General features: G+C 37.5%; 2 long non-coding RNA genes across 2 annotated transcripts; both read left to right on the forward strand.

Annotated features, from left to right (window-relative positions):
- Positions 1-12,958: 12,958 nt before the first annotated feature.
- LOC138407027 (uncharacterized) lies at positions 12,959-14,633 on the forward strand. Its single transcript, XR_011240425.1, has 2 exons — positions 12,959-13,120; positions 14,315-14,633. It is a non-coding gene; the product is annotated as an uncharacterized lncRNA (long non-coding RNA).
- A 12,303-nt stretch (positions 14,634-26,936) lies between these two features.
- On the forward strand, positions 26,937-38,845 carry LOC138407026 (uncharacterized). The gene is made up of 2 exons (XR_011240424.1): positions 26,937-28,825; positions 29,187-38,845. It is a non-coding gene; the product is annotated as an uncharacterized lncRNA (long non-coding RNA).
- Positions 38,846-72,089: the final 33,244 nt, after the last annotated feature.

Raw genomic sequence — 72,089 nt, forward strand, 5'->3', positions numbered from 1 at the left:
TGACTGAACTCGGAATTAAATGGTTAATATCTGAAACTATAATAGTTCAACTGAATTGTAGATATCTAATGTCATTTTAATTCTACCATTACCTGTCTTGACATGTACTGTAGATGCTTGAGAGAGTGTCTGAGCCAGGGACAGTAGACATCACTGAGGTTCCATCAATAATGTGAGTATTGAAACACATGATATTTTACAATATACTGTGATGCAGATTCTCAGAAAGTTACAGAAATTTGTGGGGAAAAATTGTTTGCAGATGCTATGAATGTCGTGTTAATTTCTGACACTCAGTTCACATTTATAGAGTTGGCTTGTTTTGTCAAGAAATCATCCATGTAAATTAAAAGAACATGGAACAAATTATTTATCATGTATTGCTATATTTATTTCTTTACCATTTTCACTTTCAGTGTGGCCAGAGGCATTATGTTTTCAGCTTATCCATCCATCTGTCTGTCCCATTCATGTGAAAGCGATATCTCATGAACAACTACATCATGTAAGTCAAAGGTCGAAAGGTCAAGCTCACTTGACTTTGCATTGTTTTGAATACAAAGGAAATATCATTACATGTGGCACAAACATTCACTTGGCCTCAATGATGACTTGAATAGAATTCAGTTGTCAAAGATCAAATGGCAAGGTCACTAGGACCTCACAAAGCACACTTCTTGCCTTGTAAATGCGATACGCGCAGTACCTCAAAGTAATGGTTAATATTTACCAGTGTGTTAGGTGAATGTGTATATGTGCTCAGGAAACAATTTGTAATACGGTCTGTTCATGTAGCGTGAAGTAATATTGATAATTACATGACGACGATTAAGTTAACATAAGGCACATCAATCTCCTGCAATGCTAACTGTGCGCTGTCTGTGGAATAGTAGTACACCGTGGCTGTGGAAAAACTATGTGACTAGTGTTGTTGCAAGCAGTCTATTTTAAATTGATTTTTTCAGAAATAATTGCGTTACTGAGTGTACTGTTCTAAATTGTGAGTTGCAATATATTATCAGTATATTAGAAGTAAGCCGAGTTAAAGAATATTTTGTGAAATGCTATATTTGTTTATCTTACATGCTTATGTTTACTTTATTACTGGTATCCAAAGTTGTTTAATGAATGCAGGTGCTAGGTCACAGATTAGACATGTTAAATGTCTGTTTGGATGTACATTGTCTATAGTAATATTTCAGTATAGTCTATTGACGTATGTAATATTTCAGTTCTGTAGATATTCAGCAGTAATTGTACACATTGTGGCATTTGTATTTACAGTAGGTGGTTACCCTGATAATGAGTCATAATACACATGATCTGAGAAAAGTATGTGTCCATTTATCGTTCATTCAAATACTCCCTTTTTCAGGTATTTTACACTAGAAAAACAGCTTCCGGCTATGGCGACCTGAATGTAGTTGTGCTTCCTGGGTCCCAGGGGGAACCTCTACTTAAAACTTGGGGCCCCTGGGTGGTTTTGGGCTCGAACTGAGGTAGGAGGTAGGTGGAAAAAATTTGATCTTTTGACCTGCAACACCCAGAGCTTTAATAACACATAGGGAGCCTTCTGGGGTGAGAGGAGAGGCAGTGTGCAAAATGTCAGAGCTCTAGCTGGTCAGGGGCCCAAACTGCGAATCTTTGATATCATCTACATTTGCCACTGCCTGTTTATATCTTTGAATGACTTCTATTTTTGATATTTTATATTTCATGTTGAATGCTGTTTGCACCGGGGATAAGAGGGAAACGCTATTTCAATTCTCTGTATTTCCTGCACATATGTCATTATTGATCATAAAGTTGACTTGACTTGAACACTGATAAAGTTGATTCAAGATGTTGAATCTAGGAAAAACTGTTGTGATCCGTGGTCAATGACCTCCATCTAGTGGACGAAAAAAACCATTGCACCCACTTTATCAAGTCACAATCCCCATTATTCCTACACTCACAAACCATTAAAAAGCAATGATTTCGAGTGCAAATCCAATGGAAATGCAGTCAGTGGAAACCAAAGACTATTGTTAGCAGTAGTCAAGTGTTTTAGTGTTTCATCTTGGACACTGCCTTTGTTATTTGTCTGTAGCCATGTCCAAACTCTTCCACAAAGGGCCGAGTGGCTGAATGTTTTCTTGCCAATTCAAGATTCAACAATTTTTACTGTCAAATACACACAAGAACACACACGTTCCCCTGTGAATTGAAATTCTTGTGCTGTCCTTTCTGGAATACCAGGGGACCAAAATTGACATTCAAATACAATATTTACATCAAATACAATGAGAATATGAAACATGTTTAAGAGTAAGGTGAAAACAAGGGTAATGAGGTGAGTAGGGTGAGTATTGTGCAAAACTGAGCAGTGCAAATGTATGCAATGTAAATGTAAACAGTACATTTGGAAATAGTTTAATAATGGAGCTAGCTCTCCTGTGAACCCTGCCTGCGGTGGTAAATGCTCTGCAGAGAGGGCAGTGAGTTCTTGATGATTTTTTCTGCTGTCTTCGCCACTCTCTGCAGGCGTTTGCGGTCCATAGTAGATGTGCTGTCGTACCACACGGTGATGCAGCTGGTCAATATGCTCTCAATGATGCAGCTGTAGAAGTTGCTGAGGATCTTAGGAGTCATCCCAAACTTCCTCAGCCTCCTCAGGAAGTACAGCCGCTGTTGAGCCTTCATGACTAGCTGTGTGGTGTTTAATGTCCAGGTGAGGTCCTCACTGAAGTGGACCCCGAGGTATTTAAAGCTGAAATGAATGAAGCAGCAGCAGCACAACAGACACATATTACTACTATATTATTATTACTTTGGCTACCCCCCCATTTTCAGGGGTGCTCTTTCCGTTGGTGGCAGTGCCCGGCAGCTATGACCTTCGGTCCCTGAGATATTCAGGGAAAACACTCCCCATTATAAGCGAATGGGATGGTCAGTAGTGAAAGTTTCACCAAGTGTGGAGGCCCAAATCGTTCCTCCAGAATAGTGATAGGAGCATGTTTCAGGTCATTTGTAGTCTTGGTGGTGGTGGTTTATAGTGGTGGATTTGTTTTGGAGAGCATCACATTTATATTTGTACTGTAATTCTGTTCATACTACCATAATTATATTCCACTGATAATTCTGTTTATATTTATACTGTTCATTCTGTTCATCCTGCCATATCTGCCATATTTATACTCTTGATATGGTCTAGATTTGACACTGCCTCTGTGTGGCACAAAACAACTGGAAACAGTGGCTCTGCCTGCACAAAAGCACTGGAGATGACGAAAGAAGCTTCGAGCCACTTTGTGAAGAAAGGTTCATCTTCTGAACTAAAGTTGCAATTTTAAGCTTCTCTCGCCATCTCCAATGCTTTTGTGCACGCAAAGCCACTGTTTTCAGCTGTTTTGTGCACACAGAGCCACTTTATGAATAAATCACATGATGACCAGTGGAGAGACCTTGGACCATCATTTCAGACAGTCAGTGACTGGCATTTAACCATGACGCCTGATCTATTCACCTTGCATGAATGCTTTCAGTTTCAAATTTTCTCCAAATCAGTGTTTTCCTGCCACACGATCATTGTATGTGGTTGATGACTATCTCCATTTTCATATCATGTTGTCAAACCAATCAGATGTTCTCCTGCTTGTAGACTTGCCAGAAATGCTGTGGGCAAAGGACAAATACGATGTGGGCCTCATCAGAAACTGTGACCCAGTTACAATTACCCCAAAATCTGAATATCGACCATGTAAACAATGGTACCCAGTCAGACAGGAAGCTGTGGATAGGATACGCCCTGTTTTTGCATCTCTCCTGCAGGCTGGTGTAATTATCCCCTGCCCTGATTCGCCAGTCCATACTCCACTGTTTCCAGTTAAGAAAATCAGAGTGTTGTATATTGGGGTAGCGATGATGTGAAGATGATGAAGGAATCGCCGATTGACACCGTTTGATTGTTTGAAAGGTTTATTACAAAAAGTTCAGCATCAATACAAGCACTGCAATCTGCCTGGAGAGAGATCTGGGGCCAATGTGAATCTCTTCTCCCTAACAGCTTCAACTCCCCGTTTATATAGGAGAGTTGTTTTTGTGAATCTAAAGAAAACACATCTGGCTTTCATCCAGCCCACCTCATCTGTTTGGTAACAGGGAGGGAAAGGCACCAGCTCAAATTTAGGGTGACAGTTTAAGCCGTGACCTAATGCATTAATGTATACATTCAGTTTTTCTCAGAAAACCTAAACTTATAGGCCTCTGAATCCCTCAGGACCTATGGGCCTCAAACTCAGAGATCAGCTTCCTTTAAAGAGAACACAACACATGACATTTCAGACACCACAAGAGATAAAGGTCAGCCTATTGAGTGGTGATTTGTGCAGGATTTGAAGGCTGTGAATGACGCTGTAATTGCTCGATCACCCATTGTTCCCAACCCGTACACGTTGCTTTCCCAAATTCCGCCTGATGCAGAGTGGTTTTCGGTTGTAGATTTATCCAATGCTTTTTTTTAAACGTTCCTGTCCACAAGGACAGCCAGTACTGGTTTGCTTTTAACTTTGAAAACAAGGCCTACACATTCAGACGCCTTTGTCGAGGCTACTGTGAGCCTACTTCTCTGCTAAACTTGACCCAGTGGCAGCTGGCCCTCCACAAAGCTTGTGTGCAGTGGCCGCCTGTGAAAAAGCAGTTCTTGCCTCACGTGACATCGTAGGCTACTCTGACTTGACACTTCTTGTTACTCATGCTGTGTCTCTCATTCTCACAGAACAGAAGACCTCACATCTTTCTGCTGCTAGCTGTTCTTCTTGATATGCCCAACATCACAGTGAAACGCTGTTCAACCTTGAATCCAGCCACGCTTCTCCCGCTTCCAGATGACGGGTGGAGAACACAACTGTGTTGCTGAACTACAAGTCCAGTGTTCACCACAACCTGACCTTTCTGATGAACTATGACTTGATTCTGTATGTAAATGGGTCCGCCTCACGTGAACCCGGTCTCTGGTACTAACTTTGTTGGTTTTTCTGTCTATTCTGATAGTGACATTCTCTTCTCTGGTCCTTTTCCTCATCACCTCTCAGCCCAGGCAGCAGAACTCATTGTGCTCACTGAAAGCATGCAAATTGGCTACTGGTAAAACACTCACAGTTTACAAAGACTCCGGATATGCATTTGGTTTCACTCATGATTTTGGTGCTCTCTGCAGGCACAGGTAATTTTTGGTTGTTCACCATGGCCTCACCATTAGAAGGTAAATCTCACTGCTTAGTGATGGTCAACATGTGGTCAAAATGGGTTGAAGCCTTTCCTGCTTCAAAACAAACTGCAAGTGTAGTCACCAAAGCACTGTTACAAGACATCATTCCACAATGGGGGATTCCTAGCAGAATCTAAAGTGACAAAGCTGTCAAACAACTCAGCTCTCATCTAGGAATGGATGTGCGAACACACTGTGCATATCATCCAGCCAGTGGCGGAGCTTTGGAACGAGAAAATGCACACTCAAAACGAAGCTCGCAAAGTGCTGTGAAGACAGAGGTCTCACATGGACAAAGGTCCTGCCTCTGGCGCTGATGTATATGAGGATGAGAAAACGAACCAGGTCTAACCTTTCACCTTATGAGATTCTTTTTGCAACTCCTCCCCACATTGGTGCGGGTCTTTCACCCTCTCCACTTCCCGCCACAGACTTGTGTGATATGCATGATATGTTGTCCTATTGTTCTAACCTGACTAATGCTCTTTCAGACATCAGGAAACAGGTGACATCTTCCCTTCCTCATCCAGTGACTGAACCACTTCACGACCCCCGTCCAGGCGACTTCGTGGTGGTCAAAGACTTTCGGAGAAAGAACTGGCGCTCACTCAGGTGGCAAGGCCCCTACCAGGTGCTACTCACAACCCACACTGCAGTGCTGAGAGAGCCACCTGGATCCACACTAACCATTGCAAAGGAGTACTGGCTCCATCTGAACAGCTGACGCCTCCAGCTGAAACCACACACACTGATACTCCCACAGGTTGAGAATCACAGAGAGTGTCGTGTGATTAGCACATGAGCGTTCTGCCACAACAGTTGTCTCTTATGTTTCCTGTTTACCTGACTGTATAAAACCTTCTTCTTTCCCTATTCGGAGTTGTTCCACTCTGAGCATTCATGCTAAGTGTGAAACCCTCTGCAGAGCTTTCTATTAAATGACCTAAAGACAACTGTCTGAGAAACTCTTTATTTTACATCTCAAGATAAATTTCCACCACAAGTGTAACCACCTACTGTAAATACAAATGCCACAATGTGAAATTACAAGTGCAATAAGTACAAACATTTTTTTTTTACATAAAGAGTAATTGACGTTTGGAAAGAATTCAATCCTAAGGGAAGACTATACATTTTTCTCAGCACCACATCAAATATACTCCAGGATAGATAATTTTTTCATGTTCAGTTAGGACAGTTATAGGATCGAAAATTGTGAAATTGGAGTGAGAGACATATCAGACCATAGTCCTGTATATATGACTCTGGCTATGTCAAGAGAACAAAAATCAAAACTTTGGAGGCTAAATATAAATGTATTAAAAGGACAAATGAAGGAAGAGTTTATTAAAGAAATTCAGTTATATGTGAGGGAGAATGATAATGGTGAGGTGTCTCTCTCGGTGCTGTGGGACGCGTGTAAAGCTGTGATTAGAGGACAACGAATTGCTAAATCAACATACTTGAAAAGGCAAACAGGAAAAACTCAATAAATTAGAATCAGAGCTTAAAAAATTGGAAAAAGAACATAAAAAAAATGTGGACGAGCGAATAAACCAAAATATCAAAAGAGTTAGAACAGAGGTAAATGACATCTCAGGACAAGAGATTCAAAAAAAGCTGTTGTACATGAAACAGCGATACTATGACATGGGAAGTAAATCTACAAAATTGCTGGGCTACAGATTAAAAAGGCATAGGGGCTCAGCTACAAATCTACCAAAATATAAGACAGAAGAGATACATACATGTTTTGAAACATATTATAAGAATCTATATTCCCAACCAAAAATAAATAATAAACATCAGATAGCCACATGGCTGGATTCCTTAAATTTACACAGGGTGGCAGAGGACCAGAATTCAGCTCTGATAAAGGAAATCACAGCAGAAGAAATAAAATGATAAAAAAATAAAATGAAATACTTGTTCTACTACTACTACTACTACTACTACTTATGGTGAGTATACTGATGACATGATGCTATTGTGATTGTTAATAACAGTATGTAACAATAATACTATATAATGATAATATTTATAATAATATAGTAGAAATATGTGTTGTGCTTCTGCTGCTGCTTCATTGGAAAAAAAACATTCAGCCACTCGGCCCTGTCCAAGATGAAACACTAAAACACTTGACTTCGGCTAACAATAGTCTTTGGCTTCCACTGACTGCATTTCCATTGGATTTGCCCTCAAAATCACTGCTTTTTAATGCTTTGTGAGTATGGGAAACATGGGGATTGTGACTTGATCAGGTGGGTGCAATGGTTTTTTTTGTCCACCAGATGGAGGTCATTGACCACTGATCACAACAGTTTTTTCAAGCTTCAACATCTTGAATCAACTTTATCAGTCTTCAAGTCAAGTCAACTTGTCACTTATCAATAATGCCATGTGTGCAGGAAATACAGAGAATTGAAATAGTGTTTCCCTCTTCCCGCACATTATTTTTTATTATTATTATTATTATTATCATTGTTATTATCATTACTATTACTATTATTTATCCAATTTAATTTAAATCAATTGAAACAATTCCTAAAAAAGTTAGACATTTTTTTAAACAAAATCACTTTCCTCACCTCGCTTCCCTCATGAAAGTGAGGGAGTAGGGGGAGGCAGAGTTCACAGCCCGAACAGGCGGGGGAGGGCTTAGCCCGGCCGGCTTCTCTCCCTGACTCTGCGCCCCTTATTATATGAATGGTATAAAAAAATATGAAAAGGAGGATTCTAAACCAAATCACTTTTATGAATGCTTTTTTTTTTTTAATAAACGAATGAATTAATAAGGAGATATTTTGAATTTTATTCCTAATTCTATTTTACAACTCAAACTACATTATAAACAATATTTTACATAAAACAACAAGTTTTAAACTTGTACAAAATAACGTTTTCCTCTGATTGGCTCCACTACTCCCAAAGGATCATGGGAGTTGATTAAATAAAGAATTTTTCTCCATTCATTTCCCTTATATCAACCACCAATCCTCAAAAAAAGTTGGAATCATAAACAAATTACTATCCCAATAAGGATTTCCCTAAAATTAAAAAAAATATTTTAAAACATACTCAGAAATTTCAATTACTTATGAATTTTTTACAACTTTAAAATAATTTTTTCTCCTTAAAATACACATCCCACTCTCAAACAATGAGAATTAAACTTTACAAATATATTTTATCCACTAATTAACCAAAAAATGGTAAATACACTGAGATTCTCAGACGTTTTGTTTTAACCACGATAAATAGGAACACGTGTGAGCAAGACTTCCCCCCCAAAATACATTACAAAACACAATAGAATGAAATACCACAATAAAATGAAATACTTGTTCTACTACTACTACTACTACTACTACTCCTACTACTACTTATGGTGAGTATACTGATGACATGATGCTATTGTGATTGTTAATAACAGTATGTAACAATAATACTATATAATGATAATATTTATAATAATATAGTAGAAATATGTGTTGTGCTTCTGCTGCTGCTTCATTGGAAAAAAAAACTTTCAGCCACTTGGCCCTGTCCAAGATGAAACACTAAAACACTTGACTTCGGCTAACAATAGTCTTTGGCTTCCACTGACTGCATTTCCATTGGATTTGCACTCAAAATCACTGCTTTTTAATGCTTTGTGAGTGTGGGAATCATGGGGTTTGTGACTTGATCAGGTGGGTGCAATGGTTTTTTTTGTCCACCAGATGGAGGTCATTGACCACTGATCACAACAGTTTTTTCAAGCTTCAACATCTTGAATCAACTTTATCAGTCTTCAAGTCAAGTCAACTTGTCACTTATCAATAATGTCATGTGTGCAGGAAATACAGAGAATTGAAATAGTGTTTCCCTCTTCCCGCACATTATTTTTTATTATTATTATTATTATTATTATTATTATTATCATTGTTATTATCATTACTATTACTATTATTTATCCAATTTAATTTAAATCAATTGAAACAATTCCTAAAAAAGTTAGACATTTTTTTAAACAAAATCACTTTCCTCACCTCTCTTCCCTCATGAAAGTGAGGGAGTAGGGGGAGGCAGAGTTCACAGCCCGAACTGGCGGGGGAGGGCTTAGCCCGGCCGGCTTCTCTCCCTGACTCTGCGCCCCTTATTATATGAATGGTATAAAAAAATATGAAAAGGAGGATTCTAAACCAAATCACTTTTATGAATGCTTTTTTTTTTTTAATAAACGAATGAATTAATAAGGAGATATTTTAAATTTTATTCCTAATTCTATTTTACAACTCAAACTACATTATAAACAATATTTTACATACAACAACAAGTTTTAAACTTGTACAAAATAACGTTTTCCTCTGATTGGCTCCACTACTCCCAAAGGATCATGGGAGTTGATTAAATAAAGAATTTTTCTCCATTCATTTCCCTTATATCAACCACCAATCCTCAAAAAAAGTTGGAATCATAAACAAATTACTGTCCCAATAAGGATTTCCCTAAAATTAAAAAAAATATTTTCAAACATACTCAGAAATTTCAATTACTTATGAATTTTTTACAACTTTAAAATAATTTTTTCTCCTTAAAATACACATCCCACTCTCAAACAATGAGAATTAAACTTTACAAATATATTTTATCCACTAATTAACCAAAAAATGGTAAATACACTGAGATTCTCAGACGTTTTGTTTTAACCACGATAAATAGGAACACGTGTGAGCAAGACTTCCCCCCCAAAATACATTACAAAACACAATAGAATGAAATACCACAATAAAATGAAATACTTGTTCTACTACTACTACTACTTATGGTGAGTATACTGATGACATGATGCTATTGTGATTGTTAATAACAGTATGTAACAATAATACTATATAATGATAATATTTATAATAATATAGTAGAAATATGTGTTCTGCTGCTGCTTCATTGGAGAAAAAAAAACATTCAGCCCCTCTGCCCTGTCCAAGATGAAACACTAAAACATTTGACTTCGGCTAACAATAGTCTTTGGCTTCCACTGACTGCATTTCCACTGGATTTGCACTCAAAATAACTGCTTTTTAATGCTTTGTGAGTGTGGGAATCATGGGGATTGTGACTTGATCAGGTGGATGCAATGGTTTTTTTTGTCCACCAGATTGAGGTCATTGACCACTGATCACAACAGTTTTTTCAAGCTTCAACATCTTGAATCAACTTTATCAGTGTTCAAGTCAAGTCAACTTTATGATCAATAATGCCATATGTGCAGGACATACAGAGAATTGAAATAGTGTTTCCCTCTTATCCCCGGTGATAACAAGAGTATAAATATTTCAGATATGGCGAGATGAACCAAATGAACGGTATAAATAGAAACAGAATTATCAGTGGAATATCAATAGAAATATGGCAATGTGAACAGAATTACAGTAAACATATAAATGAGATGCTCTCCAAAAAAAATCCACCACTACAAACGTGCTCCTAACACTATTCTGGAGGAACAATTTGGACTTCCACACTTTTTCACTCCTGACCGTCCCCTATCATTATTATTTTCATTTATTGTTCACTTCATTTGTTGTTGTTGTTGCTGCTTTTTGGTGTGATGTTTTAAATCCATGTTTTATTTTGCTAAACAGGACAACGCCTTGAATACATCGATTTTATTGCATTAATATACAATACATAATACAATCAAATGAAATACGACAATAGAATGAAATACAACAATAGAATGAAATACAACAATAGAATGAAATACTTGTACTTCTACTACTACTACTAATGGTAACCGTACTGATGACATGATGGTCGTGTGTTTGTTAACAACAGTATGTAATAATGTAATAATAACAACACACTTTGGATCTCTCTGTGTGTATGTAATTATAATAACACTATATAATAATCATATTTATAATAATATAGTAGTAATATGGGTCTGTTGTACTGCTGCTACTGCTGCTACATTCACTACTGACCGTCCCATTCGCTTATAATGGAGAGTGTTTTTCCCTGAATATCTCAGGGACCAAAGGTCGTAGCTGCCGGCCACTGCCACCAATGGAAAGAGCACCCCTGAAAATGGGGGGGTAGCCAAAGTCCTGAGTCTCTGGCACCCCGGAAAATAGCGTGTCCACGGAGCCGGACGCGGACACGCTTGGCTATTATCCCCTTACCTAACCCTAACCCCTAACCCTAACCCTAACCCTAACCCACCCACAGACACACACACACACTCATTTATTTATTTTAATAAATATCAATAACTATGTCATTGACGTGTCTTTTTTCTCCCATGTCCCTCTCTCTCTTTCTCTCTCTCATTGCAGGCATCTCTGACTCCAGAACTGAAGGAGTTATTATTATCTGACTTATCATCATTATTATTATTATTATTAACAACAATACTTAATTAATTATTATATGAATTGTTGCTGCTATCATTAATAATCAATAACTTCTTTACACTGTTATTGTTTAAATTTTAACTAGTCAGAGCTGATACCTGATGTTGCTCAAGTGTTCCGGTCTCTCTCGCCTCCCCCTCACCACTGTTTCTCTGCTCTCCCCAACCAGTAGAGGCAGATGACCATCCACATTGAACCTGGTTCTGCTAGAGGTGTCTCCCTGTAAGTGAGGTAGTTTTTACTCTTCACAGTTGCCAAAGTGCTTGCTGATTGTGGGAACTGTTAGGTTTCTCTATATTAAGCAAGATTTTAAGGTCTTGACCTTCTATGTAAAGTTCCTTGAGATAATATATATTATCATTTGGCGCTATACAAATAAAATTGAATTGAATTGAATAGGTGATGGGAAAATAATAACAATAATTAATTGAGCAGTAGTATCGCAATATATTCAGTAAACTGTACAAAAATAATAATATGTTTTTTCTTCTTTCATGAACATATTTTCCACTTCATATTATGCACACATAAAATTAACAAAACATTCATAGCATCTGTAAACAATACTATATAACAACACTCAAGCATACTATCTATATAACAACAGATCTGAACTGTGTTTGTTCTCAAGTGGGTTGTTTTATACATTTTTAATAACGTTATACGGATCACATTATAGCGTGACATGTTTCTGGTTAAGATTAAAAGTATGCTGACAGAAATTTCATGCGTGCCCCTTTAAGGGACTAGTGACACTACAGGCAGGGCCTGCGTGATGCTGCAGCAGAGACCTGATGGAGAGAGCAGAGGAGAAAATGGAGAAAAACGAGCTGCGATTAATAAGCAGAAAAAGAGTGAAAAAAGTTGATTTAGCAGTTGAAAAATATAACTTACCTGGTCGGGAACTGACGGGGATTTTATGAGAACTAAGTCACACTGGTTTTGGTGAGTTTTGTTTTTATTTTCTTGCAATTTTGCTGCGTTGTACCTTTTTAGCGGAAAGCTAATGCTAAAAACGTAGCTATTCACAAGGAAATGCTCCGTCATAACCTGTTTATCAGTAAATTTTTTGGGTTTATGAAGACTGTGAATGTTACAAAAGTGTCTGTAAGCTGTATAAATGAAAGGTATGCGCTGTAGTTTGTGTGGGAGACGGAGCCGTGAGTTGAAAGAGACCGCTCCGCTGCCATTTTGAGACGAAAAAACACCGTAGCAGTAACGTTACAAGTCAGAAACTGTGAAACATTTATTTGTGTGATTTGAGGATTTAAAAAGAGATTATTTGTGTTTATGACCTGTTACACAGGTCAGGTTTTTTGCTCGGTTTGAAGCTGGGTCGGAGCAAGGACTGTGCACACACAGACGGGATTCAAGATGGCGAGCCAGACCCAGACCTTCACCTTCAACTCATCTACTCCTTCGCGCTAGTGAGGAAATCTTCGGCTTATGGTGACTCGCCGCCAGAGTGGTAGGAGTATCAGGAACTAGTTTGATCTGAACTGATTGATTTATTATTATTTTCGGACTAAATCGAACTGAAACTTTTCATTGAACCGAACACTTGAACTCATGTTGAACTCGATTCGAAAGTGTCATACTTTTATTTGCATGTTGAGTTCATATTTTCTGAGTGTGATTGGAAATGATTGTGGTCCACTTTGATTTGATTATGTAACTGAAGGTATTCTCTTACATTTAAAAGAAAGGGAAAAAAGAGTTAACTCAGGAGGAAAAATTCTAAAAATAGATGCAACCTAGGAGAAAAAAGACTGGTTTAACTTAACTTAGATTAGCTTTACTGAAATAAACTAGGAGAACTAAAGAACGAAAGGAAAGAGTGAAATACTCTTTTCAATTATACTTGCCTTAGTATTAGGAACCTGCAGGGTATTTGTTTTGTTTTCTGTACTGTATTTTATATGTGTGTTTTGCATTCAGTAAATTGCCGGCCTTTTGTACTTAGAGCAACGGTCTCTGGTGTGATTATTCTTGCTTCCCACTCCTTAGAACCTAGAACTGGTCCAGTGGCGCAGTAAGTGGGGTGATACCGGTGCTACAAATTCAATTCAATTTTATTTGTATAGCGCCAAATGATAATATACATTATCTCAAGGAGCTTTACATAGAAGGTCAAGACATTAAAATATTGTTTGATATAGAGAAACCTAACAGTTCCCACAATGAGCAAGCACTTTGGTGACTGTGAAGAGTAAAAACTCCCTCACTTACAGGGAGAAACCTCTAGCAGAACCAGGTTCAATGTGGACGGTCATCTGCCTCTACTGGTTGGGGTGAGCAGAGAAAAATGGGGAGAGAAGAGAAACAGTGGGGAGGGGGAGGCGAGAGACCGGAACACTTGAGCACCATCAGGTATCAGCTCTGACTAGTTAAAATGTAAACGATAACAGTGTAAAGAAGTTATTGATTATTAATGATAGCAGCAACAATTCATATAATAATTAATTAAGTATTGTGGAGAAGTGCTCTGTGGATGATGGGAGTTTCCCCAGCAGTCTAGACCTATAGCAGCTTAAGGGATGGTTCAGGACTCACCTGATCCAGCCAGGCTTTATCAAAAAGGAATGTTTTAAGTTTAACTTTAAATGCACAGAAGGTGTCTGCCTGGTAGCTGAATGCTCTACCTCATGTTCTACTCTTACAGACTCTTGGAACCACACGAGAGCCTGTGTTTTGGGAACGAAAACACCTACTGTCTTCACCTACTGTAGATGGTTGAGAGAGAGTCTGAGCCAGGGACAGTAAATATGGTTGAGGTTCCATCAATAAGGTGAGTAATTAAAAATGTGATACCTTACAATATACTGTGATGTAAACTGTGTTCTGAGAATGTTTTGGAAATCTGTGGGGATTTATGTAGGTAACATTAATTTGACAACCTTTACCATTTCTATTGGGGATTTCACGGCTATGCTCAGTATCAAATTCTAAATCCACATTAAAAAATTGGGGGGTAAAAAAAATGAAAAGATGAGGAGGGCAGTTGATTTTCATGTGATTTTTACTATGTTGTAGACTGGTTTGTTTTAAATGTCCCCAGGCAAAATGGAACGTGCGTAACTTGTAGGTACTACAGTACCAGTATAGTGCCTGGAAAAGATAATATTGGTTACATGCATGATGCCTCGAGCTGCAACTGACAAGTAACACAGAAAGTGAGGGTAAACAAATGCACGTAAGAGGCATTGTCATCATCCACAGGGTCTTCTCCTGTGTCTTTTCACTCTGTAATGTGTATACTGATGACTGCCGCAGCTGGCATGACAACAGATTACTTTTCAAATTTGCTGATGACTCTGTGACAGTCAGTCTCCTCCATGCGGATGAGAACAGCCATGGTCCCATTGTGGATTGCGAATCTGTATTGTTGTGACTGCCTTTTTACTACTAAATGTGACAAAAACCAAGGACATGAGTTTTAGGCATCAGCCCTCAAACTCTCAGAGTACTATCATCAAGGGGCAGGTGGTAGACTTTGTAAAGAACTACGGTACAAGTACCATGGGATGATTATTAACTATGATCTCTCTGATGACTATGTCCCTGATGATGGCTGTTTGTATTACGGATAGCATGTGGCTGATCCTTTATTCAGTAGAACATGTAGTAACATGTCCATGTTCCATGCTGTTTATTTAAAAATAATTTACTTGTCTTCTTGTACAATGCTCAATGATATAGATATCCATTCCAGATTTCTGCATCATACCTTGGAATTGTATCCATAATTAATTATGAAAATAAATCCAGTTTATGATTTGTGATATATGACAATTTGATTCTGACTGATCATAATTCAAGGTCAGCTTTAATTTGCCTCAATTCAAGATACCTTAAATTAAGTTTAAAGTTAGAATGTCATTGTGGAAATCCTGAACTAGAATTGTGACTAATGAAGCATTGTGTTAGTTCATGCAGGACACGGAGTCATGTGCTCAGCTATACCGATAGGTTTATGGGTGCTCGTCAGTCACCCACCAATCACAGCCCATTCTCTCACCAAAGCGGTCCCTTTAAATACGACCTCATCCTCACTGATCCCTGCGAAGCTCTAACACTTTTAGCACTGTAATGGAAATTTTACATTCGTGTATGTATAATTGCATAAACAGACATGTATGTGGAGGACTGACCAAATGGTTGATTGTTCATCTAAAAGGGCAACTTTAAGGTTTACTGTGGTGGCTTAAGAGACTTGAGTTTAATGGCCTCGAGAAACCACAACTTTATGGTATCTCGTATCTCTGATTGGGATCAAACAACTGGGATCTCACAGGGGGGGAGTCATCCACAGAACATGTAAACAAAAGGACAGGATGTCTCCTCCACTGAGTGAAAATACAGAAGGGTAATATATACCTTTGCATGCTTAGTGGGAGGGGGCTGTGAGTTATAAGAACACAGATTCTCCTATGTTCTTTGCTCATTTGTGCATGTCAATCAGGTGATGTGTACTAATGAGTCCATCTGCAGATGGTGAATTAAACTTAAAAAAAGAAGTGTTTGACTTTGTGCTTGTTTCACAGAAACTGCCACCACAGCACCGAGTCCAAACACGGTTGTGGTAAATCATCTTAAACAAAAGTACCTTGCCTGCTACGCCCACTGGGCGCTCTGCATATGTCCCCTGTTTTATCTCAGCACACTGCTCGGCTAACCAGGGAACATCCAAAGAATGGAGCCTTCAGCGCCAATCATAACTGTGTCCCCATTTGCAACAAATGGGTAAAGCATGACAAAGGGTTCCTGACTGAACTCGGAATTAAATGGTTAATATCTGAAACTATAATAGTTCAACTGAATTGTAGATATCTAATGTCATTTTAATTCTACCATTACCTGTCTTGACATGTACTGTAGATGCTTGAGAGAGTGTCTGAGCCAGGGACAGTAGACATCACTGAGGTTCCATCAATAATGTGAGTATTGAAACACATGATATTTTACAATATACTGTGATGCAGATTCTCAGAAAGTTACAGAAATTTGTGGGGAAAAATTGTTTGCAGATGCTATGAATGTCGTGTTAATTTCTGACACTCAGTTCACATTTATAGAGTTGGCTTGTTTTGTCAAGAAATCATCCATGTAAATTAAAAGAACATGGAACAAATTATTTATCATGTATTGCTATATTTATTTCTTTACCATTTTCACTTTCAGTGTGGCCAGAGGCATTATGTTTTCAGCTTATCCATCCATCTGTCTGTCCCATTCATGTGAAAGCGATATCTCATGAACAACTACATCATGTAAGTCAAAGGTCGAAAGGTCAAGCTCACTTGACTTTGCATTGTTTTGAATACAAAGGAAATATCATTACATGTGGCACAAACATTCACTTGGCCTCAATGATGACTTGAATAGAATTCAGTTGTCAAAGATCAAATGGCAAGGTCACTAGGACCTCACAAAGCACACTTCTTGCCTTGTAAATGCGATACGCGCAGTACCTCAAAGTAATGGTTAATATTTACCAGTGTGTTAGGTGAATGTGTATATGTGCTCAGGAAACAATTTGTAATACGGTCTGTTCATGTAGCGTGAAGTAATATTGATAATTACATGACGACGATTAAGTTAACATAAGGCACATCAATCTCCTGCAATGCTAACTGTGCGCTGTCTGTGGAATAGTAGTACACCGTGGCTGTGGAAAAACTATGTGACTAGTGTTGTTGCAAGCAGTCTATTTTAAATTGATTTTTTCAGAAATAATTGCGTTACTGAGTGTACTGTTCTAAATTGTGAGTTGCAATATATTATCAGTATATTAGAAGTAAGCCGAGTTAAAGAATATTTTGTGAAATGCTATATTTGTTTATCTTACATGCTTATGTTTACTTTATTACTGGTATCCAAAGTTGTTTAATGAATGCAGGTGCTAGGTCACAGATTAGACATGTTAAATGTCTGTTTGGATGTACATTGTCTATAGTAATATTTCAGTATAGTCTATTGACGTATGTAATATTTCAGTTCTGTAGATATTCAGCAGTAATTGTACACATTGTGGCATTTGTATTTACAGTAGGTGGTTACCCTGATAATGAGTCATAATACACATGATCTGAGAAAAGTATGTGTCCATTTATCGTTCATTCAAATACTCCCTTTTTCAGGTATTTTACACTAGAAAAACAGCTTCCGGCTATGGCGACCTGAATGTAGTTGTGCTTCCTGGGTCCCAGGGGGAACCTCTACTTAAAACTTGGGGCCCCTGGGTGGTTTTGGGCTCGAACTGAGGTAGGAGGTAGGTGGAAAAAATTTGATCTTTTGACCTGCAACACCCAGAGCTTTAATAACACATAGGGAGCCTTCTGGGGTGAGAGGAGAGGCAGTGTGCAAAATGTCAGAGCTCTAGCTGGTCAGGGGCCCAAACTGCGAATCTTTGATATCATCTACATTTGCCACTGCCTGTTTATATCTTTGAATGACTTCTATTTTTGATATTTTATATTTCATGTTGAATGCTGTTTGCACCGGGGATAAGAGGGAAACGCTATTTCAATTCTCTGTATTTCCTGCACATATGTCATTATTGATCATAAAGTTGACTTGACTTGAACACTGATAAAGTTGATTCAAGATGTTGAATCTAGGAAAAACTGTTGTGATCCGTGGTCAATGACCTCCATCTAGTGGACGAAAAAAACCATTGCACCCACTTTATCAAGTCACAATCCCCATTATTCCTACACTCACAAACCATTAAAAAGCAATGATTTCGAGTGCAAATCCAATGGAAATGCAGTCAGTGGAAACCAAAGACTATTGTTAGCAGTAGTCAAGTGTTTTAGTGTTTCATCTTGGACACTGCCTTTGTTATTTGTCTGTAGCCATGTCCAAACTCTTCCACAAAGGGCCGAGTGGCTGAATGTTTTCTTGCCAATTCAAGATTCAACAATTTTTACTGTCAAATACACACAAGAACACACACGTTCCCCTGTGAATTGAAATTCTTGTGCTGTCCTTTCTGGAATACCAGGGGACCAAAATTGACATTCAAATACAATATTTACATCAAATACAATGAGAATATGAAACATGTTTAAGAGTAAGGTGAAAACAAGGGTAATGAGGTGAGTAGGGTGAGTATTGTGCAAAACTGAGCAGTGCAAATGTATGCAATGTAAATGTAAACAGTACATTTGGAAATAGTTTAATAATGGAGCTAGCTCTCCTGTGAACCCTGCCTGCGGTGGTAAATGCTCTGCAGAGAGGGCAGTGAGTTCTTGATGATTTTTTCTGCTGTCTTCGCCACTCTCTGCAGGCGTTTGCGGTCCATAGTAGATGTGCTGTCGTACCACACGGTGATGCAGCTGGTCAATATGCTCTCAATGATGCAGCTGTAGAAGTTGCTGAGGATCTTAGGAGTCATCCCAAACTTCCTCAGCCTCCTCAGGAAGTACAGCCGCTGTTGAGCCTTCATGACTAGCTGTGTGGTGTTTAATGTCCAGGTGAGGTCCTCACTGAAGTGGACCCCGAGGTATTTAAAGCTGAAATGAATGAAGCAGCAGCAGCACAACAGACACATATTACTACTATATTATTATTACTTTGGCTACCCCCCCATTTTCAGGGGTGCTCTTTCCGTTGGTGGCAGTGCCCGGCAGCTATGACCTTCGGTCCCTGAGATATTCAGGGAAAACACTCCCCATTATAAGCGAATGGGATGGTCAGTAGTGAAAGTTTCACCAAGTGTGGAGGCCCAAATCGTTCCTCCAGAATAGTGATAGGAGCATGTTTCAGGTCATTTGTAGTCTTGGTGGTGGTGGTTTATAGTGGTGGATTTGTTTTGGAGAGCATCACATTTATATTTGTACTGTAATTCTGTTCATACTACCATAATTATATTCCACTGATAATTCTGTTTATATTTATACTGTTCATCCTGCCATATCTGCCATATTTATACTCTTGATATGGTCTAGATTTGACACTGCCTCTGTGTGGCACAAAGCAACTGGAAACAGTGGCTCTGCCTGCACAAAAGCACTGGAGATGACGAAAGAAGCTTCGAGCCACTTTGTGAAGAAAGGTTCATCTTCTGAACTAAAGTTGCAATTTTAAGCTTCTCTCGCCATCTCCAATGCTTTTGTGCACGCAGAGCCACTGTTTTCAGCTGTTTTGTGCACACAGAGCCACTTTATGAATAAATCACATGATGACCAGTGGAGAGACCTTGGACCATCATTTCAGACAGTCAGTGACTGGCATTTAACCATGACGCCTGATCTATTCACCTTGCATGAATGCTTTCAGTTTCAAATTTTCTCCAAATCAGTGTTTTCCTGCCACACGATCATTGTATGTGGTTGATGACTATCTCCATTCTCATATCATGTTGTCAAACCAATCAGATGTTCTCCTGCTTGTAGACTTGCCAGAAATGCTGTGGGCAAAGGACAAATACGATGTGGGCCTCATCAGAAACTGTGACCCAGTTACAATTACCCCAAAATCTGAATATCGACCATGTAAACAATGGTACCCAGTCAGACAGGAAGTTGTGGATAGGATACGCCCTGTTTTTGCATCTCTCTTGCAGGCTGGTGTAATTATCCCCTGCCCTGATTCGCCAGTCCATACTCCACTGTTTCCAGTTAAGAAAATCAGAGTGTTGTATATTGGGGTAGCGATGATGTGAAGATGATGAAGGAATCGCCGATTGACACCGTTTGATTGTTTGAAAGGTTTATTACAAAAAGTTCAGCATCAATACAAGCACTGCAATCTGCCTGGAGAGAGATCTGGGGCCAATGTGAATCTCTTCTCCCTAACAGCTTCAACTCCCTAACCCTAACCCTAACCCTAACCCTAATGCATTAATGTATACATTCAGTTTTTCTCAGAAAACCTAAACTTATAGGCCTCTGAATTCCTCAGGACCTATGGGCCTCAAACTCAGAGATCAGCTTCCTTTAAAGAGAACACAACACATGACATTTCAGACACCACAAGAGATAAAGGTCAACCTATTGAGTGGTGATTTGTGCAGGATTTGAAGGCTGTGAATGACGCTGTAATTGCTCGATCACCCATTGTTCCCAACCCGTACACGTTGCTTTCCCAAATTCCGCCTGATGCAGAGTGGTTTTCGGTTGTAGATTTATCCGATGCTTTTTTTAAACGTTCCTGTCCACAAGGACAGCCAGTACTGGTTTGCTTTTAACTTTGAAAACAAGGCCTACACATTCAGACGCCTTTGTCGAGGCTACTGTGAGCCTACTTCTCTGCTAAACTTGACCCAGTGGCAGCTGGCCCTCCACAAAGCTTGTGTGCAGTGGCCGCCTGTGAAAAAGCAGTTCTTGCCTCACGTGACATCGTAGGCTACTCTGACTTGACACTTCTTGTTACTCATGCTGTGTCTCTCATTCTCACAGAACAGAAGACCTCACATCTTTCTGCTGCTAGCTGTTCTTCTTGATATGCCCAACATCACAGTGAAACGCTGTTCAACCTTGAATCCAGCCACGCTTCTCCCGCTTCCAGATGACGGGTGGAGAACACAACTGTGTTGCTGAACTACAAGTCCAGTGTTCACCACAACCTGACCTTTCTGATGAACTATGACTTGATTCTGTATGTAAATGGGTCCGCCTCACGTGAACCCGGTCTCTGGTACTAACTTTGTTGGTTTTTCTGTCTATTCTGATAGTGACATTCTCTTCTCTGGTCCTTTTCCTCATCACCTCTCAGCCCAGGCAGCAGAACTCATTGTGCTCACTGAAAGCATGCAAATTGGCTACTGGTAAAACACTCACAGTTTACAAAGACTCCGGATATGCATTTGGTTTCACTCATGATTTTGGTGCTCTCTGCAGGCACAGGTAATTTTTGGTTGTTCACCATGGCCTCACCATTAGAAGGTAAATCTCACTGCTTAGTGATGGTCAACATGTGGTCAAAATGGGTTGAAGCCTTTCCTGCTTCAAAACAAACTGCAAGTGTAGTCACCAAAGCACTGTTACAAGACATCATTCCACAATGGGGGATTCCTAGCAGAATCTAAAGTGACAAAGCTGTCAAACAACTCAGCTCTCATCTAGGAATGGATGTGCGAACACACTGTGCATATCATCCAGCCAGTGGCGGAGCTTTGGAACGAGAAAATGCACACTCAAAACGAAGCTCGCAAAGTGCTGTGAAGACAGAGGTCTCACATGGACAAAGGTCCTGCCTCTGGTGCTGATGTATATGAGGATGAGAAAACGAACCAGGTCTAACCTTTCACCTTATGAGATTCTTTTTGCAACTCCTCCCCACATTGGTGCGGGTCTTTCACCCTCTCCACTTCCCGCCACAGACTTGTGTGATATGCATGATATGTTGTCCTATTGTTCTAACCTGACTAATGCTCTTTCAGACATCAGGAAACAGGTGACATCTTCCCTTCCTCATCCAGTGACTGAACCACTTCACGACCCCCGTCCAGGCGACTTCGTGGTGGTCAAAGACTTTCGGAGAAAGAACTGGCGCTCACTCAGGTGGCAAGGCCCCTACCAGGTGCTACTCACAACCCACACTGCAGTGCTGAGAGAGCCACCTGGATCCACACTAACCATTGCAAAGGAGTACTGGCTCCATCTGAACAGCTGACGCCTCCAGCTGAAACCACACACACTGATACTCCCACAGGTTGAGAATCACAGAGAGTGTCGTGTGATTAGCACATGAGCGTTCTGCCACAACAGTTGTCTCTTATGTTTCCTGTTTACCTGACTGTATAAAACCTTCTTCTTTCCCTATTCGGAGTTGTTCCACTCTGAGCATTCATGCTAAGTGTGAAACCCTCTGCAGAGCTTTCTATTAAATGACCTAAAGACAACTGTCTGAGAAACTCTTTATTTTACATCTCAAGATAAATTTCCACCACAAGTGTAACCACCTACTGTAAATACAAATGCCACAATGTGAAATTACAAGTGCAATAAGTACAAACATTTTTTTTTAACATAAAGAGTAATTGACGTTTGGAAAGAATTCAATCCTAAGGGAAGACTATACATTTTTCTCAGCACCACATCAAATATACTCCAGGATAGATAATTTTTTCATGTTCAGTTAGGACAGTTATAGGATCGAAAATTGTGAAATTGGAGTGAGAGACATATCAGACCATAGTCCTGTATATATGACTCTGGCTATGTCAAGAGAACAAAAATCAACACTTTGGAGGCTAAATATAAATGTATTAAAAGGACAAATGAAGGAAGAGTTTATTAAAGAAATTCAGTTATATGTGAGGGAGAATGATAATGGTGAGGTGTCTCCCTCGGTGCTGTGGGACGCGTGTAAAGCTGTGATTAGAGGACAACGAATTGCTAAATCAACATACTTGAAAAGGCAAACACAGGAAAAACTCAATAAATTAGAATCAGAGCTTAAAAAATTGGAAAAAGAACATAAAAAAAATGTGGACGAGCGAATAAACCAAAATATCAAAAGAGTTAGAACAGAGGTAAATGACATCTCAGGACAAGAGATTCAAAAAAAGCTGTTGTACATGAAACAGCGATAGTATGACGTGGGAAGTAAATCTACAAAATTGCTGGGCTACAGATTAAAAAGGCATAGGGGCTCAGCTACAAATCTACCAAAATATAAGACAGAAGAGATACATACATGTTTTGAAACATATTATAAGAATCTATATTCCCAACCAAAAATAAATAATAAACATCAGATAGCCACATGGCTGGATTCCTTAAATTTACACAGGGTGGCAGAGGACCAGAATTCAGCTCTGATAAAGGAAATCACAGCAGAAGAAATAAAATGATAAAAAAATAAAATGAAATACTTGTTCTACTACTACTACTACTACTACTTATGGTGAGTATACTGATGACATGATGCTATTGTGATTGTTAATAACAGTATGTAACAATAATACTATATAATGATAATATTTATAATAATATAGTAGAAATATGTGTTGTGCTTCTGCTGCTGCTTCATTGGAAAAAAAAAACATTCAGCCACTCGGCCCTGTCCAAGATGAAACACTAAAACACTTGACTTCGGCTAACAATAGTCTTTGGCTTCCACTGACTGCATTTCCATTGGATTTGCACTCAAAATCACTGCTTTTTAATGCTTTGTGAGTGTGGGAATCATGGGGATTGTGACTTGATCAGGTGGGTGCAATGGTTTTTTTTGTCCACCAGATGGAGGTCATTGACCACTGATCACAACAGTTTTTTCAAGCTTCAACATCTTGAATCAACTTTATCAGTCTTCAAGTCAAGTCAACTTGTCACTTATCAATAATGTCATGTGTGCAGGAAATACAGAGAATTGAAATAGTGTTTCCCTCTTCCCGCACATTATTTTTTATTATTATTATTATTATTATCATTGTTATTATCATTACTATTACTATTATTTATCCAATTTAATTTAAATCAATTGAAACAATTCCTAAAAAAGTTAGACATTTTTTTAAACAAAATCACTTTCCTCACCTCTCTTCCCTCATGAAAGTGAGGGAGTAGGGGGAGGCAGAGTTCACAGCCAGAACAGGCGGGGGAGGGCTTAGCCCGGCCGGCTTCTCTCCCTGACTCTGCGCCCCTTATTATATGAATGGTATAAAAAAATATGAAAAGGAGGATTCTAAACCAAATCACTTTTATGAATGCTTTTTTTTTTTAAATAAACGAATGAATTAATAAGGAGATATTTTAAATTTTATTCCTAATTCTATTTTACAACTCAAACTACATTATAAACAATATTTTACATACAACAACAAGTTTTAAACTTGTACAAAATAACGTTTTCCTCTGATTGGCTCCACTACTCCCAAAGGATCATGGGAGTTGATTAAATAAAGAATTTTTCTCCATTCATTTCCCTTATATCAACCACCAATCCTCAAAAAAAGTTGGAATCATAAACAAATTACTATCCCAATAAGGATTTCCCTAAAATTAAAAAAAATATTTTCAAACATACTCAGAAATTTCAATTACTTATGAATTTTTTACAACTTTAAAATATTTTTTTCTCCTTAAAATACACATCCCACTCTCAAACAATGAGAATTAAACGTTACAAATATATTTTATCCACTAATTAACCAAAAAATGGTAAATACACTGAGATTCTCAGACGTTTTGTTTTAACCACGATAAATAGGAACACGTGTGAGCAAGACTTCCCCCCAAAATACATTATAAAACACAATAGAATGAAATACCACAATAAAATGAAATACTTGTTCTACTACTACTACTACTTATGGTGAGTATACTGATGACATGATGCTATTGTGATTGATAATAACAGTATGTAACAATAATACTATATAATGATAATATTTATAATAATATAGTAGAAATATGTGTTGTGCTTCTGCTGCTGCTTCATTGGAAAAAAAAACTTTCAGCCACTCGGCTCTGTCCAAGATGAAACACTAAAACACTTGACTTCGGCTAACAATAGTCTTTGGCTTCCACTGACTGCATTTCCATTGGATTTGCACTCAAAATCACTGCTTTTTAATGCTTTGTGAGTGTGGGAATCATGGGGATTGTGACTTGATCAGGTGGGTGCAATGGTTTTTTTTGTCCACCAGATGGAGGTCATTGACCACTGATCACAACAGTTTTTTCAAGCTTCAACATCTTGAATCAACTTTATCAGTCTTCAAGTCAAGTCAACTTGTCACTTATCAATAATGTCATGTGTGCAGGAAATACAGAGAATTGAAATAGTGTTTCCCTCTTCCCGCACATTATTTTTTATTATTATTATTATCATTGTTATTATCATTACTATTACTATTATTTATCCAATTTAATTTAAATCAATTGAAACAATTCCTAAAAAAGTTAGACATTTTTTTAAACAAAATCACTTTCCTCACCTCTCTTCCCTCATGAAAGTGAGGGAGTAGGGGGAGGCAGAGTTCACAGCCAGAACAGGCGGGGGAGGGCTTAGCCCGGCCGGCTTCTCTCCCTGACTCTGCGCCCATTATTATATGAATGGTATAAAAAAATATGAAAAGGAGGATTCTAAACCAAATCACTTTTATGAATGCTTTTTTTTTTTAAATAAACGAATGAATTAATAAGGAGATATTTTAAATTTTATTCCTAATTCTATTTTACAACTCAAACTACATTATAAACAATATTTTACATACAACAACAAGTTTTAAACTTGTACAAAATAACGTTTTCCTCTGATTGGCTCCACTACTCCCAAAGGATCATGGGAGTTGATTAAATAAAGAATTTTTCTCCATTCATTTCCCTTATATCAACCACCAATCCTCAAAAAAAGTTGGAATCATAAACAAATTACTATCCCAATAAGGATTTCCCTAAAATTAAAAAAAATATTTTCAAACATACTCAGAAATTTCAATTACTTATGAATTTTTTACAACTTTAAAATAATTTTTTCTCCTTAAAATACACATCCCACTCTCAAACAATGATAATTAAACTTTACAAATATATTTTATCCACTAATTAACCAAAAAATGGTAAATACACTGAGATTCTCAGACATTTTGTTTTAACCACGATAAATAGGAACACGTGTGAGCAAGACTTCCCCCCAAAATACATTACAAAACACAATAGAATGAAATACCACAATAAAATGAAATACTTGTTCTACTACTACTACTACTACTACTACTACTTATGGTGAGTATACTGATGACATGATGCTATTGCTATTTATAATAATATAGTAGAAATATGTGTTGTGCTTCTGCTGCTGTTTCATTGGAAAAAAAAACATTCAGCCACTCGGCCCTGTCCAAGATGAAACACTAAAACACTTGACTTCGGCTAACAATAGTCTTTGGCTTCCACTGACTGCATTTCCATTGGATTTGCACTCAAAATCACTGCTTTTTAATGCTTTGTGAGTATGGGAAACATGGGGATTGTGACTTGATCAGGTGGGTGCAATGGTTTTTTTTGTCCACCAGATGGAGGTCATTGACCACTGATCACAACAGTTTTTTCAAGCTTCAACATCTTGAATCAACTTTATCAGTGTTCAAGTCAAGTCAACTTTATGATCAATAATGCCATATGTGCAGGACATACAGAGAATTGAAATAGTGTTTCCCTCTTATCCCCGGTGATAACAAGAGTATAAATATTTCAGATATGGCGGGATGAACCAAATGAACGGTATAAATAGAAACAGAATTATCAGTGGAATATCAATAGAAATATGGCAATGTGAACAGAATTACAGTATACATATAAATGAGATGCTCTCCACCACTACAAACGTGCTCCTAACACTATTCTGGAGGAACGATTTGGACTTCCACACTTTTTCACTCCTGACCGTCCCCTATCATTATTATTTTCATTTATTGTTCACTTCATTTGTTGTTGTTGTTGCTGCTGCTGTTGCTGCTTTTTGGTGTGATGTTTTAAATCCATGTTTTATTTTGCTACACAGGACAACGCCTTGAATACATCGATTTTATTGCATTAAAATACAATACATAATACAATCAAATGAAATACGACAATAGAATGAAATACAACAATAGAATGAAATACAACAATAGAATGAAATACTTGTACTTCTACTACTACTACTAATGGTAACCGTACTGATGACATGATGGTCGTGTGTTTGTTAACAACAGTATGTAATAATGTAATAATAACAACACACTTTGGATCTCTCTGTGTGTATGTAATTATAATAACACTATATAATAATCATATTTATAATAATATAGTAGTAATATGGGTCTGTTGTACTGCTGCTACTGCTGCTACATTCACTACTGACCGTCCCATTCGCTTATAATGGAGAGTGTTTTTCCCTGAATATCTCAGGGACCGAAGGTCGTAGCTGCCGGCCACTGCCACCAACGGAAAGAGCACCCCTGAAAATGGGGGGGTAGCCAAAGTCCTGAGTCTCTGGCACCCCGGAAAATAGCGTGTCCACGGAGCCGGACGCGGACACGCTTGGCTATTATCCCCTTACCTAACCCTAACCCCTAACCCTAACCCTAACCCTAACCCACCCACAGACACACACACACACACTCATTTATTTATTTTAATAAATATCAATAACTATGTCATTGACGTGTCTTTTTTCTCCCATGTCCCTCTCTCTCTTTCTCTCTCTCATTGCAGGCATCTCTGACTCCAGAACTGAAGGAGTTATTATTATCTGACTTATCATCATTATTATTATTATTATTAACAACAATACTTAATTAATTATTATATGAATTGTTGCTGCTATCATTAATAATCAATAACTTCTTTACACTGTTATTGTTTAAATTTTAACTAGTCAGAGCTGATACCTGATGTTGCTCAAGTGTTCCGGTCTCTCTCGCCTCCCCCTCACCACTGTTTCTCTGCTCTCCCCAACCAGTAGAGGCAGATGACCATCCACATTGAACCTGGTTCTGCTAGAGGTGTCTCCCTGTAAGTGAGGTAGTTTTTACTCTTCACAGTTGCCAAAGTGCTTGCTGATTGTGGGAACTGTTAGGTTTCTCTATATTAAGCAAGATTTTAAGGTCTTGACCTTCTATGTAAAGTTCCTTGAGATAATATATATTATCATTTGGCGCTATACAAATAAAATTGAATTGAATTGAATAGGTGATGGGAAAATAATAACAATAATTAATTGAGCAGTAGTATCGCAATATATTCAGTAAACTGTACAAAAATAATAATATGTTTTTTCTTCTTTCATGAACATATTTTCCACTTCATATTATGCACACATAAAATTAACAAAACATTCATAGCATCTGTAAACAATACTATATAACAACACTCAAGCATACTATCTATATAACAACAGATCTGAACTGTGTTTGTTCTCAAGTGGGTTGTTTTATACATTTTTAATAACGTTATACGGATCACATTATAGCGTGACATGTTTCTGGTTAAGATTAAAAGTATGCTGACAGAAATTTCATGCGTGCCCCTTTAAGGGACTAGTGACACTACAGGCAGGGCCTGCGTGATGCTGCAGCAGAGACCTGATGGAGAGAGCAGAGGAGAAAATGGAGAAAAACGAGCTTTAATAAGCAGAAAAAGAGTGAAAAAAGTTGATTTAGCAGTTGAAAAATATAACTTACCTGGTCGGGAACTGACGGGGATTTTATGAGAACTAAGTCACACTGGTTTTGGTGAGTTTTGTTTTTATTTTCTTGCAATTTTGCTGCGTTGTACCTTTTTAGCGGAAAGCTAATGCTAAAAACGTAGCTATTCACAAGGAAATGCTCCGTCATAACCTGTTTATCAGTAAATTTTTTGGGTTTATGAAGACTGTGAATGTTACAAAAGTGTCTGTAAGCTGTATAAATGAAAGGTATGCGCTGTAGTTTGTGTGGGAGACGGAGCCGTGAGTTGAAAGAGACCGCTCCGCTGCCATTTTGAGACGAAAAAACACCGTAGCAGTAACGTTACAAGTCAGAAACTGTGAAACATTTATTTGTGTGATTTGAGGATTTAAAAAGAGATTATTTGTGTTTATGACCTGTTACACAGGTCAGGTTTTTTGCTCGGTTTGAAGCTGGGTCGGAGCAAGGACTGTGCACACACAGACGGGATTCAAGATGGCGAGCCAGACCCAGACCTTCACCTTCAACTCATCTACTCCTTCGCGCTAGTGAGGAAATCTTCGGCTTATGGTGACTCGCCGCCAGAGTGGTAGGAGTATCAGGAACTAGTTTGATCTGAACTGATTGATTTATTATTATTTTCGGACTAAATCGAACTGAAACTTTTCATTGAACCGAACACTTGAACTCATGTTGAACTCGATTCGAAAGTGTCATACTTTTATTTGCATGTTGAGTTCATATTTTCTGAGTGTGATTGGAAATGATTGTGGTCCACTTTGATTTGATTATGTAACTGAAGGTATTCTCTTACATTTAAAAGAAAGGGAAAAAAGAGTTAACTCAGGAGGAAAAATTCTAAAAATAGATGCAACCTAGGAGAAAAAAGACTGGTTTAACTTAACTTAGATTAGCTTTACTGAAATAAACTAGGAGAACTAAAGAACGAAAGGAAAGAGTGAAATACTCTTTTCAATTATACTTGCCTTAGTATTAGGAACCTGCAGGGTATTTGTTTTGTTTTCTGTACTGTATTTTATATGTGTGTTTTGCATTCAGTAAATTGCCGGCCTTTTGTACTTAGAGCAACGGTCTCTGGTGTGATTATTCTTGCTTCCCACTCCTTAGAACCTAGAACTGGTCCAGTGGCGCAGTAAGTGGGGTGATACCGGTGCTACAAATTCAATTCAATTTTATTTGTATAGCGCCAAATGATAATATACATTATCTCAAGGAGCTTTACATAGAAGGTCAAGACATTAAAATATTGTTTGATATAGAGAAACCTAACAGTTCCCACAATGAGCAAGCACTTTGGTGACTGTGAAGAGTAAAAACTCCCTCACTTACAGGGAGAAACCTCTAGCAGAACCAGGTTCAATGTGGACGGTCATCTGCCTCTACTGGTTGGGGTGAGCAGAGAAAAATGGGGAGAGAAGAGAAACAGTGGGGAGGGGGAGGCGAGAGACCGGAACACTTGAGCACCATCAGGTATCAGCTCTGACTAGTTAAAATGTAAACGATAACAGTGTAAAGAAGTTATTGATTATTAATGATAGCAGCAACAATTCATATAATAATTAATTAAGTATTGTGGAGAAGTGCTCTGTGGATGATGGGAGTTTCCCCAGCAGTCTAGACCTATAGCAGCTTAAGGGATGGTTCAGGACTCACCTGATCCAGCCAGGCTTTATCAAAAAGGAATGTTTTAAGTTTAACTTTAAATGCACAGAAGGTGTCTGCCTGGTAGCTGAATGCTCTACCTCATGTTCTACTCTTACAGACTCTTGGAACCACACGAGAGCCTGTGTTTTGGGAACGAAAACACCTACTGTCTTCACCTACTGTAGATGGTTGAGAGAGAGTCTGAGCCAGGGACAGTAAATATGGTTGAGGTTCCATCAATAAGGTGAGTAATTAAAAATGTGATACCTTACAATATACTGTGATGTAAACTGTGTTCTGAGAATGTTTTGGAAATCTGTGGGGATTTATGTAGGTAACATTAATTTGACAACCTTTACCATTTCTATTGGGGAGCCAATTTCACGGCTATGCTCAGTATCAAATTCTAAATCCACATTAAAAAATTGGGGGGTAAAAAAAATGAAAAGATGAGGAGGGCAGTTGATTTTCATGTGATTTTTACTATGTTGTAGACTGGTTTGTTTTAAATGTCCCCAGGCAAAATGGAACGTGCGTAACTTGTAGGTACTACAGTACCAGTATAGTGCCTGGAAAAGATAATATTGGTTACATGCATGATGCCTCGAGCTGCAACTGACAAGTAACACAGAAAGTGAGGGTAAACAAATGCACGTAAGAGGCATTGTCATCATCCACAGGGTCTTCTCCTGTGTCTTTTCACTCTGTAATGTGTATACTGATGACTGCCGCAGCTGGCATGACAACAGATTACTTTTCAAATTTGCTGATGACTCTGTGACAGTCAGTCTCCTCCATGCGGATGAGAACAGCCATGGTCCCATTGTGGATTGCGAATCTGTATTGTTGTGACTGCCTTTTTACTACTAAATGTGACAAAAACCAAGGACATGAGTTTTAGGCATCAGCCCTCAAACTCTCAGAGTACTATCATCAAGGGGCAGGTGGTAGACTTTGTAAAGAACTACGGTACAAGTACCATGGGATGATTATTAACTATGATCTCTCTGATGACTATGTCCCTGATGATGGCTGTTTGTATTACGGATAGCATGTGGCTGATCCTTTATTCAGTAGAACATGTAGTAACATGTCCATGTTCCATGCTGTTTATTTAAAAATAATTTACTTGTCTTCTTGTACAATGCTCAATGATATAGATATCCATTCCAGATTTCTGCATCATACCTTGGAATTGTATCCATAATTAATTATGAAAATAAATCCAGTTTATGATTTGTGATATATGACAATTTGATTCTGACTGATCATAATTCAAGGTCAGCTTTAATTTGCCTCAATTCAAGATACCTTAAATTAAGTTTAAAGTTAGAATGTCATTGTGGAAATCCTGAACTAGAATTGTGACTAATGAAGCATTGTGTTAGTTCATGCAGGACACGGAGTCATGTGCTCAGCTATACCGATAGGTTTATGGGTGCTCGTCAGTCACCCACCAATCACAGCCCATTCTCTCACCAAAGCGGTCCCTTTAAATACGACCTCATCCTCACTGATCCCTGCGAAGCTCTAACACTTTTAGCACTGTAATGGAAATTTTACATTCGTGTATGTATAATTGCATAAACAGACATGTATGTGGAGGACTGACCAAATGGTTGATTGTTCATCTAAAAGGGCAACTTTAAGGTTTACTGTGGTGGCTTAAGAGACTTGAGTTTAATGGCCTCGAGAAACCACAACTTTATGGTATCTCGTATCTCTGATTGGGATCAAACAACTGGGATCTCACAGGGGGGGAGTCATCCACAGAACATGTAAACAAAAGGACAGGATGTCTCCTCCACTGAGTGAAAATACAGAAGGGTAATATATACCTTTGCATGCTTAGTGGGAGGGGGCTGTGAGTTATAAGAACACAGATTCTCCTATGTTCTTTGCTCATTTGTGCATGTCAATCAGGTGATGTGTACTAATGAGTCCATCTGCAGATGGTGAATTAAACTTAAAAAAAGAAGTGTTTGACTTTGTGCTTGTTTCACAGAAACTGCCACCACAGCACCGAGTCCAAACACGGTTGTGGTAAATCATCTTAAACAAAAGTACCTTGCCTGCTACGCCCACTGGGCGCTCTGCATATGTCCCCTGTTTTATCTCAGCACACTGCTCGGCTAACCAGGGAACATCCAAAGAATGGAGCCTTCAGCGCCAATCATAACTGTGTCCCCATTTGCAACAAATGGGTAAAGCATGACAAAGGGTTCCTGACTGAACTCGGAATTAAATGGTTAATATCTGAAACTATAATAGTTCAACTGAATTGTAGATATCTAATGTCATTTTAATTCTACCATTACCTGTCTTGACATGTACTGTAGATGCTTGAGAGAGTGTCTGAGCCAGGGACAGTAGACATCACTGAGGTTCCATCAATAATGTGAGTATTGAAACACATGATATTTTACAATATACTGTGATGCAGATTCTCAGAAAGTTACAGAAATTTGTGGGGAAAAATTGTTTGCAGATGCTATGAATGTCGTGTTAATTTCTGACACTCAGTTCACATTTATAGAGTTGGCTTGTTTTGTCAAGAAATCATCCATGTAAATTAAAAGAACATGGAACAAATTATTTATCATGTATTGCTATATTTATTTCTTTACCATTTTCACTTTCAGTGTGGCCAGAGGCATTATGTTTTCAGCTTATCCATCCATCTGTCTGTCCCATTCATGTGAAAGCGATATCTCATGAACAACTACATCATGTAAGTCAAAGGTCGAAAGGTCAAGCTCACTTGACTTTGCATTGTTTTGAATACAAAGGAAATATCATTACATGTGGCACAAACATTCACTTGGCCTCAATGATGACTTGAATAGAATTCAGTTGTCAAAGATCAAATGGCAAGGTCACTAGGACCTCACAAAGCACACTTCTTGCCTTGTAAATGCGATACGCGCAGTACCTCAAAGTAATGGTTAATATTTACCAGTGTGTTAGGTGAATGTGTATATGTGCTCAGGAAACAATTTGTAATACAGTCTGTTCATGTAGCGTGAAGTAATATTGATAATTACATGACGACGATTAAGTTAACATAAGGCACATCAATCTCCTGCAATGCTAACTGTGCGCTGTCTGTGGAATAGTAGTACACCGTGGCTGTGGAAAAACTATGTGACTAGTGTTGTTGCAAGCAGTCTATTTTAAATTGATTTTTTCAGAAATAATTGCGTTACTGAGTGTACTGTTCTAAATTGTGAGTTGCAATATATTATCAGTATATTAGAAGTAAGCCGAGTTAAAGAATATTTTGTGAAATGCTATATTTGTTTATCTTACATGCTTATGTTTACTTTATTACTGGTATCCAAAGTTGTTTAATGAATGCAGGTGCTAGGTCACAGATTAGACATGTTAAATGTCTGTTTGGATGTACATTGTCTATAGTAATATTTCAGTATAGTCTATTGACGTATGTAATATTTCAGTTCTGTAGATATTCAGCAGTAATTGTACACATTGTGGCATTTGTATTTACAGTAGGTGGTTACCCTGATAATGAGTCATAATACACATGATCTGAGAAAAGTATGTGTCCATTTATCGTTCATTCAAATACTCCCTTTTTCAGGTATTTTACACTAGAAAAACAGCTTCCGGCTATGGCGACCTGAATGTAGTTGTGCTTCCTGGGTCCCAGGGGGAACCTCTACTTAAAACTTGGGGCCCCTGGGTGGTTTTGGGCTCGAACTGAGGTAGGAGGTAGGTGGAAAAAATTTGATCTTTTGACCTGCAACACCCAGAGCTTTAATAACACATAGGGAGCCTTCTGGGGTGAGAGGAGAGGCAGTGTGCAAAATGTCAGAGCTCTAGCTGGTCAGGGGCCCAAACTGCGAATCTTTGATATCATCTACATTTGCCACTGCCTGTTTATATCTTTGAATGACTTCTATTTTTGATATTTTATATTTCATGTTGAATGCTGTTTGCACCGGGGATAAGAGGGAAACGCTATTTCAATTCTCTGTATTTCCTGCACATATGTCATTATTGATCATAAAGTTGACTTGACTTGAACACTGATAAAGTTGATTCAAGATGTTGAATCTAGGAAAAACTGTTGTGATCCGTGGTCAATGACCTCCATCTAGTGGACGAAAAAAACCATTGCACCCACTTTATCAAGTCACAATCCCCATTATTCCTACACTCACAAACCATTAAAAAGCAATGATTTCGAGTGCAAATCCAATGGAAATGCAGTCAGTGGAAACCAAAGACTATTGTTAGCAGTAGTCAAGTGTTTTAGTGTTTCATCTTGGACACTGCCTTTGTTATTTGTCTGTAGCCATGTCCAAACTCTTCCACAAAGGGCCGAGTGGCTGAATGTTTTCTTGCCAATTCAAGATTCAACAATTTTTACTGTCAAATACACACAAGAACACACACGTTCCCCTGTGAATTGAAATTCTTGTGCTGTCCTTTCTGGAATACCAGGGGACCAAAATTGACATTCAAATACAATATTTACATCAAATACAATGAGAATATGAAACATGTTTAAGAGTAAGGTGAAAACAAGGGTAATGAGGTGAGTAGGGTGAGTATTGTGCAAAACTGAGCAGTGCAAATGTATGCAATGTAAATGTAAACAGTACATTTGGAAATAGTTTAATAATGGAGCTAGCTCTCCTGTGAACCCTGCCTGCGGTGGTAAATGCTCTGCAGAGAGGGCAGTGAGTTCTTGATGATTTTTTCTGCTGTCTTCGCCACTCTCTGCAGGCGTTTGCGGTCCATAGTAGATGTGCTGTCGTACCACACGGTGATGCAGCTGGTCAATATGCTCTCAATGATGCAGCTGTAGAAGTTGCTGAGGATCTTAGGAGTCATCCCAAACTTCCTCAGCCTCCTCAGGAAGTACAGCCGCTGTTGAGCCTTCATGACTAGCTGTGTGGTGTTTAATGTCCAGGTGAGGTCCTCACTGAAGTGGACCCCGAGGTATTTAAAGCTGAAATGAATGAAGCAGCAGCAGCACAACAGACACATATTACTACTATATTATTATTACTTTGGCTACCCCCCCATTTTCAGGGGTGCTCTTTCCGTTGGTGGCAGTGCCCGGCAGCTATGACCTTCGGTCCCTGAGATATTCAGGGAAAACACTCCCCATTATAAGCGAATGGGATGGTCAGTAGTGAAAGTTTCACCAAGTGTGGAGGCCCAAATCGTTCCTCCAGAATAGTGATAGGAGCATGTTTCAGGTCATTTGTAGTCTTGGTGGTGGTGGTTTATAGTGGTGGATTTGTTTTGGAGAGCATCACATTTATATTTGTACTGTAATTCTGTTCATACTACCATAATTATATTCCACTGATAATTCTGTTTATATTTATACTGTTCATCCTGCCATATCTGCCATATTTATACTCTTGATATGGTCTAGATTTGACACTGCCTCTGTGTGGCACAAAGCAACTGGAAACAGTGGCTCTGCCTGCACAAAAGCACTGGAGATGACGAAAGAAGCTTCGAGCCACTTTGTGAAGAAAGGTTCATCTTCTGAACTAAAGTTGCAATTTTAAGCTTCTCTCGCCATCTCCAATGCTTTTGTGCACGCAGAGCCACTGTTTTCAGCTGTTTTGTGCACACAGAGCCACTTTATGAATAAATCACATGATGACCAGTGGAGAGACCTTGGACCATCATTTCAGACAGTCAGTGACTGGCATTTAACCATGACGCCTGATCTATTCACCTTGCATGAATGCTTTCAGTTTCAAATTTTCTCCAAATCAGTGTTTTCCTGCCACACGATCATTGTATGTGGTTGATGACTATCTCCATTCTCATATCATGTTGTCAAACCAATCAGATGTTCTCCTGCTTGTAGACTTGCCAGAAATGCTGTGGGCAAAGGACAAATACGATGTGGGCCTCATCAGAAACTGTGACCCAGTTACAATTACCCCAAAATCTGAATATCGACCATGTAAACAATGGTACCCAGTCAGACAGGAAGTTGTGGATAGGATACGCCCTGTTTTTGCATCTCTCTTGCAGGCTGGTGTAATTATCCCCTGCCCTGATTCGCCAGTCCATACTCCACTGTTTCCAGTTAAGAAAATCAGAGTGTTGTATATTGGGGTAGCGATGATGTGAAGATGATGAAGGAATCGCCGATTGACACCGTTTGATTGTTTGAAAGGTTTATTACAAAAAGTTCAGCATCAATACAAGCACTGCAATCTGCCTGGAGAGAGATCTGGGGCCAATGTGAATCTCTTCTCCCTAACAGCTTCAACTCCCTGTTTATATAGGAGAGCTGTTTTTGTGAATCTAAAGAAAACACATCTGGCTTTCATCCAGCCCACCTCATCTGTTTGGTAACAGGGAGGGAAAGGCACCAGCTCAAATTTAGGGTGACAGTTTAAGCCGTGACCTAATGCATTAATGTATACATTCAGTTTTTCTCAGAAAACCTAAATTTATAGGCCTCTGAATTCCTCAGGACCTATGGGCCTCAAACTCAGAGATCAGCTTCCTTTAAAGAGAACACAACACATGACATTTCAGACACCACAAGAGATAAAGGTCAACCTATTGAGTGGTGATTTGTGCAGGATTTGAAGGCTGTGAATGACGCTGTAATTGCTCGATCACCCATTGTTCCCAACCCGTACACGTTGCTTTCCCAAATTCCGCCTGATGCAGAGTGGTTTTCGGTTGTAGATTTATCCAATGCTTTTTTTTAAACGTTCCTGTCCACAAGGACAGCCAGTACTGGTTTGCTTTTAACTTTGAAAACAAGGCCTACACATTCAGACGCCTTTGTCGAGGCTACTGTGAGCCTACTTCTCTGCTAAACTTGACCCAGTGGCAGCTGGCCCTCCACAAAGCTTGTGTGCAGTGGCCGCCTGTGAAAAAGCAGTTCTTGCCTCACGTGACATCGTAGGCTACTCTGACTTGACACTTCTTGTTACTCATGCTGTGTCTCTCATGCTCACAGAACAGAAGACCTCACATCTTTCTGCTGCTAGCTGTTCTTCTTGATATGCCCAACATCACAGTGAAACGCTGTTCAACCTTGAATCCAGCCACGCTTCTCCCGCTTCCAGATGACGGGTGGAGAACACAACTGTGTTGCTGAACTACAAGTCCAGTGTTCACCACAACCTGACCTTTCTGATGAACTATGACTTGATTCTGTATGTAAATGGGTCCGCCTCACGTGAACCCGGTCTCCGGTACTAACTTTGTTGGTTTTTCTGTCTATTCTGATAGTGACATTCTCTTCTCTGGTCCTTTTCCTCATCACCTCTCAGCCCAGGCAGCAGAACTCATTGTGCTCACTGAAAGCATGCAAATTGGCTACTGGTAAAACACTCACAGTTTACAAAGACTCCGGATATGCATTTGGTTTCACTCATGATTTTGGTGCTCTCTGCAGGCACAGGTAATTTTTGGTTGTTCACCATGGCCTCACCATTAGAAGGTAAATCTCACTGCTTAGTGATGGTCAACATGTGGTCAAAATGGGTTGAAGCCTTTCCTGCTTCAAAACAAACTGCAAGTGTAGTCACCAAAGCACTGTTACAAGACATCATTCCACAATGGGGGATTCCTAGCAGAATCTAAAGTGACAAAGCTGTCAAACAACTCAGCTCTCATCTAGGAATGGATGTGCGAACACACTGTGCATATCATCCAGCCAGTGGCGGAGCTTTGGAACGAGAAAATGCACACTCAAAACGAAGCTCGCAAAGTGCTGTGAAGACAGAGGTCTCACATGGACAAAGGTCCTGCCTCTGGCGCTGATGTATATGAGGATGAGAAAACGAACCAGGTCTAACCTTTCACCTTATGAGATTCTTTTTGCAACTCCTCCCCACATTGGTGCGGGTCTTTCACCCTCTCCACTTCCCGCCACAGACTTGTGTGATATGCATGATATGTTGTCCTATTGTTCTAACCTGACTAATGCTCTTTCAGACATCAGGAAACAGGTGACATCTTCCCTTCCTCATCCAGTGACTGAACCACTTCACGACCCCCGTCCAGGCGACTTCGTGGTGGTCAAAGACTTTCGGAGAAAGAACTGGCGCTCACTCAGGTGGCAAGGCCCCTACCAGGTGCTACTCACAACCCACACTGCAGTGCTGAGAGAGCCACCTGGATCCACACTAACCATTGCAAAGGAGTACTGGCTCCATCTGAACAGCTGACGCCTCCAGCTGAAACCACACACACTGATACTCCCACAGGTTGAGAATCACAGAGAGTGTCGTGTGATTAGCACATGAGCGTTCTGCCACAACAGTTGTCTCTTATGTTTCCTGTTTACCTGACTGTATAAAACCTTCTTCTTTCCCTATTCGGAGTTGTTCCACTCTGAGCATTCATGCTAAGTGTGAAACCCTCTGCAGAGCTTTCTATTAAATGACCTAAAGACAACTGTCTGAGAAACTCTTTATTTTACATCTCAAGATAAATTTCCACCACAAGTGTAACCACCTACTGTAAATACAAATGCCACAATGTGAAATTACAAGTGCAATAAGTACAAACATTTTTTTTTAACATAAAGAGTAATTGACGTTTGGAAAGAATTCAATCCTAAGGGAAGACTATACATTTTTCTCAGCACCACATCAAATATACTCCAGGATAGATAATTTTTTCATGTTCAGTTAGGACAGTTATAGGATCGAAAATTGTGAAATTGGAGTGAGAGACATATCAGACCATAGTCCTGTATATATGACTCTGGCTATGTCAAGAGAACAAAAATCAACACTTTGGAGGCTAAATATAAATGTATTAAAAGGACAAATGAAGGAAGAGTTTATTAAAGAAATTCAGTTATATGTGAGGGAGAATGATAATGGTGAGGTGTCTCCCTCGGTGCTGTGGGACGCGTGTAAAGCTGTGATTAGAGGACAACGAATTGCTAAATCAACATACTTGAAAAGGCAAACACAGGAAAAACTCAATAAATTAGAATCAGAGCTTAAAAAATTGGAAAAAGAACATTAAAAAAATGTGGACGAGCGAATAAACCAAAATATTAAAAGAGTTAGAACAGAGGTAAATGACATCTCAGGACAAGAGATTCAAAAAAAGCTGTTGTACATGAAACAGCGATACTATGACGTGGGAAGTAAATCTACAAAATTGCTGGGCTACAGATTAAAAAGTCATAGGGGCTCAGCTACAAATCTACCAAAATATAAGACAGAAGAGATACATACATGTTTTGAAACATTATAAGAATCTATATTCCCAACCAAAAATAAATAATAAACATCAGATAGCCACATGGCTGGATTCCTTAAATTTACACAGGGTGGCAGAGGACCAGATAAAGGAAATCACAGCAGAAGACATAAAATGATAAAAAAATAAAATGAAATACTTGTTCTACTACTACTACTACTACTACTTATGGTGAGTATACTGATGACATGATGCTATTGTGATTGTTAATAACAGTATGTAACAATAATACTATATAATGATAATATTTATAATAATATAGTAGAAATATGTGTTGTGCTTCTGCTGCTGCTTCATTGGAAAAAAAAACATTCAGCCACTTGGCCCTGTCCAAGATGAAACACTAAAACACTTGACTTCGGCTAACAATAGTCTTTGGCTTCCACTGACTGCATTTCCATTGGATTTGCACTCAAAATCACTGCTTTTTAATGCTTTGTGAGTGTGGGAATCATGGGGATTGTGACTTGATCAGGTGGGTGCAATGGTTTTTTTTGTCCACCAGATGGAGGTCATTGACCACTGATCACAACAGTTTTTTCAAGCTTCAACATCTTGAATCAACTTTATCAGTCTTCAAGTCAAGTCAACTTGTCACTTACAGAGGAAATACAGAGAATTGAAATAGTGTTTCCCTCTTCCCGCACATTATTTTTTATTATTATTATTATTATTATTATTATTATCATTGTTATTATCATTACTATTACTATTATTTATCCAATTTAATTTAAATCAATTGAAACAATTCCTAAAAAAGTTAGACATTTTTTTAAACAAAATCACTTTCCTCACCTCTCTTCCCTCATGAAAGTGAGGGAGTAGGGGGAGGCAGAGTTCACAGCCAGAACAGGCGGGGGAGGGCTTAGCCCGGCCGGCTTCTCTCCCTGACTCTGCGCCCCTTATTATATGAATGGTATAAAAAAATATGAAAAGGAGGATTCTAAACCAAATCACTTTTATGAATGCTTTTTTTTTTTAAATAAACGAATGAATTAATAAGGAGATATTTTAAATTTTATTCCTAATTCTATTTTACAACTCAAACTACATTATAAACAATATTTTACATACAACAACAAGTTTTAAACTTGTACAAAATAACGTTTTCCTCTGATTGGCTCCACTACTCCCAAAGGATCATGGGAGTTGATTAAATAAAGAATTTTTCTCCATTCATTTCCCTTATATCAACCACCAATCCTCAAAAAAAGTTGGAATCATAAACAAATTACTATCCCAATAAGGATTTCCCTAAAATTAAAAAAAATATTTTCAAACATACTCAGAAATTTCAATTACTTATGAATTTTTTACAACTTTAAAATATTTTTTTCTCCTTAAAATACACATCCCACTCTCAAACAATGAGAATTAAACGTTACAAATATATTTTATCCACTAATTAACCAAAAAATGGTAAATACACTGAGATTCTCAGACGTTTTGTTTTAACCACGATAAATAGGAACACGTGTGAGCAAGACTCCCCCCCAAAATACATTATAAAACACAATAGAATGAAATACCACAATAAAACGAAATACTTGTTCTACTACTACTACTACTACTACTACTTATGGTGAGTATACTGATGACATGATGCTATTGTGATTGATAATAACAGTATGTAACAATAATACTATATAATGATAATATTTATAATAATATAGTAGAAATATGTGTTGTGCTTCTGCTGCTGCTTCATTGGAAAAAAAAACTTTCAGCCACTCGGCTCTGTCCAAGATGAAACACTAAAACACTTGACTTCGGCTAACAATAGTCTTTGGCTTCCACTGACTGCATTTCCATTGGATTTGCACTCAAAATCACTGCTTTTTAATGCTTTGTGAGTGTGGGAATCATGGGGATTGTGACTTGATCAGGTGGGTGCAATGGTTTTTTTTGTCCACCAGATGGAGGTCATTGACCACTGATCACAACAGTTTTTTCAAGCTTCAACATCTTGAATCAACTTTATCAGTCTTCAAGTCAAGTCAACTTGTCACTTATCAATAATGTCATGTGTGCAGGAAATACAGAGAATTGAAATAGTGTTTCCTTCTTCCCGCACATTATTTTTTATTATTATTATTATTATTATCATTGTTATTATCATTACTATTACTATTATTTATCCAATTTAATTTAAATCAATTGAAACAATTCCTAAAAAAGTTAGACATTTTTTTAAACAAAATCACTTTCCTCACCTCTCTTCCCTCATGAAAGTGAGGGAGTAGGGGGAGGCAGAGTTCACAGCCAGAACAGGCGGGGGAGGGCTTAGCCCGGCCGGCTTCTCTCCCTGACTCTGCGCCCCTTATTATATGAATGGTATAAAAAAATATGAAAAGGAGGATTCTAAACCAAATCACTTTTATGAATGCTTTTTTTTTTTAAATAAACGAATGAATTAATAAGGAGATATTTTAAATTTTATTCCTAATTCTATTTTACAACTCAAACTACATTATAAACAATATTTTACATACAACAACAAGTTTTAAACTTGTACAAAATAACGTTTTCCTCTGATTGGCTCCACTACTCCCAAAGGATCATGGGAGTTGATTAAATAAAGAATTTTTCTCCATTCATTTCCCTTATATCAACCACCAATCCTCAAAAAAAGTTGGAATCATAAACAAATTACTATCCCAATAAGGATTTCCCTAAAATTAAAAAAAATATTTTCAAACATACTCAGAAATTTCAATTACTTATGAATTTTTTACAACTTTAAAATATTTTTTTCTCCTTAAAATACACATCCCACTCTCAAACAATGAGAATTAAACGTTACAAATATATTTTATCCACTAATTAACCAAAAAATGGTAAATACACTGAGATTCTCAGACGTTTTGTTTTAACCACGATAAATAGGAACACGTGTGAGCAAGACTTCCCCCCAAAATACATTATAAAACACAATAGAATGAAATACCACAATAAAATGAAATACTTCTTCTACTACTACTACTACTTATGGTGAGTATACTGATGACATGATGCTATTGTGATTGTTAATAACAGTATGTAACAATAATACTATATAATGATAATATTTATAATAATATAGTAGAAATATGTGTTGTGCTTCTGCTGCTGCTTCATTGGAAAAAAAAACTTTCAGCCACTCGGCTCTGTCCAAGATGAAACACTAAAACACTTGACTTCGGGTAACAATAGTCTTTGGCTTCCACTGACTGCATTTCCATTGGATTTGCACTCAAAATCACTGCTTTTTAATGCTTTGTGAGTGTGGGAATCATGGGGATTGTGACTTGATCAGGTGGGTGCAATGGTTTTTTTTGTCCACCAGATGGAGGTCATTGACCACTGATCACAACAGTTTTTTCAAGCTTCAACATCTTGAATCAACTTTATCAGTCTTCAAGTCAAGTCAACTTGTCACTTATCAATAATGTCATGTGTGCAGGAAATACAGAGAATTGAAATAGTGTTTCCCTCTTCCCGCACATTATTTTTTATTATTATTATTATTATTATCATTGTTATTATCATTACTATTACTATTATTTATCCAATTTAATTTAAATCAATTGAAACAATTCCTAAAAAAGTTAGACATTTTTTTAAACAAAATCACATTCCTCACCTCTCTTCCCTCATGAAAGTGAGGGAGTAGGGGGAGGCAGAGTTCACAGCCAGAACAGGCGGGGGAGGGCTTAGCCTGGCCGGCTTCTCTCCCTGACTCTGCGCCCCTTATTATATGAATGGTATAAAAAAATATGAAAAGGAGGATTCTAAACCAAATCACTTTTATGAATGCTTTTTTTTTTTAAATAAACGAATGAATTAATAAGGAGATATTTTAAATTTTATTCCTAATTCTATTTTACAACTCAAACTACATTATAAACAATATTTTACATACAACAACAAGTTTTAAACTTGTACAAAATAACGTTTTCCTCTGATTGGCTCCACTACTCCCAAAGGATCATGGGAGTTGATTAAATAAAGAATTTTTCTCCATTCATTTCCCTTATATCAACCACCAATCCTCAAAAAAAGTTGGAATCATAAACAAATTACTATCCCAATAAGGATTTCCCTAAAATTAAAAAAAATATTTTCAAACATACTCAGAAATTTCAATTACTTATGAATTTTTTACAACTTTAAAATATTTTTTTCTCCTTAAAATACACATCCCACTCTCAAACAATGAGAATTAAACGTTACAAATATATTTTATACACTAATTAACCAAAAAATGGTAAATACACTGAGATTCTCAGACGTTTTGTTTTAACCACGATAAATAGGAACACGTGTGAGCAAGACTTCCCCCCAAAATACATTATAAAACACAATAGAATGAAATACCACAATAAAATGAAATACTTGTTCTACTACTACTACTACTTATGGTGAGTATACTGATGACATGATGCTATTGTGATTGATAATAACAGTATGTAACAATAATACTATATAATGATAATATTTATAATAATATAGTAGAAATATGTGTTGTGCTTCTGCTGCTGCTTCATTGGAAAAAAAAACTTTCAGCCACTCGGCTCTGTCCAAGATGAAACACTAAAACACTTGACTTCGGGTAACAATAGTCTTTGGCTTCCACTGACTGCATTTCCATTGGATTTGCACTCAAAATCACTGCTTTTTAATGCTTTGTGAGTGTGGGAATCATGGGGATTGTGACTTGATCAGGTGGGTGCAATGGTTTTTTTTGTCCACCAGATGGAGGTCATTGACCACTGATCACAACAGTTTTTTCAAGCTTCAACATCTTGAATCAACTTTATCAGTCTTCAAGTCAAGTCAACTTGTCACTTATCAATAATGTCATGTGTGCAGGAAATACAGAGAATTGAAATAGTGTTTCCCTCTTCCCGCACATTATTTATTATTATTATTATTATTATTATCATTGTTATTATCATTACTATTACTATTATTTATCCAATTTAATTTAAATCAATTGAAACAATTCCTAAAAAAGTTAGACATTTTTTTAAACAAAATCACTTTCCTCACCTCTCTTCCCTCATGAAAGTGAGGGAGTAGGGGGAGGCAGAGTTCACAGCCCGAACAGGCGGGGGAGGGCTTAGCCCGGCCGGCTTCTCTCCCTGACTCTGCGCCCATTATTATATGAATGGTATAAAAAAATATGAAAAGGAGGATTCTAAACCAAATCACTTTTATGAATGCTTTTTTTTTTTAAATAAACGAATGAATTAATAAGGAGATATTTTAAATTTTATTCCTAATTCTATTTTACAACTCAAACTACATTATAAACAATATTTTACATACAACAACAAGTTTTAAACTTGTACAAAATAACGTTTTCCTCTGATTGGCTCCACTACTCCCAAAGGATCATGGGAGTTGATTAAATAAAGAATTTTTCTCCATTCATTTCCCTTATATCAACCACCAATCCTCAAAAAAAGTTGGAATCATAAACAAATTACTATCCCAATAAGGATTTCCCTAAAATTAAAAAAAATATTTTCAAACATACTCAGAAATTTCAATTACTTATGAATTTTTTACAACTTTAAAATATTTTTTTCTCCTTAAAATACACATCCCACTCTCAAACAATGAGAATTAAACGTTACAAATATATTTTATCCACTAATTAACCAAAAAATGGTAAATACACTGAGATTCTCAGACGTTTTGTTTTAACCACGATAAATAGGAACACGTGTGAGCAAGACTTCCCCCCAAAATACATTATAAAACACAATAGAATGAAATACCACAATAAAATGAAATACTTGTTCTACTACTACTACTACTTATGGTGAGTATACTGATGACATGATGCTATTGTGATTGATAATAACAGTATGTAACAATAATACTATATAATGATAATATTTATAATAATATAGTAGAAATATGTGTTGTGTTTCTGCTGCTGCTTCATTGGAAAAAAAAACTTTCAGCCACTCGGCTCTGTCCAAGATGAAACACTAAAACACTTGACTTCGGGTAACAATAGTCTTTGGCTTCCACTGACTGCATTTCCATTGGATTTGCACTCAAAATCACTGCTTTTTAATGCTTTGTGAGTGTGGGAATCATGGGGATTGTGACTTGATCAGGTGGGTGCAATGGTTTTTTTTGTCCACCAGATGGAGGTCATTGACCACTGATCACAACAGTTTTTTCAAGCTTCAACATCTTGAATCAACTTTATCAGTCTTCAAGTCAAGTCAACTTGTCACTTATCAATAATGTCATGTGTGCAGGAAATACAGAGAATTGAAATAGTGTTTCCCTCTTCCCGCACATTATTTTTTATTATTATTATTATTATTATCATTGTTATTATCATTACTATTACTATTATTTATCCAATTTAATTTAAATCAATTGAAACAATTCCTAAAAAAGTTAGACATTTTTTTAAACAAAATCACTTTCCTCACCTCTCTTCCCTCATGAAAGTGAGGGAGTAGGGGGAGGCAGAGTTCACAGCCCGAACAGGCGGGGGAGGGCTTAGCCCGGCCGGCTTCTCTCCCTGACTCTGCGCCCATTATTATATGAATGGTATAAAAAAATATGAAAAGGAGGATTCTAAACCAAATCACTTTTATGAATGCTTTTTTTTTTTAAATAAACGAATGAATTAATAAGGAGATATTTTAAATTTTATTCCTAATTCTATTTTACAACTCAAACTACATTATAAACAATATTTTACATACAACAACAAGTTTTAAACTTGTACAAAATAACGTTTTCCTCTGATTGGCTCCACTACTCCCAAAGGATCATGGGAGTTGATTAAATAAAGAATTTTTCTCCATTCATTTCCCTTATATCAACCACCAATCCTCAAAAAAAGTTGGAATCATAAACAAATTACTATCCCAATAAGGATTTCCCTAAAATTAAAAAAAATATTTTCAAACATACTCAGAAATTTCAATTACTTATGAATTTTTTACAACTTTAAAATATTTTTTTCTCCTTAAAATACACATCCCACTCTCAAACAATGAGAATTAAACGTTACAAATATATTTTATCCACTAATTAACCAAAAAATGGTAAATACACTGAGATTCTCAGACGTTTTGTTTTAACCACGATAAATAGGAACACGTGTGAGCAAGACTTCCCCCCAAAATACATTATAAAACACAATAGAATGAAATACCACAATAAAATGAAATACTTGTTCTACTACTACTACTACTTATGGTGAGTATACTGATGACATGATGCTATTGTGATTGATAATAACAGTATGTAACAATAATACTATATAATGATAATATTTATAATAATATAGTAGAAATATGTGTTGTGTTTCTGCTGCTGCTTCATTGGAAAAAAAAACTTTCAGCCACTCGGCTCTGTCCAAGATGAAACACTAAAACACTTGACTTCGGGTAACAATAGTCTTTGGCTTCCACTGACTGCATTTCCATTGGATTTGCACTCAAAATCACTGCTTTTTAATGCTTTGTGAGTGTGGGAATCATGGGGATTGTGACTTGATCAGGTGGGTGCAATGGTTTTTTTTGTCCACCAGATGGAGGTCATTGACCACTGATCACAACAGTTTTTTCAAGCTTCAACATCTTGAATCAACTTTATCAGTCTTCAAGTCAAGTCAACTTGTCACTTATCAATAATGTCATGTGTGCAGGAAATACAGAGAATTGAAATAGTGTTTCCCTCTTCCCGCACATTATTTTTTATTATTATTATTATTATTATCATTGTTATTATCATTACTATTACTATTATTTATCCAATTTAATTTAAATCAATTGAAACAATTCCTAAAAAAGTTAGACATTTTTTTAAACAAAATCACTTTCCTCACCTCTCTTCCCTCATGAAAGTGAGGGAGTAGGGGGAGGCAGAGTTCACAGCCCGAACAGGCGGGGGAGGGCTTAGCCCGGCCGGCTTCTCTCCCTGACTCTGCGCCCATTATTATATGAATGGTATAAAAAAATATGAAAAGGAGGATTCTAAACCAAATCACTTTTATGAATGCTTTTTTTTTTTAAATAAACGAATGAATTAATAAGGAGATATTTTAAATTTTATTCCTAATTCTATTTTACAACTCAAACTACATTATAAACAATATTTTACATACAACAACAAGTTTTAAACTTGTACAAAATAACGTTTTCCTCTGATTGGCTCCACTACTCCCAAAGGATCATGGGAGTTGATTAAATAAAGAATTTTTCTCCATTCATTTCCCTTATATCAACCACCAATCCTCAAAAAAAGTTGGAATCATAAACAAATTACTATCCCAATAAGGATTTCCCTAAAATTAAAAAAAATATTTTCAAACATACTCAGAAATTTCAATTACTTATGAATTTTTTACAACTTTAAAATATTTTTTTCTCCTTAAAATACACATCCCACTCTCAAACAATGAGAATTAAACGTTACAAATATATTTTATCCACTAATTAACCAAAAAATGGTAAATACACTGAGATTCTCAGACGTTTTGTTTTAACCACGATAAATAGGAACACGTGTGAGCAAGACTTCCCCCCAAAATACATTATAAAACACAATAGAATGAAATACCACAATAAAATGAAATACTTGTTCTACTACTACTACTACTTATGGTGAGTATACTGATGACATGATGCTATTGTGATTGATAATAACAGTATGTAACAATAATACTATATAATGATAATATTTATAATAATATAGTAGAAATATGTGTTGTGTTTCTGCTGCTGCTTCATTGGAAAAAAAAACTTTCAGCCACTCGGCTCTGTCCAAGATGAAACACTAAAACACTTGACTTCGGGTAACAATAGTCTTTGGCTTCCACTGACTGCATTTCCATTGGATTTGCACTCAAAATCACTGCTTTTTAATGCTTTGTGAGTGTGGGAATCATGGGGATTGTGACTTGATCAGGTGGGTGCAATGGTTTTTTTTGTCCACCAGATGGAGGTCATTGACCACTGATCACAACAGTTTTTTCAAGCTTCAACATCTTGAATCAACTTTATCAGTCTTCAAGTCAAGTCAACTTGTCACTTATCAATAATGTCATGTGTGCAGGAAATACAGAGAATTGAAATAGTGTTTCCCTCTTCCCGCACATTATTTTTTATTATTATTATTATTATTATCATTGTTATTATCATTACTATTACTATTATTTATCCAATTTAATTTAAATCAATTGAAACAATTCCTAAAAAAGTTAGACATTTTTTTAAACAAAATCACTTTCCTCACCTCTCTTCCCTCATGAAAGTGAGGGAGTAGGGGGAGGCAGAGTTCACAGCCCGAACAGGCGGGGGAGGGCTTAGCCCGGCCGGCTTCTCTCCCTGACTCTGCGCCCATTATTATATGAATGGTATAAAAAAATATGAAAAGGAGGATTCTAAACCAAATCACTTTTATGAATGCTTTTTTTTTTTAAATAAACGAATGAATTAATAAGGAGATATTTTAAATTTTATTCCTAATTCTATTTTACAACTCAAACTACATTATAAACAATATTTTACATACAACAACAAGTTTTAAACTTGTACAAAATAACGTTTTCCTCTGATTGGCTCCACTACTCCCAAAGGATCATGGGAGTTGATTAAATAAAGAATTTTTCTCCATTCATTTCCCTTATATCAACCACCAATCCTCAAAAAAAGTTGGAATCATAAACAAATTACTATCCCAATAAGGATTTCCCTAAAATTAAAAAAAATATTTTCAAACATACTCAGAAATTTCAATTACTTATGAATTTTTTACAACTTTAAAATATTTTTTTCTCCTTAAAATACACATCCCACTCTCAAACAATGAGAATTAAACGTTACAAATATATTTTATCCACTAATTAACCAAAAAATGGTAAATACACTGAGATTCTCAGACGTTTTGTTTTAACCACGATAAATAGGAACACGTGTGAGCAAGACTTCCCCCCAAAATACATTATAAAACACAATAGAATGAAATACCACAATAAAATGAAATACTTGTTCTACTACTACTACTACTACTTATGGTGAGTATACTGATGACATGATGCTATTGTGATTGATAATAACAGTATGTAACAATAATACTATATAATGATAATATTTATAATAATATAGTAGAAATATGTGTTGTGTTTCTGCTGCTGCTTCATTGGAAAAAAAAACTTTCAGCCACTCGGCTCTGTCCAAGATGAAACACTAAAACACTTGACTTCGGGTAACAATAGTCTTTGGCTTCCACTGACTGCATTTCCATTGGATTTGCACTCAAAATCACTGCTTTTTAATGCTTTGTGAGTGTGGGAATCATGGGGATTGTGACTTGATCAGGTGGGTGCAATGGTTTTTTTTGTCCACCAGATGGAGGTCATTGACCACTGATCACAACAGTTTTTTCAAGCTTCAACATCTTGAATCAACTTTATCAGTCTTCAAGTCAAGTCAACTTGTCACTTATCAATAATGTCATGTGTGCAGGAAATACAGAGAATTGAAATAGTGTTTCCCTCTTCCCGCACATTATTTTTTATTATTATTATTATTATTATCATTGTTATTATCATTACTATTACTATTATTTATCCAATTTAATTTAAATCAATTGAAACAATTCCTAAAAAAGTTAGACATTTTTTTAAACAAAATCACTTTCCTCACCTCTCTTCCCTCATGAAAGTGAGGGAGTAGGGGGAGGCAGAGTTCACAGCCCGAACAGGCGGGGGAGGGCTTAGCCCGGCCGGCTTCTCTCCCTGACTCTGCGCCCATTATTATATGAATGGTATAAAAAAATATGAAAAGGAGGATTCTAAACCAAATCACTTTTATGAATGCTTTTTTTTTTTAAATAAACGAATGAATTAATAAGGAGATATTTTAAATTTTATTCCTAATTCTATTTTACAACTCAAACTACATTATAAACAATATTTTACATACAACAACAAGTTTTAAACTTGTACAAAATAACGTTTTCCTCTGATTGGCTCCACTACTCCCAAAGGATCATGGGAGTTGATTAAATAAAGAATTTTTCTCCATTCATTTCCCTTATATCAACCACCAATCCTCAAAAAAAGTTGGAATCATAAACAAATTACTATCCCAATAAGGATTTCCCTAAAATTAAAAAAAATATTTTCAAACATACTCAGAAATTTCAATTACTTATGAATTTTTTACAACTTTAAAATATTTTTTTCTCCTTAAAATACACATCCCACTCTCAAACAATGAGAATTAAACTTTACAAATATATTTTATCCACTAATTAACCAAAAAATGGTAAATACACTGAGATTCTCAGACGTTTTGTTTTAACCACGATAAATAGGAACACGTGTGAGCAAGACTTCCCCCCAAAATACATTACAAAACACAATAGAATGAAATACCACAATAAAATGAAATACTTGTTCTACTACTACTACTACTACTACTACTACTACTACTTATGGTGAGTATACTGATGACATGATGCTATTGTGATTGTTAATAACAGTATGTAACAATAATACTATATAATGATAATATTTATAATAATATAGTAGAAATATGTGTTCTGCTGCTGCTTCATTGGAGAAAAAAAAACATTCAGCCCCTCTGCCCTGTCCAAGATGAAACACTAAAACATTTGACTTCGGCTAACAATAGTCTTTGGCTTCCACTGACTGCATTTCCACTGGATTTGCACTCAAAATAACTGCTTTTTAATGCTTTGTGAGTGTGGGAATCATGGGGATTGTGACTTGATCAGGTGGATGCAATGGTTTTTTTTGTCCACCAGATTGAGGTCATTGACCACTGATCACAACAGTTTTTTCAAGCTTCAACATCTTGAATCAACTTTATCAGTGTTCAAGTCAAGTCAACTTTATGATCAATAATGCCATATGTGCAGGACATACAGAGAATTGAAATAGTGTTTCCCTCTTATCCCCGGTGATAACAAGAGTATAAATATTTCAGATATGGCGAGATGAACCAAATGAACGGTATAAATAGAAACAGAATTATCAGTGGAATATCAATAGAAATATGGCAATGTGAACAGAATTACAGTAAACATATAAATGAGATGCTCTCCAAAAAAAAATCCACCACTACAAACGTGCTCCTAACACTATTCTGGAGGAACAATTTGGACTTCCACACTTTTTCACTCCTGACCGTCCCCTATCATTATTATTTTCATTTATTGTTCACTTCAGTTGTTGTTGTTGTTGCTGCTTTTTGGTGTGATGTTTTAAATCCATGTTTTATTTTGCTACACAGGACAATGCCTTGAATACATCGATTTTATTGCATTAAAATACAATACATAATACAATCAAATGAAATACGACAATAGAATGAAATACAACAATAGAATGAAATACAACAATAGAATGAAATACAACAATAGAATGAAATACTTGTACTTCTACTACTACTACTAATGGTAACCGTACTGATGACATGATGGTCGTGTGTTTGTTAACAACAGTATGTAATAATGTAATAATAACAACACACTTTGGATCTCTCTGTGTGTATGTAATTATAATAACACTATATAATAATCATATTTATAATAATATAGTAGTAATATGGGTCTGTTGTACTGCTGCTACTGCTGCTACATTCACTACTGACCGTCCCATTCGCTTATAATGGAGAGTGTTTTTCCCTGAATATCTCAGGGACCAAAGGTCGTAGCTGCCGGCCACTGCCACCAACGGAAAGAGCACCCCTGAAAATGGGGGGGTAGCCAAAGTCCTGAGTCTCTGGCACCCCGGAAAATAGCGTGTCCACGGAGCCGGACGCGGACACGCTTGGCTATTATCCCCTTACCTAACCCTAACCCCTAACCCTAACCCTAACCCTAACCCACCCACAGACACACACACACACACTCATTTATTTATTTTAATAAATATCAATAACTATGTAATTGACGTGTCTTTTTTCTCCCATGTCCCTCTCTCTCTTTCTCTCTCATTGCAGGCATCTCTGACTCCAGAACTGAAGGAGTTATTATTATCTGACTTATCATCATTATTATTATTATTATTAACAACAATACTTAATTAATTATTATATGAATTGTTGCTGCTATCATTAATAATCAATAACTTCTTTACACTGTTATTGTTTAAATTTTAACTAGTCAGAGCTGATACCTGATGTTGCTCAAGTGTTCCGGTCTCTCTCGCCTCCCCCTCACCACTGTTTCTCTGCTCTCCCCAACCAGTAGAGGCAGATGACCATCCACATTGAACCTGGTTCTGCTAGAGGTGTCTCCCTGTAAGTGAGGTAGTTTTTACTCTTCACAGTTGCCAAAGTGCTTGCTCATTGTGGGAACTGTTAGGTTTCTCTATATTAAGCAAGATTTTAAGGTCTTGACCTTCTATGTAAAGTTCCTTGAGATAATATATATTATCATTTGGCGCTATACAAATAAAATTGAATTGAATTGAATAGGTGATGGGAAAATAATAACAATAATTAATTGAGCAGTAGTAGCGCAATATATTCAGTAAACTGTACAAAAATAATAATATGTTTTTTCTTCTTTCATGAACATATTTTCCACTTCATATTATGCACACATAAAATTAACAAAACATTCATAGCATCTGTAAACAATACTATATAACAACACTCAAGCATACTATCTATATAACAACAGATCTGAACTGTGTTTGTTCTCAAGTGGGTTGTTTTATACATTTTTAATAACGTTATACGGATCACATTATAGCGTGACATGTTTCTGGTTAAGATTAAAAGTATGCTGACAGAAATTTCATGCGTGCCCCTTTAAGGGACTAGTGACACTACACGCAGGGCCTGCGTGATGCTGCAGCAGAGACCTGAGGGAGAGAGCAGAGGAGAAAATGGAGAAAAACGAGCTGCGATTAATAAGCAGAAAAAGAGTGAAAAAAGTTGATTTAGCAGTTGAAAAATATAACTTACCTGGTCGGGATCTGACGGGGATTTTATGAGAACTAAGTCACACTGGTTTTGGTGAGTTTTGTTTTTATTTTCTTGCAATTTTGCTGCGTTGTACCTTTTTAGCGGAAAGCTAATGCTAAACGTAGCTATTCACAAGGAAATGCTCCGTCATAACCTGTTTATCAGTAAATTTTTTGGGTTTATGAAGACTGTGAATGTTACAAAAGTGTCTGTAAGCTGTATAAATGAAAGGTATGCGCTGTAGTTTGTGTGGGAGACGGAGCCGTGAGTTGAAAGAGACCGCTTTGCTGCCATTTTGAGACGAAAAAACACCGTAGCAGTAACGTTACAACTCAGAAACTGTGAAACATTTATTTGTGTGATTTGAGGACTTAAAAAGAGATTATTTGTGTTTATGACCTGTTACACAGGTCAGGTTTTTTGCTCGGTTTGAAGCTGGGTCGGAGCAAGGACTGTGCACACACAGACGGGATTCAAGATGGCGAGCCAGACCCAGACCTTCACCTTCAACTCATCTACTCCTTCGCGCTAGTGAGGAAATCTTCGGCTCATGGTGACTCGCTGCCAGAGTGGTAGGAGTATCAGGAACTAGTTTGAACTGAACTGATTGATTTATTATTATTTTCGGACTAAATCGAACTGAAACTTTTCATTGAACCGAACACTTGAACTCATGTTGAACTCGATTCGAAAGTGTCATACTTTTATTTGCATGTTGAGTTCATATTTTCTGAGTGTGATTGGAAATGATTGTGGTCCACTTTGATTTGATTGTGTAACTGAAGGTATTCTCTTACATTTAAAAGAAAGGGAAAAAAGATTTAACTCAGGAGGAAAAATTCTAAAAATAGATGCAACCTAGGAGAAAAAAGACTGGTTTAACTTAACTTAGATTAGCTTTACTGAAATAAACTAGGAGAACTAAAGAACGAAAGGAAAGAGTGAAATACTCTTTTCAATTATACTTGCCTTAGTATTAGGAACCTGCAGGGTATTTGTTTTGTTTTCTGTACTGTATTTTATATGTGTGTTTTGCATTCAGTAAATTGCCGGCCTTTTGTACTTAGAGCAACGGTCTCTGGTGTGATTATTCTTGCTTCCCACTCCTTAGAACCTAGAACTGGTCCAGTGGCGCAGTAAGTGGGGTGATACCGGTGCTACAAATTCAATTAAATTTTATTTGTATAGCGCCAAATGATAATATACATTATCTCAAGGAGCTTTACATAGAAGGTCAAGACATTAAAATATTGTTTAATATAGAGAAACGTAACAGTTCCCACAATGAGCAAGCACTTTGGTGACTGTGAAGAGTAAAAACTCCCTCACTTACAGGGAGAAACCTCTAGCAGAACCAGGTTCAATGTGGACGGTCATCTGCCTCTACTGGTTGGGGTGAGCAGAGAAAAATGGGGAGAGAAGAGAAACAGTGGGGAGGGGGAGGCGAGAGACCGGAACACTTGAGCACCATCAGGTATCAGCTCTGACTAGTTAAAATGTAAACGATAACAGTGTAAAGAAGTTATTGATTATTAATGATAGCAGCAACAATTCATATAATAATTAATTAAGTATTGTTGTTAATAATAATAATGATAATAATAATAATAATAGTTGTTCTCCTTCAGTTCTGGAGTCAGAGATACCTGCAATGAGAGAGAGAAAGAGAGAGAGGGACACGTCAGTAACATAGTTATTGACATTTATTAAAGTGTTAAATTAAACAGTCGGATTCCCCTGGTCCGCACCAGTTCTAAGTCAGCTGCTAGGCGCCAGCCGAGGCACACCGCCGGATACAGCTGGACGGCCACGAGCGAGGCCTCCTGACTGTGTGATGATCTCACGGCAGCTTTAAGAACTGCCACTCCCACATTTATTTAAACCCTCTCACTGCTCTGACTTCTGTGGTGGCGGTTGATATTGCCTTGCTCAGACTCCGAGGCTTTAACGCTCCTCTCTTTGCGATTCAAATGGCTGTCACATGTCAGACTGCTAACTTATTCTTAAGGTCAATTTCTGTCGTAGGTCTTGTGCCGTCAGCTCGTCTGTTGATGTGTAATCTGTGTCGGTCAAATAATAATGTTATAAAGTTCATTCTTTAATATAAAAAATAAGTTCGTGAGGGAAAAAAGGAAATCGCGCCAGGGTGGAGGGTTCGTGGGGAATATTCTCATTTACATATTGACATAGATTTGGTCGATGTACAACCGAGTGCTGGGGTCCTTTTCTCTGGCTACCTACATGAAGGAGTTCCTCAAGGAGCACCAATAAAACAGGCCTAACCTCACACAGTGGCTTCTTATGACCTCAATATCTGAAATAGTTAAGACCTGTGTTGGATCAGTAAAATGATTCTTGCCACGTAACACACATTCATTCTTCCTGAAAAGATTGAACCCCTACGGTTACCAGGAATGTCTTAATCACATCTGTGTTTCTTAGAATTCCACATTTTGTACAAAATGTAAACTTTCACAAAAGCATCTGCAGCCCCTTTGCGATGAAACCGAAAATTAAAGCTCCAGTGATTTCACGACATGAGATGACGGAAGTTTTTAACTGTTATTATAATTTCACTTTCGAGAGAAGTGGAGAAGTGCTCTGTGGATGATGGGAGTTTCCCCAGCAGTCTAGACCTATAGCAGCTTAAGGGATGGTTCAGGACTCACCTGATCCAGCCAGGCTTTATCAAAAAGGAATGTTTTAAGTTTAACCTTAAATGCACAGAAGGTGTCTGCCTGGTAGCTGAATGCTCTACCTCATGTTCTACTCTTACAGACTCTTGGAACCACACGAGAGCCTGTGTTTTGGGAACGAAAACACCTACTGTCTTCACCTACTGTAGATGGTTGAGAGAGAGTCTGAGCCAGGGACAGTAAATATGGTTGAGGTTCCATCAATAAGGTGAGTAATTAAAAATGTGATAGCTTACAATATACTGTGATGTAAACTGTGTTCTGAGAATGTTTTGGAAATCTGTGGGGATTTATGTAGGTAACATTAATTTGACAACCTTTACCATTTCTATTGGGGAGCCAATTTCACGGCTATGCTCAGTATCAAATTCTAAATCCACATTAAAAAATTGGGGGGTAAAAAAAATTAAAAGATGAGGAGGGCAGTTCATTTTCATGTGATTTTTACTATGTTGTAGACTGGTTTGTTTTAAATGTCCCCAGGCAAAATGGAACGTGCGTAACTTGTAGGTACTACAGTACCAGTATAGTGCCTGGAAAAGATAATATTGGTTACATGCATGATGCCTTGAGCTGCAACTGACAAGTAACACAGAAAGTGAGGGCAAACAAATGCACGTAAGAGGCATTGTCATCATCCACAGGGTCTTCTCCTGTGTCTTTTCACTCTGTAATGTGTATACTGATGACTGCCGCAGCTGGCATGACAACAGATTACTTTTCAAATTTGCTGATGACCCTGTGACAGTCAGTCTCCTCCATGCGGATGAGAACAGCCATGGTCCCATTGTGGATTGCGAATCTGTATTGTTGTGACTGCATTTTTACTACTAAATGTGACAAAAACCAAGGACATGAGTTTTAGGCATCAGCCCTCAAACTCTCAGAGTACTATCATCAAGGGGCAGGTGGTAGACTTTGTAAAGAACTACGGTACAAGTACCATGGGATGATTATTAACTATGATCTCTCTGATGACTATGTCCCTGATGATGGCTGTTTGTATTACGGATAGCATGTGGCTGATCCCTTATTCAGTAGAACATGTAGTAACATGTCCATGTTCCATGCTGTTTATTTAAAAATAATGTACTTGTCTTCTTGTACAATGCTCAATGATATAGATGTCCATTCCAGATTTCTGCATCATACCTTGGAATTGTATCCATAATTAATTATGAAAATAAATCCAGTTTATGATTTGTGATATATGACAATTTGATTCTGACTGATCATAATTCAAGGTCAGCTTTAATTTGCCTCAATTCAAGATACCTTAAATTAAGTTTAAAGTTAGAATGTCATTGTGGAAATCCTGAACTAGAATTGTGACTAATGAAGCATTGTGTTAGTTCATGCAGGACACGGAGTCATGTGCTCAGCTATACCGATAGGTTTATGGGTGCTAGTCAGTCACCCACCAATCACAGCCCATTCTCTCACCAAAGCGGTCCCTTTAAATACGACCTCATCCTCACTGATCCCTGCGAAGCTCTAACACTTTTAGCACTGTAATGGAAATTTTACATTCGTGTATGTATAATTGCATAAACAGACATGTATGTGGAGGACTGACCAAATGGTTGACCAAATTGTTCATCTAAAAGGGCAACTTTAAGGTTTACTGTGGTGGCTTAAGAGACTTGAGTTTTATGGCCTCGAGAAACCACAACTTTATGGTATCTCGTATCTCTGATTGGGATCAAACAAGTGGGATCTCACGGGGGGGAGTCATCCACAGAACATGTAAACAAAAGGACAGGATGTCTCCTCCACTGAGTGAAAATACAGAAGGGTAATATATACCTTTGCATGCTTAGTGGGAGGGGGCTGTGAGTTATAAGAACACAGATTCTCCTATGTTCTTTGCTCATTTGTGCATGTCAATCAGGTGATGTGTACTAATGAGTCCATCTGCAGATGGTGAATTAAACTTAAAGAAAGAAGTGTTTGACTTTGTGCTTGTTTCACAGAAACTGCCACCACAGCACCGAGTCCAAACACGGTTGTGGTAAATCATCTTAAACAAAAGTACCTTGCCTGCTACGCCCACTGGGCACTCTGCATATGTCCCCTGTTTTATCTCAGCACACTGCTCGGCTAACCAGGGAACATCCAATGAATGGAGCCTTCAGCGCCAATCATAACTGTGTCCCCATTTGCAACAAATGGGTAAAGCATGACAAAGGGTTCCTGACTGAACTCGGAATTAAATGGTTAATATCTGAAACTATAATAGTTCAACTGAATTGTAGATATCTAATGTCATTTTAATTCTACCATTACCTGTCTTGACATGTACTGTAGATGCTTGAGAGAGTGTCTGAGCCAGGGACAGTAGACATCACTGAGGTTCCATCAATAATGTGAGTATTGAAACACATGATATTTTACAATATACTGTGATGCAGATTCTCAGAAAGTTACAGAAATTTGTGGGGAAAAATTGTTTGCAGATGCTATGAATGTCGTGTTAATTTCTGACACTCAGTTCACATTTATAGAGTTGGCTTGTTTTGTCAAGAAATCATCCATGTAAATTAAAAGAACATGGAACAAATTATTTATCATGTATTGCTATATTTATTTCTTTACCATTTTCACTTTCAGTGTGGCCAGAGGCATTATGTTTTCAGCTTATCCATCCATCTGTCTGTCCCATTCATGTGAAAGCGATATCTCATGAACAACTACATCATGTAAGTCAAAGGTCGAAAGGTCAAGCTCACTTGACTTTGCATTGTTTTGAATACAAAGGAAATATCATTACATGTGGCACAAACATTCACTTGGCCTCAATGATGACTTGAATAGAATTCAGTTGTCAAAGATCAAATGGCAAGGTCACTAGGACCTCACAAAGCACACTTCTTGCCTTGTAAATGCGATACGCGCAGTACCTCAAAGTAATGGTTAATATTTACCAGTGTGTTAGGTGAATGTGTATATGTGCTCAGGAAACAATTTGTAATACGGTCTGTTCGTGTAGCGTGAAGTAATATTGATAATTACATGACGACGATTAAGTTAACATAAGGCACATCAATCTCCTGCAATGCTAACTGTGCGCTGTCTGTGGAATAGTAGTACACCGTGGCTGTGGAAAAACTATGTGACTAGTGTTGTTGCAAGCAGGCTATTTTAAATTGATTTTTTCAGAAATAATTGCGTTACTGAGTGTACTGTTCTAAATTGTGAGTTGCAATATATTATCAGTATATTAGAAGTAAGCCGAGTTAAAGAATATTTTGTGAAATGCTGTATTTGTTTATCTTACATGCTTATGTTTACTTTATTACTGGTATCCAAAGTTGTTTAATGAATGCAGGTGCTAGGTCACAGATTAGACAGGTTAAATGTCTGTTTGGATGTACATGGTCTATAGTAATATTTCAGTATAGTCTATTGACGTATGTAATATTTCAGTTCTGTAGATATTCAGCAGTAATTGTACACATTGTGGCATTTGTATTTACAGTAGGTGGTTATCCTGATAATGAGTCATAATACACATGATCTGAGAAAAGTATGTGTCCATTTATCGTTCACTCAAATACACCCTTTTTCAGGTATTTTACACTAGAAAAACAGCTTCCGGCTACGGCGACCCGAATGTAGTTGTGCTTCCTGGGTCTCAGGGGGAACCTCTACTTAAAACTTGGGGCCCCTGGGTGGTTTTGGGCTCGAACTGAGGTAGGAGGTAGGTGGAAAAAATTTGATCTTTTGACCTGCAACACACAGAGCTTTAATAACACATAGGGAGCCTTCTGGGGTGAGAGGAGAGGCAGTGTGCAAAATGTCAGAGCTCTAGCTGGTCAGGGGCCCAAACTGCGAATCTTTGATATCATCTACATTTGCCACTGCCTGTTTATATCTTTGAATGACTTCTATTTTTGATATTTTATATTTCATGTTGAATGCTGTTTGCACCGGGGATAAGAGGGAAACGCTATTTCAATTCTCTGTATTTCCTGCACATATGTCATTATTGATCATAAAGTTGACTTGACTTGAACACTGATAAAGTTGATTCAAGATGTTGAATCTAGGAAAAACTGTTGTGATCCGTGGTCAATGACCTCCATCTAGTGGACGAAAAAAACCATTGCACCCACTTTATCAAGTCACAATCCCCATTATTCCTACACTCACAAACCATTAAAAAGCAATGATTTCGAGTGCAAATCCAATGGAAATGCAGTCAGTGGAAACCAAAGACTATTGTTAGCAGTAGTCAAGTGTTTTAGTGTTTCATCTTGGACACTGCCTTTGTTATTTGTCTGTAGCCATGTCCAAACTCTTCCACAAAGGGCCGAGTGGCTGAATGTTTTCTTGCCAATTCAAGATTCAACAATTTTTACTGTCAAATACACACAAGAACACACACGTTCCCCTGTGAATTGAAATTCTTGTGCTGTCCTTTCTGGAATACCAGCCGACCAAAATAGACATTCAAATACAATATTTACATCAAATACAATAAGAATATGAAACATGTTTAAGAGTAAGGTGAAAACAAGGGTAATGAGGTGAATAGGGTGAGTATTGTGCAAAACTGAGCAGTGCAAATGTATGCAATGTAAATGTAAACAGTACAATTGGAAATAGTTTAATAATGGAGCTAGCTCTCCTGTGAACCCTGCCTGCAGTGGTAAATGCTCTGCAGAGAGGGCAGTGAGTTCTTGATGATTTTTTCTGCTGTCTTCGCCACTCTCTGCAGGCGTTTGCAGTCCATAGTAGATGTGCTGTCGTACCACACGGTGATGCAGCTGGTCAATATGCTCTCAGTGATGCAGCTGTAGAAGTTGCTGAGGATCTTAGGAGTCATCCCAAACTTCCTCAGCCTCCTCAGGAAGTACAGCCGCTGTTGAGCCTTCATGACTAGCTGTGTGGTGTTTAATGTCCAGGTGAGGTCCTCACTGAAGTGGACCCCGAGGTATTTAAAGCTGAAATGAATGAAGCAGCAGCAGCACAACAGACACATATTACTACTATATTATTATTACTTTGGCTACCCCCCCATTTTCAGGGGTGCTCTTTCCGTTGGTGGCAGTGCCTGGCAGCTATGACCTTCGGTCCCTGAGATATTCAGGGAAAACACTCCCCATTATAAGCGAATGGGATGGTCAGTAGTGAAAGTTTCACCAAGTGTGGAGGCCCAAATCGTTCCTCCAGAATAGTGATAGGAGCATGTTTCAGGTCATTTGTAGTCTTGGTGGTGGTGGTTTATAGTGGTGGATTTGTTTTGGAGAGCATCACATTTATATTTGTACTGTAATTCTGTTCATACTACCATAATTATATTCCACTGATAATTCTGTTTATATTTATACTGTTCATTCTGTTCATCCTGCCATATCTGCCATATTTATACTCTTGATATGGTCTAGATTTGACACTGCCTCTGTGTGGCACAAAACAACTGGAAACAGTGGCTCTGCCTGCACAAAAGCACTGGAGATGACGAAAGAAGCTTCGAGCCACTTTGTGAAGAAAGGTTCATCTTCTGAACTAAAGTTGCAATTTTAAGCTTCTCTCGCCATCTCCAATGCTTTTGTGCACGCAAAGCCACTGTTTTCAGCTGTTTTGTGCACACAGAGCCACTTTATGAATAAATCACATGATGACCAGTGGAGAGACCTTGGACCATCATTTCAGACAGTCAGTGACTGGCATTTAACCATGACGCCTGATCTATTCACCTTGCATGAATGCTTTCAGTTTCAAATTTTCTCCAAATCAGTGTTTTCCTGCCACACGATCATTGTATGTGGTTGATGACTATCTCCATTTTCATATCATGTTGTCAAACCAATCAGATGTTCTCCTGCTTGTAGACTTGCCAGAAATGCTGTGGGCAAAGGACAAATACGATGTGGGCCTCATCAGAAACTGTGACCCAGTTACAATTACCCCAAAATCTGAATATCGACCATGTAAACAATGGTACCCAGTCAGACAGGAAGCTGTGGATAGGATACGCCCTGTTTTTGCATCTCTCCTGCAGGCTGGTGTAATTATCCCCTGCCCTGATTCGCCAGTCCATACTCCACTGTTTCCAGTTAAGAAAATCAGAGTGTTGTATATTGGGGTAGCGATGATGTGAAGATGATGAAGGAATCGCCGATTGACACCGTTTGATTGTTTGAAAGGTTTATTACAAAAAGTTCAGCATCAATACAAGCACTGCAATCTGCCTGGAGAGAGATCTGGGGCCAATGTGAATCTCTTCTCCCTAACAGCTTCAACTCCCCGTTTATATAGGAGAGTTGTTTTTGTGAATCTAAAGAAAACACATCTGGCTTTCATCCAGCCCACCTCATCTGTTTGGTAACAGGGAGGGAAAGGCACCAGCTCAAATTTAGGGTGACAGTTTAAGCTGTGACCTAATGCATTAATGTATACATTCAGTTTTTCTCAGAAAACCTAAACTTATAGGCCTCTGAATTCCTCAGGACCTATGGGCCTCAAACTCAGAGATCAGCTTCCTTTAAAGAGAACACAACACATGACATTTCAGACACCACAAGAGATAAAGGTCAGCCTATTGAGTGGTGATTTGTGCAGGATTTGAAGGCTGTGAATGACGCTGTAATTGCTTGATCACCCATTGTTCCCAACCCGTACACGTTGCTTTCCCAAATTCCGCCTGATGCAGAGTGGTTTTCGGTTGTAGATTTATCCAATGCTTTTTTTTAAACGTTCCTGTCCACAAGGACAGCCAGTACTGGTTTGCTTTTAACTTTGAAAACAAGGCCTACACATTCAGACGCCTTTGTCGAGGCTACTGTGAGCCTACTTCTCTGCTAAACTTGACCCAGTGGCAGCTGGCCCTCCACAAAGCTTGTGTGCAGTGGCCGCCTGTGAAAAAGCAGTTCTTGCCTCACGTGACATCGTAGGCTACTCTGACTTGACACTTCTTGTTACTCATGCTGTGTCTCTCATTCTCACAGAACAGAAGACCTCACATCTTTCTGCTGCTAGCTGTTCTTCTTGATATGCCCAACATCACAGTGAAACGCTGTTCAACCTTGAATCCAGCCACGCTTCTCCCGCTTCCAGATGACGGGTGGAGAACACAACTGTGTTGCTGAACTACAAGTCCAGTGTTCACCACAACCTGACCTTTCTGATGAACTATGACTTGATTCTGTATGTAAATGGGTCAGCCTCACGTGAACCCGGTCTCTGGTACTAACTTTGTTGGTTTTTCTGTCTATTCTGATAGTGACATTCTCTTCTCTGGTCCTTTTCCTCATCACCTCTCAGCCCAGGCAGCAGAACTCATTGTGCTCACTGAAAGCATGCAAATTGGCTACTGGTAAAACACTCACAGTTTACAAAGACTCCGGATATGCATTTGGTTTCACTCATGATTTTGGTGCTCTCTGCAGGCACAGGTAATTTTTGGTTGTTCACCATGGCCTCACCATTAGAAGGTAAATCTCACTGCTTAGTGATGGTCAACATGTGGTCAAAATGGGTTGAAGCCTTTCCTGCTTCAAAACAAACTGCAAGTGTAGTCACCAAAGCACTGTTACAAGACATCATTCCACAATGGGGGATTCCTAGCAGAATCTAAAGTGACAAAGCTGTCAAACAACTCAGCTCTCATCTAGGAATGGATGTGCGAACACACTGTGCATATCATCCAGCCAGTGGTGGAGCTTTGGAACGAGAAAATGCACACTCAAAACGAAGCTCGCAAAGTGCTGTGAAGACAGAGGTCTCACATGGACAAAGGTCCTGCCTCTGGCGCTGATGTATATGAGGATGAGAAAACGAACCAGGTCTAACCTTTCACCTTATGAGATTCTTTTTGCAACTCCTCCCCACATTGGTGCGGGTCTTTCACCCTCTCCACTTCCCGCCACAGACTTGTGTGATATGCATGATATGTTGTCCTATTGTTCTAACCTGACTAATGCTCTTTCAGACATCAGGAAACAGGTGACATCTTCCCTTCCTCATCCAGTGACTGAACCACTTCACGACCCCCGTCCAGGCGACTTCGTGGTGGTCAAAGACTTTCGGAGAAAGAACTGGCGCTCACTCAGGTGGCAAGGCCCCTACCAGGTGCTACTCACAACCCACACTGCAGTGCTGAGAGAGCCACCTGGATCCACACTAACCATTGCAAAGGAGTACTGGCTCCATCTGAACAGCTGACGCCTCCAGCTGAAACCACACACACTGATACTCCCACAGGTTGAGAATCACAGAGAGTGTCGTGTGATTAGCACATGAGCGTTCTGCCACAACAGTTGTCTCTTATGTTTCCTGTTTACCTGACTGTATAAAACCTTCTTCTTTCCCTATTCGGAGTTGTTCCACTCTGAGCATTCATGCTAAGTGTGAAACCCTCTGCAGAGCTTTCTATTAAATGACCTAAAGACAACTGTCTGAGAAACTCTTTATTTTACATCTCAAGATAAATTTCCACCACAAGTGTAACCACCTACTGTAAATACAAATGCCACAATGTGAAATTACAAGTGCAATAAGTACAAACATTTTTTTTTAACATAAAGAGTAATTGACGTTTGGAAAGAATTCAATCCTAAGGGAAGACTATACATTTTTCTCAGCACCACATCAAATATACTCCAGGATAGATAATTTTTTCATGTTCAGTTAGGACAGTTATAGGATCGAAAATTGTGAAATTGGAGTGAGAGACATATCAGACCATAGTCCTGTATATATGACTCTGGCTATGTCAAGAGAACAAAAATCAACACTTTGGAGGCTAAATATAAATGTATTAAAAGGACAAATGAAGGAAGAGTTTATTAAAGAAATTCAGTTATATGTGAGGGAGAATGATAATGGTGAGGTGTCTCTCTCGGTGCTGTGGGACGCGTGTAAAGCTGTGATTAGAGGACAACGAATTGCTAAATCAACATACTTGAAAAGGCAAACACAGGAAAAACTCAATAAATTAGAATCAGAGCTTAAAAAATTGGAAAAAGAACATAAAAAAAATGTGGACGAGCGAATAAACCAAAATATCAAAAGAGTTAGAACAGAGGTAAATGACATCTCAGGACAAGAGATTCAAAAAAAGCTGTTGTACATGAAACAGCGATACTATGACGTGGGAAGTAAATCTACAAAATTGCTGGGCTACAGATTAAAAAGGCATAGGGGCTCAGCTACAAATCTACCAAAATATAAGACAGAAGAGATACATACATGTTTTGAAACATATTATAAGAATCTATATTCCCAACCAAAAATAAATAATAAACATCAGATGGCCACATGGCTGGATTCCTTAAATTTACACAGGGTGGCAGAGGACCAGAATTCAGCTCTGATAAAGGAAATCACAGCAGAAGAAATAAAATGATAAAAAAATAAAATGAAATACTTGTTCTACTACTACTACTACTACTACTTATGGTGAGTATACTGATGACATGATGCTATTGTGATTGTTAATAACAGTATGTAACAATAATACTATATAATGATAATATTTATAATAATATAGTAGAAATATGTGTTGTGCTTCTGCTGCTGCTTCATTGGAAAAAAAAACATTCAGCCACTCGGCCCTGTCCAAGATGAAACACTAAAACACTTGACTTCGGCTAACAATAGTCTTTGGCTTCCACTGACTGCATTTCCATTGGATTTGCACTCAAAATCACTGCTTTTTAATGCTTTGTGAGTGTGGGAATCATGGGGATTGTGACTTGATCAGGTGGGTGCAATGGTTTTTTTTGTCCACCAGATGGAGGTCATTGACCACTGATCACAACAGTTTTTTCAAGCTTCAACATCTTGAATCAACTTTATCAGTCTTCAAGTCAAGTCAACTTGTCACTTACAGAGGAAATACAGAGAATTGAAATAGTGTTTCCCTCTTCCCGCACATGATTTATTATTATTATTATTATTATTATTATTATCATTGTTATTATCATTACTATTACTTTTATTTATCCAATTTAATTTAAATCAATTGAAACAATTCCTAAAAAAGTTAGACATTTTTTTAAACAAAATCACTTTCCTCACCTCTCTTCCCTCATGAAAGTGAGGGAATAGGGGGAGGCAGAGTTCACAGCCCGAACAGGCGGGGGAGGGCTTAGCCCGGCCGGCTTCTCTCCCTGACTCTGCGCCCCTTATTATATGAATGGTATAAAAAAATATGAAAAGGAGGATTCTAAACCAAATCACTTTTATGAATACTTTTTTTTTTTAAATAAACGAATGAATTAATAAGGAGATATTTTAAATTTTATTCCTAATTCTATTTTACAACTCAAACTACATTATAAACAATATTTTACATACAACAACAAGTTTTAAACTTGTACAAAATAACGTTTTCCTCTGATTGCCTCCACTACTCCCAAAGGATCATGGGAGTTGATTAAATAATGAATTTTTCTCCATTCATTTCCCTTATATCAACCACCAATCCTCAAAAAAAGTTGGAATCATAAACAAAGTACTATCCCAATAAGGATTTCCCTAAAATTAAAAAAAATATTTTAAAACATACTCAGAAATTTCAATTACTTATGAATTTTTTACAACTTTAAAATAATTTTTTCTCCTTAAAATACACATCCCACTCTCAAACAATGAGAATTAAACTTTACAAATATATTTTATCCACTAATTAACCAAAAAATGGTAAATACACTGAGATTCTCAGACGTTTTGTTTTAACCACGATAAATAGGAACACGTGTGAGCAAGACTTCCCCCCAAAATACATTACAAAACACAATAGAATGAAATACCACAATAAAATGAAATACTTGTTCTACTACTACTACTACTACTACTACTTATGGTGAGTATACTGATGACATGATGCTATTGTGATTGTTAATAACAGTATGTAACAATAATACTATATAATGATAATATTTATAATAATATAGTAGAAATATGTGTTGTGCTTCTGCTGCTGCTTCATTGGAAAAAAAACATTCAGCCACTCGGCCCTGTCCAAGATGAAACACTAAAACACTTGACTTCGGCTAACAATAGTCTTTGGCTTCCACTGACTGCATTTCCATTGGATTTGCCCTCAAAATCACTGCTTTTTAATGCTTTGTGAGTATGGGAAACATGGGGATTGTGACTTGATCAGGTGGGTGCAATGGTTTTTTTTGTCCACCAGATGGAGGTCATTGACCACTGATCACAACAGTTTTTTCAAGCTTCAACATCTTGAATCAACTTTATCAGTCTTCAAGTCAAGTCAACTTGTCACTTATCAATAATGCCATGTGTGCAGGAAATACAGAGAATTGAAATAGTGTTTCCCTCTTCCCGCACATTATTTTTTATTATTATTATTATTATTATTATTATTATCGTTGTTATTATCATTACTATTACTATTATTTATCCAATTTAATTTAAATCAATTGAAACAATTCCTAAAAAAGTTAGACATTTTTTTAAACAAAATCACTTTCCTCACCTCGCTTCCCTCATGAAAGTGAGGGAGTAGGGGGAGGCAGAGTTCACAGCCCGAACAGGCGGGGGAGGGCTTAGCCCGGCCGGCTTCTCTCCCTGACTCTGCGCCCCTTATTATATGAATGGTATAAAAAAATATGAAAAGGAGGATTCTAAACCAAATCACTTTTATGAATGCTTTTTTTTTTTTAATAAACGAATGAATTAATAAGGAGATATTTTGAATTTTATTCCTAATTCTATTTTACAACTCAAACTACATTATAAACAATATTTTACATACAACAACAAGTTTTAAACTTGTACAAAATAACGTTTTCCTCTGATTGGCTCCACTACTCCCAAAGGATCATGGGAGTTGATTAAATAAAGAATTTTTCTCCATTCATTTCCCTTATATCAACCACCAATCCTCAAAAAAAGTTGGAATCATAAACAAATTACTATCCCAATAAGGATTTCCCTAAAATTAAAAAAAATATTTTCAAACATACTCAGAAATTTCAATTACTTATGAATTTTTTACAACTTTAAAATAATTTTTTCTCCTTAAAATACACATCCCACTCTCAAACAATGAGAATTAAACTTTAAAAATATATTTTATCCACTAATTAACCAAAAAATGGTAAATACACTGAGATTCTCAGACGTTTTGTTTTAACCACGATAAATAGGAACACGTGTGAGCAAGACTTCCCCCCCAAAATACATTACAAAACACAATAGAATGAAATACCACAATAAAATGAAATACTTGTTCTACTACTACTACTACTTATGGTGAGTATACTGATGACATGATGCTATTGTGATTGTTAATAACAGTATGTAACAATAATACTATATAATGATAATATTTATAATAATATAGTAGAAATATGTGTTCTGCTGCTGCTTCATTGGAGAAAAAAAAACATTCAGCCCCTCTGCCCTGTCCAAGATGAAACACTAAAACATTTGACTTCGGCTAACAATAGTCTTTGGCTTCCACTGACTGCATTTCCACTGGATTTGCACTCAAAATAACTGCTTTTTAATGCTTTGTGAGTGTGGGAATCATGGGGATTGTGACTTGATCAGGTGGATGCAATGGTTTTTTTTGTCCACCAGATTGAGGTCATTGACCACTGATCACAACAGTTTTTTCAAGCTTCAACATCTTGAATCAACTTTATCAGTGTTCAAGTCAAGTCAACTTTATGATCAATAATGCCATATGTGCAGGACATACAGAGAATTGAAATAGTGTTTCCCTCTTATCCCCGGTGATAACAAGAGTATAAATATTTTAGATATGGCGAGATGAACCAAATGAACGGTATAAATAGAAACAGAATTATCAGTGGAATATCAATAGAAATATGGCAATGTGAACAGAATTACAGTAAACATATAAATGAGATGCTCTCCAAAAAAAAATCCACCACTACAAACGTGCTCCTAACACTATTCTGGAGGAACAATTTGGACTTCCACACTTTTTCACTCCTGACCGTCCCCTATCATTATTATTTTCATTTATTGTTCACTTCATTTGTTGTTGTTGTTGCTGCTTTTTGGTGTGATGTTTTAAATCCATGTTTTATTTTGCTACACAGGACAACGCCTTGAATACATCGATTTTATTGCATTAATATACAATACATAATACAATCAAATGAAATATGACAATAGAATGAAATACAACAATAGAATGAAATACAACAATAGAATGAAATACAACAATAGAATGAAATACTTGTACTTCTACTACTACTACTAATGGTAACCGTACTGATGACATGATGGTCGTGTGTTTGTTAACAACAGTATGTAATAATGTAATAATAACAACACACTTTGGATCTCTCTGTGTGTATGTAATTATAATAACACTATATAATAATCATATTTATAATAATATAGTAGTAATATGGGTCTGTTGTACTGCTGCTACTGCTGCTACATTCACTACTGACCGTCCCATTCGCTTATAATGGAGAGTGTTTTTCCCTGAATATCTCAGGGACCGAAGGTCGTAGCTGCCGGCCACTGCCACCAATGGAAAGAGCACCCCTGAAAATGGGGGGGTAGCCAAAGTCCTGAGTCTCTGGCACCCCGGAAAATAGCGTGTCCACGGAGCCGGACGCGGACACGCTTGGCTATTATCCCCTTACCTAACCCTAACCCCTAACCCTAACCCTAACCCTAACCCACCCACAGACACACACACACACTCATTTATTTATTTTAATAAATATCAATAACTATGTCATTGACGTGTCTTTTTTCTCCCATGTCCCTCTCTCTCTTTCTCTCTCTCATTGCAGGCATCTCTGACTCCAGAACTGAAGGAGTTATTATTATCTGACTTATCATCATCATTATTATTATTATTAACAACAATACTTAATTAATTATTATATGAATTGTTGCTGCTATCATTAATAATCAATAACTTCTTTACACTGTTATTGTTTAAATTTTAACTAGTCAGAGCTGATACCTGATGTTGCTCAAGTGTTCCGGTCTCTCTCGCCTCCCCCTCACCACTGTTTCTCTGCTCTCCCCAACCAGTAGAGGCAGATGACCATCCACATTGAACCTGGTTCTGCTAGAGGTGTCTCCCTGTAAGTGAGGTAGTTTTTACTCTTCACAGTTGCCAAAGTGCTTGCTCATTGTGGGAACTGTTAGGTTTCTCTATATTAAGCAAGATTTTAAGGTCTTGACCTTCTATGTAAAGTTCCTTGAGATAATATATATTATCATTTGGCGCTATACAAATAAAATTGAATTGAATTGAATAGGTGATGGGAAAATAATAACAATAATTAATTGAGCAGTAGTATCGCAATATATTCAGTAAACTGTACAAAAATAATAATATGTTTTTTCTTCTTTCATGAACATATTTTCCACTTCATATTATGCACACATAAAATTAACAAAACATTCATAGCATCTGTAAACAATACTATATAACAACACTCAAGCATACTATCTATATAACAACAGATCTGAACTGTGTTTGTTCTCAAGTGGGTTGTTTTATACATTTTTAATAACGTTATACGGATCACATTATAGCGTGACATGTTTCTGGTTAAGATTAAAAGTATGCTGACAGAAATTTCATGCGTGCCCCTTTAAGGGACTAGTGACACTACAGGCAGGGCCTGCGTGATGCTGCAGCAGAGACCTGATGGAGAGAGCAGAGGAGAAAATGGAGAAAAACGAGCTGCGATTAATAAGCAGAAAAAGAGTGAAAAAAGTTGATTTAGCAGTTGAAAAATATAACTTACCTGGTCGGGAACTGACGGGGATTTTATGAGAACTAAGTCACACTGGTTTTGGTGAGTTTTGTTTTTATTTTCTTGCAATTTTGCTGCGTTGTACCTTTTTAGCGGAAAGCTAATGCTAAAAACGTAGCTATTCACAAGGAAATGCTCCGTCATAACCTGTTTATCAGTAAATTTTTTGGGTTTATGAAGACTGTGAATGTTACAAAAGTGTCTGTAAGCTGTATAAATGAAAGGTATGCGCTGTAGTTTGTGTGGGAGACGGAGCCGTGAGTTGAAAGAGACCGCTCCGCTGCCATTTTGAGACGAAAAAACACCGTAGCAGTAACGTTACAAGTCAGAAACTGTGAAACATTTATTTGTGTGATTTGAGGATTTAAAAAGAGATTATTTGTGTTTATGACCTGTTACACAGGTCAGGTTTTTTGCTCGGTTTGAAGCTGGGTCGGAGCAAGGACTGTGCACACACAGACGGGATTCAAGATGGCGAGCCAGACCCAGACCTTCACCTTCAACTCATCTACTCCTTCGCGCTAGTGAGGAAATCTTCGGCTTATGGTGACTCGCCGCCAGAGTGGTAGGAGTATCAGGAACTAGTTTGATCTGAACTGATTGATTTATTATTATTTTCGGACTAAATCGAACTGAAACTTTTCATTGAACCGAACACTTGAACTCATGTTGAACTCGATTCGAAAGTGTCATACTTTTATTTGCATGTTGAGTTCATATTTTCTGAGTGTGATTGGAAATGATTGTGGTCCACTTTGATTTGATTATGTAACTGAAGGTATTCTCTTACATTTAAAAGAAAGGGAAAAAAGAGTTAACTCAGGAGGAAAAATTCTAAAAATAGATGCAACCTAGGAGAAAAAAGACTGGTTTAACTTAACTTAGATTAGCTTTACTGAAATAAACTAGGAGAACTAAAGAACGAAAGGAAAGAGTGAAATACTCTTTTCAATTATACTTGCCTTAGTATTAGGAACCTGCAGGGTATTTGTTTTGTTTTCTGTACTGTATTTTATAT

This window comes from Paralichthys olivaceus, chromosome 24, assembly GCF_024713975.1.
Source record: "Paralichthys olivaceus isolate ysfri-2021 chromosome 24, ASM2471397v2, whole genome shotgun sequence".
Taxonomy (NCBI): domain Eukaryota; kingdom Metazoa; phylum Chordata; class Actinopteri; order Pleuronectiformes; family Paralichthyidae; genus Paralichthys; species Paralichthys olivaceus.